Here is a 72089-nt window from a genome sequence, read left to right as displayed (position 1 = left end):
GGAAGGTTAGCCTGAGATGAGATAAATTAAAGATATCTACATGTATGAGTATGAAGCTAACTTGATTTACTGATGAGAACAGAGGAATTGGAATTTGAAGACAGGCTTTGAAGACATAGTGAGGAGTGAGCATAGTGAGCTGAGGACTTGTGAAATCTTTGCCAGGATCCAAAAATACCTCCAGGAATATTTTTCAATTCAGCAGGATGAGAACAGACAGAACTCAAACAATCAATACACAAGACTGTGTTCCTGTGAGAACTGTTTGCTCAAGAAATGCTATTCCAATTTGGGAAATCCTATTTCCCATTTCAAACATATATTACTTGAAAGATATGGAAAATTCAATTTAAAACACCCTGACTAAAATAGAAAGTACACCCACTCAATAGATTTCAGCAAGGGCGTGTGAGGGCGTTCATTGCCACAATATGGAAAGCTCTCGTGCAGCATCAACAAATACCATTCCATCTGAGAAAGGCACATCCCCAGAGCATTACATGTATGATGATGACAGACTGACGCATGTTATAGCCTCAAGGCTTTGAGGCAAATGATAAGCGCCGGGTGTATCAGCCACAGGCCTTAAAACAGCCAACTGATGCAGCCTGAAAAGCCTGCTATTGATGCAGTCTGAAAAGATGGAGTTCTTTTCACCTCCTGTGATAGAGCATGTCTTGGCAGGATGTCAATGCATTTACCTCCCTGTGGGCTAAACAAACAAAGGGAACAGCCTCATATCACAGCAGCACATATGAATATGAATTAATGAGTGGGAGGGGAGGAGGCCACGTTAGTCCACCTAGAGTGAAGAATAAATCAAAACCTGGGAGCTGAGGTAGGCTACCAGCAATAATGTCATTATGTGTAGAAACAATCCTCTCTCTTTGTTCTTTCCCATGGGTTTTGAGAGAGAGCATGTGCTCTTGAAATCAAAAGCTGCTAAATATACTGTGGAAAATGTGTGAACTCCCTCAGAGATCTCTAGTTAGTAAGTGGCAAGACACAGAGTAAAAATAATTGTGTCATATTAAAAAAGCACTATGTGTGGGTATGGAGGAGTAACTGTGAGAAAGTGTGCTACTGAAAACAAGAAAGCAGACTCCGGATTCGTCTCCTCCTTTCCACAAATAACCTGAGACCCAATTCCCTATTAGCCCCTCAATCCCCTTCCCACCTTGTTTGGGATATCTGGTAGCACCACACAGTACCAGCAGAAAGTAGATTAGGAACAAAACGACACAACTGCTCATCAGACTCTACACACCAGTACAGGGAGTTTATCCTCATCGAAATGTCTGCCTCCAGTGCCCACTCTGAATGATTTGCTGACCTTAATAAATGCATTGCTTCTCATGGTTAGTGCTAACAACATGGATTTCTCACTGCCCAAAGGAATACTGGGGCTTTCCACAGCAGTACAAGTTAAAGCTGAGGACAGGAAGATCCAGTCTCTCGTGTTCTGATGGAATTAGAGCAGGCATCCTAGGCCCTTATTGGATTCCAGATGTCCTAACAGTGTTAGGACTTGTCTGCTTGTGTTCCTGGAGCACCAGAACAAGCCACCCCTTCTAGCTGTGGGTTGACAGCTGTGGGCTGGGAAGAGGATCTGGAGATATGGAGAGCAAATTTTTATATCTGTCAGGCTCTACAGTCAACATTTTTGCACACAAGCACACACTGGCACAGTCAATTACTGCTGGTGTGATCAAAATTTTAAATCAGTTCCTAATAAATCATTCATCCCCTTCATATTTTGCCCAGTTCAATAACTACCAAAAATTCCAAGTCTCATCCAAGCTTAAAACATGGGTCAAAACTTATTATTATTATTTATTTATTTCCTGAGCTTATCCTTGGATGCTGGAGTAAAGAGGCAAGTCAAACTGATGACCACTCCCTATTGAGTTATCCTTGATTATATGAGACCACATCCAAATGCCAAGGAAAAGTGTGGCAGAATTTTTCAGTGACTCAGTCACTGGCCTAACATGACTTTACAGCGCCCCTGGGCCAGTGGGCCTGGGTTATTGTTGGACCCTGCTTTGAAGTCTGTGAGTGCTCAGCATTTCACTCACAACACCTCAGATTCCTATTGAATGGTGATAAATGGATTCACTCCCACTAGGCACAGGAAACCCTGTGGGCCCTGTAAATGTACCAAGCTACTTGAGGGTGTAAAAAACTCTGTTCGTCTTCATATCTCCTACAGTAGCGGCTTCCTACTCTACTGGCTCTGACGCAGTGGAAATTACATTGGTATGCTCAACGGTGGAATAAGGGCAGAGAAATAGAAGAAAACACAAAGCAGTGCTTATGACAGCTGGTTATAAACAAAGGACAATAGGGAAGGCAGTGAATTCCCATCTTGAGTCAGAACAGGCCACTGCATCCCCTGGAAACTGCAGTCTATACAACAACACAGAGAAGATCTGTGCACAGTTCGTCTGTGGAGAGAACTGGTCCTTAGTTGCCATCATTGGGTTATTGTGCAGAGTAGAATAGATTATTACTGTTAAATCATCTGGGGCCAGTTACCATTGAATGAACCAGACCTAATGATTTCTGGGATTAGGGGTTTCCCTGTCTAATATTCAGTTATTACATCACACTGCAGCAAGGGAATTCTCCTTGCTGTTGGCTGATTTACTCCAACATGATTATGTAAGATTGTTTCTGCAGCCGTTGTACTGTAGACCATTGGGGAGTCCATCCCAATTACATAAAAAGGCTGATATCCCAGCAGTCATAGTATTGTAGACTAAAAATCCATGCAGTAATGAAATGTTACCTACAGTTGGGGTACCGTTTGCTACTACAGTATATGCTTTCGAAGATATGCATCAGTTGCAAAATGCCAAAATGATAACTGAAAATGACAGTTAATTGCTGTTGCTACCTGATTACTCTGGTCATGAACTGAGATATATAAATGACTCCAATGTGGTTTAATAGCACCTGTTGGCAAGAAGAGGAATGTGCATTTCTGCTGTCCATCTCTTAACAACAGTTTCATGGGCTGTCACATGATGTTAGCTGTAGCCATGGTGGATGATGACAGTTCATAGTACAGAAGACCAGCTGGGTCTCCCTATGCCTGTCCCTCATGTCAGTGGAGGAAACCCTCCCTCTCTCCCTCCCCCCTACTTCCACTACTACCACTGCCTCATCAATCAAGCACAAGAGGAGGAAATGCGCCTCACTTTAAATTAAAATAAAAGTAAACACAAATTACTCAGTGGAATAGATTTTTTTTCCAGCAATGCTGATTTGAGCATTTAAAAACTCTGGGCTTTTGTGTTTACTTTTATTTTAATTTAAAGTGAGGCGCCACAGAAAAAATGAAAATGGTGATTCTAGCTGGGGTGGTCAATTCTGAGATATAATATTTTGTTTCTATAAGTACTATAGCTACATAACATATACAAAACAATAATCATCAAAAATAATCCTCAAAAAGAACAACATACTTTATCTTTTCATGCCAGCACAACATTTGAAAAAAAAAATCTAAATGAAAACGTTTCCTGTATGTTAAACACCTTTTTTTCAGCTCAACTTGTTGATATCCAAACATGCCATGTTGGTTCTTAACAAAAAATACTGGTAATTTACAGAGGGCTGTTTTGCTATCCTTTGTCATCATTTCTGTTTTATAGAGCATTTTACAGGAAAAAATAGCAAAAGATTTGCAAATTCCCAAATTTTTTCATGACATACTATATGTTACTAACAAAGAAAATGACTATATTATGTGGGTTTTTTTTCCTTATTCATCTGCGGTGCCTCGCCTACATTTTATGTACATTTTATTTTTACATTTTGCTATTACATTTACAATCCAACAGAGAAATACTTCCCTTGCCTTGTATCATTAATTGTGTTATCAGCAAAAAATAGCATACACCAGGTGTATGACAGACTGAATTATTTGTGAGAGCCACACTTTCTAAACAGTTATGTATTCATTTCCTGGAAACAGTTTAGCGACATGAGCAAAACCTTTACTTTCACGGAAAAACAAACTTGACACTCACAGACTGAACACTGTTGTAGTCTTTGTCCACAATGCAAGGACACAATGTACCATTTAAGGTTGGGTAAGAAGGACTGGTAGTTAATTTGTCCATCTGTTACAATAGGCCCATGTGGGGCACTGGGTGGGGGGTGCCTCTGCTAGTGTGGGGTCACTGAGGCCTGTCAGTGATTGTTTGGTGTTTCTATCTCTGGAGCCAGCTTGCCAAGGCAGGCTCACTGTGAAGCCAGCACAGGAGCAGCAGGGATGTGATGAGGTAAAGCAGAGCTGACACTTTCTGCACACACGCAGCTGGGAGGTGAATCATCTCCTCCGAGGAGCAAACCCATCTGAGCTCAGCAGGGATCCGGCACATACTGAGGAGAGCAGAGGAGAAACGACTCCCCACCTAAAAACATACACACCAACAACGTTGATGGAGCACAAAGCTTCTAGGCTCCGTCTCTCCTGTACTGTAAGCCAGAGACGAGCAGTGAGCCTTTCTGTTACATGCAATGTGCTATCAATCAGGTTGGCTGGGAAGATAGAATTATAGCAAAAGAGAGAGAGGCCTGCCACAGTGCCACCCATAAATTATTACTACTTATATAATTATTATTATTGCTGTTATGCAGTGACTAACACTTAGGGTTATGGCTGATTTGCTCATCTCTGCAGCTGCCATGTTATTACATTGTCACTATGATTTTAAGATAAAGGGTAATTATAATTGCAAAGGAGGATAGGGTGGAATGTGGAAACAGAGGTTCTGTTCCATTATTATAATACCACCTCAACTAGGGTTGTAAAACTTTGACCAAGGACTACAAATTTATCCAAAGTTGAAGAAAGCTAAGATGTCCATTGAAAAATATGAGAATATACAGATACGGTGTTGCTGCAGTATGTAATACAGTATGTGCATGCCCCTGCCCAGCACCTCAACAGAGAAATGCAGGGCCCCGGTGATGTAGTGGAGCCACAGGTAGCTGGAAATACCAGATGTCAACTGCTCGTTGCCCACGGTAACTGTTAGCCGAGTCTAATTAATTGATCTAATGAGGCAGGCTTAAATGACGCATAACAAATGGTTTTTTGTGGATAAAACTTTGTACATCCAATTACTTTCCACTCTAGACTGCCAGACTGTTGGCATTTAGCAGATAGAGATTTTTAAACACCTTAAAAGGTAACCATTGACCCTACACCATGCAAGAGACCATCACAGTACCAAGACCAAGTAACTGCATTGGTACTGTGGTACCACTGTGTACAGGTACAGATGAAGACCATATCTACAACACAACATAAGGGTATCTATAAAGACTTATAAAACATATAATACACGCATAATATAATAATAATGATAGCGTTTTAGGAATGCTTGTAGACACGCTCTCTTGTATTCTCTTACCTATTACTAAGTGTTATGTTTTATACTCTTGCATACTCCAAAACTATCACTACAAACACTACTTTGAGCTCTGCTAGAAAGTTTTATAAATGGTACGGCAGCTGTGCTGTAAATGTTTGTCATAGACGGTGAACAGTCATCAGACACAAATTAAAATAGCCTACAGCTATAAACCACTGAAAGCCTGTCAGATAATAAAAAAGTTCCTTATCAGCTTATATCCTCTTGGCCACATGTGCTTCTGTGTAAACAGTTCATGTGAATACTGTCTGTAAACATAATAGTGGTGTTGTATTAGAGAGATGTTCCACTGCAACATGTGAAATAAGTAAGTGCGTGGGAAACCATGCAGTGAGAGTTAACACACTCATGCCCTTAAAATACACACAGTAACAGATACAGTGGTGCCTCTGAAAGTGCTTTGAAATGGATTTTGCTTTGGAGCATAAGAGAAGAGGATCATTATTATAGCGGAAGAGTTGCAGCTACAATCACATCTAGGTAAGAGCTGAGAGAAATATGAGTAGCTGTAAAGTAAGTACAGACTTTCTACAGGTAATGAGTATTCATGCAATGATGGATAAAACCAGCAGTTTGAAGCTGGAGTTTTAGAAATGGTGGTAAGTTAAGACTGTTGTGTTACCTGTTCTCTCCCACAGTGGAGGACACAAGATCAAAAGTGCACACATTAGGTGGTTCTGAACTCTTTCCTGTCACTGTTAAGTTTGACTAGTCTACATGTCACATTAACACATAACCAAGAATCATTTGGAGGTCTTACTCTATTCCCAAATGCCATTTGGCTGGTAATTTTTGGGATTTACAAGCCACTGTGGCCTGCAGAAAAAAAAGCATTAATGTCCTGTCCTATTCAGGAGTGATAAACAGCATCATATTATAGAAAGGCCTGGGCAGAAATGCTGGGGCTGCATGTGTGGGTTTGGTTTGAGAGATAGACCTGACACAGGGTCTAGGTCTTTGCCCCCAAGATTTGGGCCTCAGGCTCAGGTTCTGGGTATCCCATTACTACTTTTCTATATATCATCACATGACTCAAAGTAGGCCCTACTACAAATCCCTTTTAAAGCTGCAGATCTAGGCAAAACAATACATTAACATGAATGTATGCTATTTTTTATCTGTACCGTTTCTCCATCTATTCCACCCTTCCTTTCTTCCATCCTTCCCTTCAACATTGTTTAATCTTAGAATGCATGTTTTAAATTATGCAAATGCCATTATGCATGTCAGAAATATACTTCAGCTAGATTTACTTTAATGCATTCAGCCTTTAAAGAAAAATGTAAAGGAAAAATCCATTCCAGATACACTTACGCTGTTATGTTTCATCAGTCTGTGATGTTCTGTACATTCCAGCAGTTATTTTGTGATGAAGTGTTGTAATTCACTTTTCTGGTGCACCCACTTTCCCTCAACCTTCCTCGATCTGCCTTCTCCTTCAGTTAGTGATTTCCTACACTAACCAGAATGCCTTTATACAACCTCCAGAGAATGTGTTAGAATTTGTTGCTTTCAGTACATATAGGTGGAGAGAGCAGATAGTGATATCAGTAGCATAGTAAGAGCAAGAGAGCAAGTTTTTCCAGTTGAGAAAAAGTGAGAATCATGCTACTTACGCAAAACGCATTGCGTTCTGGTTGATTGAGGCTACTGTCAGCTGAGAAATTGGTATCTCTGCCTCTTCTATGATGGATTTCTGTCTGTATGATTTTTGAACGTTGATGCAAAATGATGATAAAAAGAAGCCCTTGCTCTTTGACTTCTGCTATTAAACTCCATTGTAGCTGAGCTGCAAGTATTTCAATGTGACATCACGTCATCTACATTTGGCCAGTTATTTAATGCATTAATCATTCAATCCCCTACTTTGCTACCATATACAATATATGCATTAGTGTAGTCATATTTCTATAGTTATCTCTGAATCTGTACTTGTTAGTCTTCAACTGGTTTAAAACCAAAGTATCTCCAAATGACAGACGATGAGCCCCTTCTAGGAACTAAAACGTTTTCATGTTAAGACTCGGGAGAAGGACCTTCCTCTCTAACGCTGGGTCAATCCATTCTTTTCCACTTTGCTAAATTTTTCCAGAGATGGTCTATGTAAGGTTTCTCTCTTTCTTTCTCACTGGAGCTGCCTGCTTCTCCATCTTAACTTTTGTTTTGGTCATATGGGTGCATGTCGCACATTAAAAAGTTGTAACTGGTCACACGGAAGCACATGATGTACCACACCAGGACTTTCAGAAGAACTGACAAACAAAAAATATCGCTGAATTACAGACTTATTAATTGTGGAAACAAAATGGCAATATACAATTATCTATGATTGTGCAGCTCTCCAGGACGTGCAAACACACTAGGCTTGTTCACAGACTACAGTGCCAAACAGCAGTGTGGCCTTACACCACTCCATAGTTTGCTTCTCTGAACGTATTGACTCTGCTAAATAACTTGGGTTTAAAAAGTGAGGGGGACAAATTTGTAATTTCCAGAATGTCCCATGTCCCTGGTGAAACCTGTGGGGCTGAGACATTCTCCAAGCTTTGTCTTCCATATCAATGAGTAAGTAATAAAGCAGTTTGGAGGGGCTCCTGGCCTCTGGAGAGCAGTGTGTGGCGGCAGCTTGTCCACAGCCGACTGAGTTTCTGTTCTTCCTGGTGCCCCCAAAGTGTGAACAGCAAAGACATCAAAGCATCTTGTCTCCCACCATGGAAGGCTGATCTTTAACGTCACGTCACACTTAACCTGTGAAATACTATCAAGCAGGCCTATTCTGAGGCATTTCTCATCACCATGTATTCTGGACTATCCATTAGAAACTGAACAAAAGCTGTTGAGGTACTGAAGAATAACAATTAAGTTCAATCAGTGCTACCAAGCACATTAATTGCTGTCATGTTTTTGATTGCAGATATCATCGGAACAAACCACTTAGAGTCAATTTTCTTTCATCATAAATTAAACAGCGCTAGTAGCAAAGAAGAATGATCCCTGAGGTGCCACATTTTTACTATTTCAAGCCTTTGACTTGGTGCCTCCTCGCTCAGTCAGTCTTGTTTGCTGAAGCGCTACCTGGTTGCTAGGCAGCCCATTTGGATGACGGAGAGTATTCATTTGAGGGCTCAGTCTGCGTCACTAAGGATCTCTTTATTCGGCATTAATTGCTTGGTAAAGGTCAGAAACACAGATTGAAAATATCCATCATGTTTTCATCCATTTTGGCGTCGAGCAAAATGTGACATTCCATTAAATTTTTTCAATTTTAGCAGTGCTGTCATCTGACTTTTTTTCTCCTGAATACGTGTCATGAAAGAGGTTTGTCATATAATCCTGCACTCATCTCTCCAAGGCTTCATCTGACCCATCTGTATGTCGTGTGACACAAAACAAACAGTGCATGCACACACACGTACACAGCTTCACACACTACAATAACCACGCCTTTGCTACCTAAAGCTGCTCAAATGAGTAACCAAGATTGTCTCAACCACAGTAACAGCCAATAAAATCATCGTTAGTGTTTGCGGTTGTTGGTTTAGTGAGCTATTCAGCATTAATGGCTCTAGAGACCAAGGGGCCCAGAATGACGAGTATTAGGTTTCTCAGGTCACTATCTTCCACCTCTCGCTGTACAAAAAAGTTGTTTTCTACCTCTGAAATGAAATAGCTCTCAGTCTGGCCATCAATTTGCCACAAAACACAGCCCCTTATTTCAACATTTCATCACACTGTCATTGTTTCCGTGTTGCCCTGCCCCAATGCAATGATAGGGGGAATTGATTGAACTGTTCAGTTTCAGTAGGCAGCCACCCACCACAAAACACAACACACACAGCTGCAGGTTCACACCAGCCTTGTTACTATTCAGCCTCTGTGATTGGTTTGTCCATCACTGTCCCACTCTATAGACACAGCGCAAATAACAAAGGTTCTTGGTGACACATAATCAATAGTGAGGACATTGCATACTATTATCTCTCACAAAGCACAACATCTTCCTTGTCTGTCAGCAGATAATACACAACAATCTTTAGATGCAATATATACCTCTAAACAGCACCTCACCTTTTTTCACACAAATAACATAGCAGTTTTGAAGCCTTAGTTTGTTAGTGGAGCTATTGACTGCAAATAATCAGATGAGAGCCAAAAGAATTCCTGACATTTCCTGAGGGGTCATTACAGCTCTTCACGGAAATGTTATGTCCTTATACAGGAAGTGGAACATGGCCTGCAGCTCGCTAAGAGTGGTGGAGACAGCCTCACTTTTCAGATAAACAAAGCTTAAACAAAGGATACCACTTTCTTCTGGACCGAGGCTTATAGCAGAAAAGCTTTCCATCTCAAATAACAGCTCCAACTCTCTCTCTCTCTCTGTGTGTGTGTGGGTGTGTGTGTGTGTTTGTGTGTGTGTGTGTGTGCGTGTGTGCGTGTGTGTGTCATTTGATGTAGGGAAAATCACACCATTGCCCAGATGCATTCAAGCCACATTAGGCTGCCAGAACTAGCTCACGCAGCCTGTTACTTAAATGGGGGACAAATTTCGTTCAATAGCCCACTGCAGCAGCAATCAGTGGAGACCTATTGAAATACTGAACCGGTAAGACCAAGGCTGGTGAATAAAGATGTGACTGCACAATGTATTTCTGTTCATGTGTCCATGTGTTTCAGTGTCTTAAAGTTAGTGATTTTTCACTTCCTTAAATAAATATTTCTATGCTTAAAACTATGATTATTTCCCACTGCTTTACACCTAGGAAAAGGTTCTTAATGGTTGGGTCATTGCTGCTAATATATGTCACAGTCTATAGGATTAACTCATATTCACTTATGTCACAGCTACCTCTCAGAGGATGTGAGTACACCCACGCAGCTCGCTAATCAGGTTTTTACCGAGCACCACAAATGCCATGAGGGCTCAGGTGAGTTTACACAGAAACAAATGAGGGAATCAACCCTAGCCAGTGGCCAATCAATGCCTGCACAGCATGGTTGATGTTAAAGCATGATGAGGTAGAGATCTAATCAGGGAAAAGGTTGCAGTTGTCTCCTGGTCCTAATAAAGAATCTGCCCAAGTTCAGCTTATTCCCTCGGCATGGGCCTGCTTCTGGTTGCATGATTGCATTTTATTTAGAAGAAAATTAAACTTCTGATTGGACAAGAAGCTGTTCACTGCCTCATTCTTGTCAAAAAGCCTGTCAGGACCACAAAATTGTCCACGCTCAATAATGAATGAGCTATGTAAGAGACTGGTTACATTTTAGACTGTCTGCTGCTTGAATGGCCATAAAATTGCATTTGGAACAGACATCCAAGTAAACCTCCAGATTACCATGCTCAACATTTAATTAGAGATTCCAACAGACTCTATTGGAAAAAGTACAGAAAAAGTACAAACAATCCCCAAAAATATTCCTTACAATAAAATATTGCTAGACAGTAAGCACTGACAAGCTATTCTTTGAAGCCGTACTATTCAATTGCTTTGACAAATATAATGGATATACTCTCAAAGAGGCACAAAATAAGCACCACAACTTATCAAAATTAATGTGTCATTATGACAGAAATGAGCACAGCCTGGGGATTACTGTGTGGTGTTATTAGGCAAAATGTGTTTCAGACAGTATTTCACTCAGTGGGACATATGAGTCAATGAGTATTAAAACTGTATGACGCTTTGACAATAAAGCTCTGTCTTAACAAAGCCAGTCTTGTAGTAGAGCCTCTGTGTTACAGGGCTTGACAGCTCTAGCATTAGAAAGAAGTTGAGGATCAAACCTGCTACTGTTACTAAAGGCATCAGCTGCTATCAGGGCAGGAGGAGGGATTTTTCTCAGCGCCGTCGAGGCAAAGCATGTGCGTACTAGCCACACAAATACACACACACAAAAACAACTGTTGATATGCAGGATCTGGCATGTGCAAGGTGTTTCTCGATATGTGTTCTTGTGCGTTCTTGTGTCCGTGATGCGTTTTACGTAATATCCAATCATCGAAGCACGATTCCAAAACAAAACAACATGAGGACGGAGGACAGATAAACATCCCGGAAGTTTACTTTCCAGTCGGATGGATGCATCGGATGGTGACTTGTCTGACGAGAACGAAAGGGAAGCCCCAACATTTATTGCAAGGACAACGAATCATGTCCGAGCAGCACTATAATGTACAGTTCAGAGCCATTTGAAACAAAATGAACAGCTCTGTGTCTTAATTGATTGCGCACATCAAGCACAAAGCCCATCTCAGACTGTAAGGAAGCATCTCTGCGCTTTCTTACAGTTCTCTCCAAGACAAGATCGTTCTCTCTAAGACAACTTGGGAAGAACGTTCTCCACAAGGTCACAAGTGTCGACTTGGCATTCTCGGATTTGATAATCAGCTTTGGTTGGCTTTAAGGCTGAATGATATAATACCTTGGGTTTCAATCAATCTGCATGACAGGGGGCTAAGTTGTTAGCATGCATTTGCATACATCTGCATTAAATATGCTTCATCCTTCAAAAATTTGCAGAATAATAGAGATTTGTGATAGGGTTAGACCTTAGGAAAAAAAACATATAATCTGGTAAATTAACTTGCTTTGATCAACAGAAATATATGTGAAAGTCCAAAGACTAGGTGGCTGTGTTTGTACAGACGGTATGTGACTGAGGCATGGGTGACATTTCGCATTGGGATTGTGTCACCAACATGTGTCACTCATCGCAGCATGCCAGGGGTGAAAGTGTGTGAAATGTTTATAAAGGGAGCTCCTGCAGTTGAGATTGTTGCCATGTCTGAATTTTGTCAATTACACACACACACACACACACAATCCTAGTAGTATACTAACCACACTGTGGGATTCATTTTGTTTTAACTAATATTTTTCTCACATCTACTCAATCAACCCTGGACAAAAAGTTCAAATCCTGGCATTTTCAGTATACTGATATTAAACCATTTTAAATTCAGTATAGTTAAAAAAAAGAGCACTGCACGTGATAAACACAGTTTGGACGGGTCATGTGTCCCTTTCTGCTTACTGCAACTAATCAGTGAATTCAGCCACTGCAGTGTTTGCTTGGCACAGAAACTTCATATTCCTCCATGGCACTGCACTGGGCACCGCTGACTTAAGCGGGAACATTGGTCACCAGCTGGGCCGGTGATATCAACACTGCTCCTCCAGTCTGGCCTGGATGGTCCAAGAACATGATGATGATATAAATACTCAAATCAAAACTATTTGGGAGCTGCGTCATATGAGTGAGATTACCCTCCTTATCTAAACCACTACAACAGGAAACAGGCTTCAGTGGCACATTCTTGGACAAAGGTCTGCCATGCTGGACTGGACTGGACCCATCTACTCTGTGACCCAAGCTGACCCACACAAATACCTAAAGAAGAAATAAATCATACATTTGAATTTCTACATTTATTTACCTATATTTAACCGGATGATTCAATTAACTTGAACCAGATGATTGATTAGTTTGCCCGTACCACAATGGATTAAATACACAGTTGTGAATCTTTTTGTACAGTGGATGTGGTATAGGTTAAAATCTGAAGTGCTGGCATTCCAGCTCTCAAGCATTGCTGAAGCTGAGAGGAAAAAAAAAACATGGGTTGTATATATTCTGCTCATTACTTCATAAGACTGGCACAGATTAAAACACTTTCTGGGAGTGAAATAAATAAATAAATAAAAGCATATTGATCAAAATATAAATCCTAAGCCTAATTAGCATTAGAGAATCCATCTGCCCTATATTTAATGCAGCAGTTGGTGTATTTGACAATGAATTAAGACCAATTGATTTTCATTCAAGTTTGCACGGCCAAAAAATTCTTATACTCTGTGGTATACAAACGAAATTTCTGAACAGGTAAAAGTAAGTTTTGTCTGATCTCTGCTACTTTGCAAGACTTTTCTTTTGACTACTTGTTGGAGTCGCTACAGAAACCATCTTAAAGTGGTAATCTGGTGATAGAGAGTAGCAGACAATTATTTATATGAAAGTATCAAGATTATTTCTTCAAAGAATAATATTTTTCTCACTCAGACAAAATATTACCAAAATCAGTAGTTTCCATTTCCTACCAAAAAAAAAAAACTTTACTATACTGAATCAACCCCTAAATGAACCCAGCACATGAAGTGACCATAAGGCAGTAAACTGGTAACAGTAGTCAGATCAGTGGTGGCCGAATGTGAATGATGATCTACTGCTGAGCTCCCACGTCTTAATGAAATCAATGAGTAAATGAAAAAGACTGAGTGACTGTAGGAGAGGGATTACTTTGGCAACCTCCATGGGGACAGCTCCGCGGTGATAGGGAGCGTCCATGGAGAGATAAAGCTGCCGCCTCAAGTCTTAACATTTAGAGACATTTCCATTTCTTTCATCCTTTTGTAAGAGCTAAGTCCTTCCGGTAAAAGGTTGCCCAGGGGTCGACCGACCAGATATACCATTGTACTGGTGCTGAAACTGTTTGACCTGATGCATTAATGCGCGAGTGCTGCTGGGGAGAAGTGAAAGATGACTTTGTCCAAAAGGCGAGGGGGAAATGTGACACCACATCATAAAAAAATGTTGCATGCACACACAGACAACCAGCCCAAACAATCACAATGCCCCACTGTGAGCATGAATACATACAGGCTCCAAGCAACTAGTCTGCAGTAAAAAACTCTCTCTGAACAGCTGACCAGCACAACCTTACACATGCCTCATTTCAGAGCGACTGTGAATACAGACTCAATGACTATGGCCTTTTATACAACAATAATAAAACTATGACTTACTGAATAGAGATTCTCTGAAATATGGGGTACACGCCTTGCTCCTAACCCCTGGTTGAAGATGATATATGATGCTTCCAATGCTGTTCTTACACCAAATGTCCGGCAGGATGCCCTTAAAGATTACCTGTTGGTTAGAAATCACAGGTTTTTTAGATGGAAAAACACATTTACTATAGCAAGTCAATTAAATGCCCTTGGCAAACTACAAACAACATGTGTACCTCCCAAAAAAGCCACAGGAATATTTTTCCTAAACAAATGAAAAAGTATGCAACAGCTAGGATTGTTGCAGAATAAGAACTATGAGAGTACTGCCATGCACATTCATCACAATATTATAAAACAACCCAAACCAAAAGATAACATGACATCTTCTATAAAACATTACAATAGGAACTAAATGGATTATAAAAGATAATGAATCTAAAATTAGATTTTGCTGGTTTTCTGTGGACACCTGGAGCTGCCTGAGGGAAATGCCTTGCCAAATACACACAGCAATTGTCCACAGCTTTTTGCCACCACTCAACAATGGAATTGCTTTCTGTTTTCCCAAGATATCATCGATGAGTTGGGCAGCCTATCAGTGCCATAAAAAGGCATTGTCTGAAAAGCAACATAGGGGCTTGGCTTCTTTAATCTTGTCCACTGGAAATAAACACAAGCACATCTGCTGTAGGGTCATTATTAAAGCCTTTGGATAACCCGCTGACACACCAGACAGTAAGGAAATTAAAAAGGGAGGATTCCAGGAATAAAGCCTTCCTCTATGATAGACCAGTATTGTTGTTATACATAGTCCCCGAGAGAGGTACCAGAGGGCAGAAAGATGAAACTAAATATAGCTTACCACCATTTTGCTGAGGTAAATCTTATTTTTTGCCATTTTAATAATAAACCTGAAGCAATAGTGTAACTGAAGCAAAGCTTCTCTCCATTGATACCTAAAGGCTTGTGTGCCAAAGCCCAAAGTCTGCTGTGATTAAAAATGAATGACTTCCTATGCATTCACAGAGTATAAGAAAATCCAGTGATAAAATACAAGGTCTTGAGGCAACGATCCTCAACAGCTCTCTCTAGAGAAACCACTTTGCACCACTGTGTTCTGCCAGGGACAAGCACCTCAGGCAGAATCAAGACTAACCTCAAACAAGATGCCAAGCTCTCAAGATCTAAATTTACACATGTAACTAACCTCAGTAACCACTAAATTCATAATGCTTACAATGGGTAGTGCCTTTGGTTTTGAGCAATTGGAGGTGGACAGCGTTGTGAACTGGACTATCAATTAATCACTGAAGGGTTAAAACTGAAAAAGGGGTCACCATCTGCTTTGGCTACCCAGCATGCAGTATGCCAGCAGCGTGCAAAGGACCACAGGGATGGCCCAGGGCTGCACTCGGTGCCGCTGCCTGCCTCAGTGCCCCATCACAAAGTCTACAGAGAGAAGCTCAGCTATCTACATATGCTGCTGCTAAACTCTCCAAGGCTCATTTCAGCTTCACAGCCCAGCTCCACTGAGACCAGATTATCTCTCTTTCCTTGCCTGGTGGACTGCAATCGAAACATTAATATATCCAAATTACAGAGAGAGAAAAAAGAATCTTGTTCTTCTCCAAGTTTTCTAGGAATATAATAATATTCTGATACTCAATTGGTCCCTGTAGGAAATTCTATTTTAATTTGCCCCCCTGTGATAAGGAGGTCAGACGGGTCAACAGCACCCCTGGAACTGGAAGGGAATCAGTGTATTGCTTAAGGACACTTCAGCAGGGTGGAAACTTGCCAACATGAGGGCTTGAACACAGGTTCTCCAGTTGAAGGGCAGCGTTGCTATTCACTATGGTGAACAGCTGCCCAAATATGATGTCAGTGTTTTCACCTGACATCCCAACATTCATCTTGAGACCACTGTCCTCAGAACATCAATAATAGCATTTCTCACACACCTGAGTGCTGAATTGGATGCCCAATGAAAAGTATAGCTGTGCCGCTTCTGTGTGATAAAGAGTCTAGTCATGCTTTTATCCCGTATGAGAGCCATTAGGAGGATGAGCTTGTGATCATTTGAAAGAGTCTTTGAAAGCAGGGTTGGCTGAGGTGACAATATCCTGCTGTCAGAGGCATTCAATGAAAAAGACACTCCAAAAGGTCATCATTAGGCCAGATCTGACCCAGTTACCAGAGCCACTTAACTAGTTGCCGAAAAGAGAGCTAAGTTGGTGAGAGCAGAAAATATCCTATGGTGTGGTGACACTTGCTTTTTTTAACTCCACAGAAAAAGGATAAAGATGTTGTCAAACCTATACCTCCGCCAGTACAATGCTGATGACTAAACACAGACATCCAACACCCTACTGCCCACTCCTTATCTATTTTATTCATTTTCCACAATGCTGCAACTTTGTCACCATGGGCACAAAGAACAAGGAAGGAAGCCCCTTATCCATCCCTCCTACTTCCTTGTCCGATTAGTATCCCCCGCCCGCCCACAGACTCTGGATGACATGTTGATTCCTGATCATTAGATGATTAGAGCAGAGCGGTACTACCGCTGCCATGGTAATAAGGCCTGATTCATGGAAAAGACAAACCAAATAAGCTATTAACAAGGTGTCTTGCTGAGGGATCCTTTCATGTGTCTCCTCATTTTTCTTCATGGTTCTTCACTTTGAAAGACTAGAAGAGCCACAATGTTGTTCCCACATGTTACTGGTTGCTGTTTTTACCCAAGCCAGCACCTTGGGTTAGCTTTTGTTCTGTGTGTTGAATACTTGTAGTATTACAATTGGCATCATGATGTCTATGTACAATTATCAACTAAGCAACTAAGGTAATTTGAAGGATAAATTAAACTATTCATTCGTCTGCTCTACCATGCATTCAGTAATTGAAGGTTCAAATAAAGGAAAGTTTACACTGCAGGTATGAGATGAGATGAGATGAACTTAAATGATCCCCATGGGGAAACTGCATCAAGACATTCAAGAGTTTAAAAAGGGCAATGGAATATAACTTGTAATATAAATACTAAAGTATATAAATAATTTATAAATATATAAATAATAAAGTGATTCTTCTGCAGACCTCTAAACAAGACGCTCCAGCTCAATCCATAAGTGCTGACAATACTGTACATTCTGTGCTGCAACAGAGCTAAACTGCATTGGGACAAGTCTTAACATACCAAGTACAAACCTTAACTGCGGTGTGTCAAGCAGACTCTCACAGTGTATGATCTACGGCTCCCAAGAATGAACAGCTATCCCAGCATACCCCCATTGCCTCTGCATTGTCTCGTTTGATTATCGGCACTTTACTTCACCAACAAATCTTCTGGAAAAAGTAGCCCAGTGCATCTGCGCTGTTCAGATGAATATACACCGACACCTCCTTTCATTCTTTCATCCAAACTCTCTGCACACCGCTGTCAGTGCCTCCCCTCTCCCTTCTGATGATGATAACATAGTTGCCACATTGGTCTGCTTCTTATGAAATATCTTGGAGTGCTGCCTTAATTGGGCAATGTCTACCCCCTAGACAGACACAAAGACTATTATTTTTGGCTCCTACTGTCTTATTCAACCAGTCAATCAACTTTCACATCCAATTCTGACTTCCCTCAATAAAAAAAAAATATTCTAGACGTCCAGCTCTTTATAGATATATATATATATATATATATATATAAAAACTTCATACTGAAGCATGAAAAACAGACTACAGCGCTCAAATCCCTGTTGTACTTGGGGCTGGTCAAACCGAAGAGCTTTTACTGTGGGATAAGACCACAACTATAAATGCTCGCCTCTGTGTTGGGATCAGAATAGCTTATGTTGAAAACTGACAACACGTTTTTTCAGGGGCCTCTTGATTGTATTATCAAGTAACCATTAGAGGACTTAAACTTAACATTGGCTACTAACGCTGGAAAATAACTTCACAGTAGCCTAACTGGGTGGGGTGTATGAGCAACCGACGGGTAATTGCACAACACAATAAAATCTTTAAAGGAACGGAGGGTTTGATCATCTGATAAAGATGAACGCTTTCTTTGCATTATATAGTCTAGTTTTACGCGTCAAAAGTAACTTACTGCCTTTCTTCAGTAAGGTTTATTTGACTGAGCTGCCCGTCAACAACTCTGAATGCCACGCTCAACTTTGCCTCTCTAGCCTACCAAGAAAAATCACATAATGTCACGATACAATTTAATCACCTTGCTAATAAAAACGCCTTGTGAAGAAATAGTTGTTGTTTTTTAATTGAACGATCTTATAATATCATGCAGCTACGTGGAATGAATCATAACTCCCCAATACCTTGACAGATAAAAACAAAACCACACACGCATCTTCAAGTAAAATTCTAGTTCTTGGGAAAGACAAAAGCAAAAACATGAAGCACTAGTAGAGCACTTCATAGAAATCTAACAATACTTACACGGTGAAGCTGAACAGCGTCTCAGGGAGTTTTGCTCCGAAGTGAAGCCGCCGTGTTGCAACGAGTGCGCACAGTGTGTGGTGTGTGTGTGTGGATTCACATCGCAGTATTCAGTTTCACAAACCGTGGAGACGCAAACAATCCGACAGAGCTGCCACTTACCGTAAAGTCAAGTGCGCACACGAAACCGCACATAGGGCTGCCTCTACCGTAATACTCAGACTACTACTCGCCTTAAAATGTGGTCTGTGTGTCATTCATTGAGTAATTTGTTTGTACCCTGTCTGATACAGTATAGATACGCACAAATCAAAGCACACGCTGCGGTAATGTGCGGTAATTTGTGTTCACCAGCATGCCTGGCTGTTAGCCGCGGTGGGTAAATTTGAAGGAAGACAGGAAAACCGGAGGACTAGCTCCACTCTCCCCTCCCTCCACCAAACTGTGGCAATACGCGCGCAGCTGATTATCTCCGCCAAGGAGGTTATCGGTGTCGTGTTTGTTTGTCTGTTTGTCAGCAGGATTACGGAAAAACTACTGAGCCGATTTTCATTAAACTTGGTGGAAGGGCATAGCATGGGCCAAGGAAGAAGCCTTTAAATTTTGGAGCGGATCCGGATCCGACTCACGAAATTTCATAGCAGACTGGACTATTGGCCTTGGCGGAGGTCTGCGCTCTCCGAGTGCCCTTATAGTTAACAACTGGAGTGAGGCCCTCCTGCTCAGAATATTCTTCTGCAATATTTTACTCATTTCAACATGGGGATTACTTCTGCTGACTTCAAACAAAATGTCAACTCAGAAAATCTTTGTACAGGGGCTTTAACCGACCACCTACGGAAGAGAATTAGGGCCACGTGAAAAATGTATTTGAGTTCTGAGAATAAAGTCAGAATTCTGAGAAAAAAGTCAGAATTCTGACTTTAAACTCAGAACTCAAATACATTTTTCACATGTGGCCCTAATCCTCTTCCGTAGACCACCACCATCGTCACCAACAACAACACAGATCAAAAGATCAAAAGTAACATAAAATCAACAGCAAAAGCATTAAAACCAAGGTAAGTAATATAAAGACATGCAAGAACCATAAGAGGGTCAGAACAATTTAAGAAGGTCATTATGTAAAAGCAAGTTTATAAAAGTAATTTAAAAGATGACACTGATTTAGCCATCTCCTCAAGCCTGTCATACCAAAGTCTAGGAGCCCTGATGGCAAAGGCCCGACCGCCTCTCGTTTTTAATCTACATTTTGGAACAGTCAGTAGGCGCCTGCCTGCAGACCTCAGCCTGAGATCCACCTCATATGGAGCTGAAAAGGTCTGTGATACAGCTTGGTGCCAGACCCATCTGTGCCTTTAAAATGACAATTCTGGGTGATGTGATCTTTTCTTTTTGTTACAGTAAGAACCCTGACTGCTGCATTTTGGAGACAAGAGAGACCTTTGGCTGAGGCAGAAACACAGAGAGCTGCAGTAAGTGAGAAGAGATAAAAGCATGGATGACTTTCTCCAGATCACTGGAGGATAAAAACTGCTTAATTTTGGAAACTCTCTCTTTAACCGCTTGTCTACACTAATATAACATAAAGAAATACACCAAAGTTTCTTGCTACTGGCTTTATAATGGCAGACAGAGTGCCTTAATTTATGGTGAATCAGTTTAGACTTTTTCTGGTTTGGTTTCATTTAGTTGTAGAACAATCTGCATCCTGTGTGACACAGTATATGAGATTGGCTGTTAGTGTCATTAGGTTTTACAGGCAGATATGTTGTTGGCATTTCACTGAACATTTGTGTTTGCGAATAACCTGTCCAAGTAGAAGAATGCAAATGGAGAATGAAATGGGGCCCAAAATTGAACCCTGCGTGACCCCGCATGTAATGCCTGCTGAGGATGAAGATGAGTCGCCTCTGTTGACTGAAAACATTCTACTGGAGAGATAGGAGTTAAACCAGTGAAGAGCTAGGCTACTGTATGTCCCAGAGACCAACCCAAGCATCTAATAAAAGGTCATAGTCTATTAGCTTTGCAACTCGCAAGACTCGTCTGGCTTGTGAGGCTAATAGTCTACAGTATCAAAGGTTGCACTGAAATCTAAAAGAATTCAAATGGAACATTGCCTCTATAAGGAGGTCACTGGTCACTCCGAGGGGAGCCGTCTCTGATATGAAGTGCTATAAACCAGACTGGGTTTTCTCAAATATATTAATTTGACACATAAGTGATAACCGTTGACATGAAATAACGTTTTCTTACACCTTGGATTAAAAGGGTAGTTTGGAGATTGGCCTGTAGTTTGCAAGAGACAAGACTAGTTTTTTTTACAGAGGCTGAATCATGGCATGTTTAAACTAGAAGGGAAGAATACAAGTGGCCAGAGAGCTATTGATAATATATAAAAAGCTTGCACAGACTGATTTGAATCCTTCTTTAACAAACGCTGTGGGAGCAATATAGAGGAGACAGATGGATGACTTCAGGCAAGACATTGTCTGCAGTATACCAGGGGAGGAATATGGCTTCAAAACAACTCAGTAAAGCCAAATTACTGCAGTAGGTCCCTGTCAGAGGATGAGATCCAGGGTCTTATTTCCTTTACCTTTTTGGTTAAGAATATTTCAAATGCTTCACACTTTTCAGTGGAGGCTGAGGTGCAGTCAGTAGAAGAGAGGTTAACAACTAAATTAAATATTGAAAAGCTCCCTGGAGTTATGATAGTTCTTTGAAATAAGGGCTGAGAAATAAGCTGCTCCTGCTCTCGCATCCTTAAAAATGTTCTGATATTTATATATATATTTCAGCATGACACCCTTGATAATATTGTATACTAGCAGTTTATCAGCCTTCCATTTATGTTTGGCTTTTCTACATTTTCTCTCCATGACCCGAGTGTTATCATCTGGCCAAGGCAGGGATATTTTTCTTGATTTTCTTTTTTTTAATCTTAATTCGAGCAACAGTATTAGGAATATTCAAGTAGGTGCTATTAAAATGACCAACAAGCTCCTCAGTATTGAGCAGAGGCACTGGATTAGTATTGGACATAGCTGTCAAAAAGGCCTCTGAGTATTTGCTGGTAGCAGAATTAAAGATGTGGGAGCGGAACGGTGCACAGAAGGTGGGAGCAGTGCAAAGCAACACACATTCAAAACAATGGCGGTCAGATACACACATTTGTCTGAAAGCAACATCAGTGTGAATCGAAATGACAAGTCAAGGATATATCTCTTTGAAAGAATAGGTCCACTAACACAACGAACAGAATTAAAAAACTTACAAAGATAACCACTGAACAAGCAACAGACATGAATGTTAAAATGTTGAAACGAGTAAAATCGTATAAAATTTTAGCATAATCAAGGCCAGTAGTTCAGAGAAATCATAAATGTTTTCACAATTTATACTTGGAGGGTTGTACTGTTAATTAGGAAGTTATGATGAGGGATAAAGGATGTAGTAGAACATCTGAAATTGTAACTGCTACACTGCCACCACAACCAGAGAACCAAGGTTGGTGACAGAAGAGTCTGACATGCACAGACTCTGAAAGTGGCAGAGTGAAAAAATCCTCTAAAAGGGCAACTTCTGGGCTGTCATGGTGGCTCAGTTGGCTAAGGTTTTGAGAATCAATTTATTGATAGTTTTGCATGCTATTTCAAAAATGTGGCCCATATTCAGACTGAAAGTAATTGTATAGTTAATGGACTGAAAATTGTGAAATAGATGTTGGCCCAGGTTTAAAATTCTGTTCCCAGGCCCTAATGTTCCTCAAAACAGTTTCAATTGACAAGATGAAAAAAAAACAAGATTGAGAGATACCAAACCGTCAATTCATGTTTTCTCTCAATTTTGGCTTTTTTTTTCAGAATTTTGGCAATTTTTTCATCCAAACTAGCAGCGGGCATTTTTATTTCTGCACAGATTGGATGAGAGAAGGAGTGTCTTATCATTTTATGGAATGGATGAAATCATTCATGTAGCCTTAAATGCTCACTGCTGACCAATATAAGCAATTGAAGAGAGGCAAGGCATGTAGCCTATACATATAGTGGAAATACTGTGGTATAAATGCCCTTCAGGCTGGTTGCCCATTTTATTTTGTAGCTCCTCAGGTGTTAGTAATGCCTGTTGCCTCTGTATCAGTTTTTCCATTTTTTAAGGACAAAATGGTAGGGAGCACCAGGGACACAGTGAACCTTGGAAGGGGGCAGATGATGGGGGTTAGGTGTATGTTGCGGATGAATGGCAAGGAGGGGCATAATGGGAAGGGCAAGGGGTTGCAGTGTGTGGGAGGAGGTGAGGGGATGAGACAGTTACGCTTTCACCCTCATTTGCTTTACTATCACACTTATCAATATGTACTATCTTTAGCCTGTAGGCAGAAGAATGTGGACATGCGCTATAGGGGGTTTGAGTAATGCACTAGAAATATGGGCTTTAGGGATGGGGGTGGGACGAGTGAGAGGCATGTGTGTTTTATCTTCACCCACACTCAGACCTGTCAACCAAAAACACAGTTCATCCACCCCCAGCCTGCAGCCGCCAATCAGGTTTCAGAATCACAACACTCAATTACATCACCAACTACAAAGGTCTATGTCATCCATATTGTTAACTGATTGCTGTCTTGTTTGCCATGGTGTTTGTTACCCTTTTTCCATTTGCTGCAGAAATCACTGGTAAAGGGTAAACCTACAGAAATCAGAGATGATGGGTCCTTAGGCGGTAGTATGTACAGAAGTGTCAGATTAGCTCTATACATTAAAACCTGTGATGACACCAAGGTCTTGTTATCAGCTCACTTCCAGCCATCATACCTGTTGAGCTAATCCTGTGAGACAGCCTCCCAGGCATTAGTCTCAAACTGTCCAGCTACGCCAACATCTCACTTCATGTCCCAGGATTTTGATGAAGAGCAGCATGAGAGATGCTCCTCTTTATTCCTTTCATATGGTACTCTAGCATTAAATGGATTTGCATTGCTTAAACGTGGGGCACGGCTCTCCTGAGAGGCTTGGTTAATTTTGGAGCCTTAATATATCTTAATGCTCCAAAAATCTGATCCTATGAATCCTCCATTGTCTTGAGAAAGCAGTATATGCCATATTAGAGCAAGATTGTGATATTTGGATAATTTTATGGAATGGATTAGTTAGGTGTGTTGCCAGTGGGCTGCGGAAACTGAAACTAGTCATCACAACAGGAAGACTGTGGGAATTCGCCGGGGATAGTGACTTCCTGTGAGAGAGCAAGAACCAGTTTATAACGAGTGCAACCATGTCAGGTGATAGGATGTGGTGAATCAGCGGTAGGTGAGAGGAGATCGGCCCTTTGTGCTATGCAGCGCACTGATCCCTGAGCTTATATCCTGCAGGGATCCTGGAGGACAGACCTTTGCTTTCTGTACAGAAAATATTGTCTGGTATAAAGTTCATAACATACAGTAGCAAGAGTAAAATTGCCATGGTGGTAGCCAGTGCTGTCATAAGTAAACAGAAGCATGGGGGGTGGGGGAGGGGGGGGACCTGAGGGCCAGCAGTCAGCTGCTGACTGGGTTTGGCTGTTCATTTCCCTGAGAGGATCTCCTGTGAGGCTCTGCTTCTCCCCAACAGTTGCTCCAAAGTGGAAGGAAGCAAAGGTCAAGTATTAGTTTAAATGCAGCCTCTGGCTAGCCGCTCTCTGCACTCCACTCTGTCTTCGTGCCATGTTTATTGGACTGGGCTCCACCAGACTAGACAAATGCACAGCCAGTTAATCATTTCCCCGACTCATCCTTTACTTTGTGATTAATCATTATTTTCTCCACCCGATCCTGGATAGAATTAGAGAACCCACTGATTCAATAATAATCAGAGCACAAAATTAATTACCTTTCTGCTGAATAACTTCCACAAAAGAATGACTGATAAAGAAACCTTGAGCATAGTAATGACTTTGTGACACACAAGACAGCAGCTGTCTGTTATTTCGAAAAGCACTTTGGAAATCTTCAACCAACAATGCTATATATGGATTGCATAATTTTGTATACAAAAAAAGATTAAGCAAATGGAAATAGCCATTTGGTTTGAAGGAGCTCTCTGAGGCTTTGGCACATTGTGCCGCTACGTGGGATCAAACTAAATATTTAGCACCTAATCTGCCGTCCTTATGGAAACAATGGTGTCTTTCTTTCAAGTATAATTAAATTTCCTCTTTGCCTCAGCCAAGAGCTATTTTAAGAACCTGGCTCCTATTTGTTCCGCGCAGGAGAAAATTATTTACCCAAACATAGGCTTAATTCACATTTGAGGGCGTTTTGCGTACCTCCCAGCCTTGAGAGCAGAGGCTGTCTCAGTAGGTGACTCAGAAGGGGCCTAATCAGATTTTATATGATGTATGAAACATGAATTTTTCACAAGCTGAATGATATCCCTGGGGTGTTAAATATCTAAAATAAAAAAGGATAAAAAAATAACATGGAGGGAGAATGGAGGCTTTTGTACAAGGTGTCAGTGGGTCTCAGAAACGCTAACAACTACTTCATTGAACACAGATGGCTCATTAATTCTATCTTGTGTCTGGTTGGAAATTAAAGGACATGTTGAAGGTGGTAGTTATTATTCAACTGACTGGATGCACACACCAGACTCTACCCCTGGAACACACCAATAGCCTTTGAACCTGATGTACCAATACAGTAAGTGCAAGTGTTATTGATCAAAACCATCCCATTTGACACCCACACCTGCTCGGTGGTCTGCAGATGGTATCAATTCATGTCTTGTTACTGTACAGCGTGTCCCTTGGGATCAACACACACCTCAGCCTGCTGCATGAATATATGACTTCCTGCACACTGGGTTCAATGTGTTGTTTACATGATGTTTCTGTCATTGCGGAGGAAATGGCTCAGTGTAAAGGTGACTAATTTCACAGCTGATGTGGGCTAGCTTCTCCCCTCCATCTATGGGCACTGCACATAGAAAAGACAACAGACTTCAGCATGCTCAGAACAATATCCAGAAACTGATTATTGTTCAGGTAGATATTTTAGTGGGATCACTTTGTGTTGCTGGTACAACACAGACTGGGTAGAAAGTTTACTGTGCGATCTATAGTGTGCGGCAGTAGAAAATATCACTACCATTGAGACAACTGAAGCCCCCCACAAATTATGTTTTTCCATCTTAAATCTAGGCCAAGAAGGATTTGTAGTATCTGTTATCATAAATCAGGGAGATTCTCTGTGGAGTTATATAAGGTGATTCATCCATTCAGAAACAACTTGAGCTGGGGCACATAGGGAGTCTTTAGTGGGCAGTAGAATGAGAAATAGATTAGAATGGAGTCCAGCCTGGTGCCGATGATAAAGGAGGAGGATTTAAAGTTCTTGGGCCGAATCTGAAGCAAGTTGATAGATTAGAGCTGAGGCTGTGCGGTGGTGATCTCAGCCTGGGTTATCTGTGTCAGAGTTCACACCTCAGCAAACACCCCACAGCCCTGGCACAGAAAAATAGGAAAAGGAAAATAAATCAATGAAGGAGTGAATTTTCTTTGCATCACCAATAGATTGGTCCAATTTATCTCACCTAGTGTCACACATTGATAATGATTGACCTGCAAAGCATAATTTGGCTCTCTGGCCAGAGAAGCATTTGCCCTTTTGATGCATGACTTGACTAAAAGTTTGAACTGCTTCAGCTCAAAAACTATTTTGTCAACTTCACAGAATAAATTCTGGCTGCTTCAAGAGGAGTCTAAGTTTACAACAGGGCCTGTGTGAGTGAGAGGTTAGAAACTCATGCCTTGATATCTAGCTGAGTGGAGGGTTTAGACAACCTCAGCTCATCAAAGATGTTCTCATGTAAAGGCAGACATTGATTTGTCCTGTATCCTGCCGACAGGCGGGTCGTTACATTGACGAGAGGAGAGAGGACTGCGAGTATCTTTCCTCCCCAAGAGGAGGTGAAATGAGTCCCAAGCTGACACTCTGAAGCTTCTGTGCTGCGGTGAAAATTTGACCGCTCTCCGGGGATATAGAAGGACAGCCGACTTCTCTTACACTTTACGTCGCTCCCTGCTGCCCTTTCTCTGTGGATCAGGATGTCTGTTCATTTGGAGCACACCAATGCTTAGGGCAAAGTCAATCTGATCAGCTACTATTAGTGCAGCTGTGAGAGGCCAATTCCATTCCCACATGCATTGCAAACTGATCTACGGGTCAAACCGTATTTGAAAATAATCCTTAGAATAATCCTCAGAATAATCCTTAGAAACCTGTAAACCTTGTAAACCTGCCAAGAGCGCCAGATGGGTGTGGTTTCCTACATCAGGACAGTTTAGATGATGTAAGTTGTCATTCACAGAAAAGTATACTAAATTGATTTTTAAATACTTTTTCTGTGATTATCTTAAAGCTGCACTAGTAAACTGCACACAGCACGCTCATGTTTACCCAGTTTGTGATTGTTTTAACCGAAAGATACCAAAAGGATTACAGAAAAATATAAAAAAAATATAACGTCTCAATTAGTGGGGGTGGGTTGCTCTTATCGACTACAGCCCCACTTTGTGATTTAGGTTGATAAGACTGGTGTATTTTTTACATAAAATATCTTGCCTAGTGCAGCACTCAAGGGACTTTAAAGCACTATCCTATGTGGCAAACAACACCCACCCAGCAACTAAGCAGGCAAAAACAAATTTGACCCAGGTTTGATTGCAAAACCAAATGTCTGAATTTTGGAAACAGCACTGGTGTGGAGTTTGTTGTTGATAACTATTGGTTATGGTTTATTTATTTTCTGTAGAGCATCCAGCAAGGTAGTCTTTAGCCATGCGTAAGTATAATAAGTATGGAAATGGGTAGATAGGGGTGAGGAGGGATGTGGATTCAGAAAGTAGTCAGGTGTGACCAGCCTGCTGCCTCAGGGACACAGACATTATTCACATTTCACTGGGAGACAGAATTTGAGATATGAATGACTCAGTCAGCAAAGCTTGGAGGAGACAAATGACAGAGAGAGAGAGAGAGAGAGAGAGAGAGGAGGAGGGGGAGACAGATAACTTTCTCTGGGAATTTATAATGGGCCAAAAGAACAACAAAAGCAAAAAGGAGAGAAATAGAGAGAGCAATGGAGATGTAAATTTGAATGAACGTGCTTCATTAAACTGTGTGGGATTCATCAGAAGAGACAAGAACAGAGCACATTTGAATGTTTTGCTCATACTCAAATAATAAGGCTTGCACTGCCTGCTCATTACAAAGACAATTGAGAGCCCCCATACAATTATATGATTAGGCAGCTTTTGAATCACCTGGATAGAAGATGCCCTGAGAGCAGTGTGGGAATTTATATTATTAGCGTTCATAAAAACAGCAATAACCCCATGATTCATACTGAATATTTCCACCCGTGTGGCTCAGACAGCATCATACCAATTACCCTGAAAACCGTAAAGTCCCCATCTCCATCAGCGATAGAAAAACATCTCACACAGCCAAGAGTAGGCCCAAGAGGAAAGCAGGGGAAAATTAAAATGGTGGGCGATTACATTGGGGATGCAATCCTTTTTTACCAAAGAAGCCTGATTCTGCTGGGCAGATTTGCTGGTCTCCAGTCCCTTCATCTTTCAGTCACAATCCTCTTGTGTATACGGGAACTGTCGAGGGGTTTCCACATATACAATAGCCCAGTGCCTGTGTATCTGCATGGGGTCAAAGGCTGGTGGGAAAGGCGAAGGACCTTTCCTGGCTGACATTTTGATGGTGCAGGGGGAAGATAAATGTGTTGACGCATCTCCCAAAGTCACTATAAAGACTTATAACATTAGAGTTAAAGTTGTCATATCCTAAGGGAATGTTAATAGTCTTGATTGTTTGATTGATTTCATTTACCACAAATAATAAAATACACTGAACCGTGGGGCAGGTAGTTGCACTGATCAACATGCTGCAAAATGGTTCATAACTCTCTGTTCTGTTCCTTGTGGCACTCTGAAACATAATTAAGCAAAATGCGAAATACCTCGAGTGATTGACTGCAGATATCAGGAGCCGCAGGACTGTCAGGATACCACAATCTGGACTGCAGATTACTCCCTATTTTCTGTCTCATCAGAGAACTCTTTCAGGGATTCCTACTGTCAAAAAAAATAAATACATGAAAATAAAAAATCTGCTGGCTATTAGCTGGCACTTCTGAAATATTGCTGATGATGTTTACAGAAACCAGAATGTTTTTACTACCTTTTGTTGCTGTTATTTTGACCCTTATTTTGACCCTCTATAATTGGCTGCTTGTAATGTTGGTGTTAACATGAATTTAAGCTTATTCTACTGCACTTGTGAATTGCTCTGGATACGAGCATCTGCCAAATAGCTAAGATGTAAATACATAAAGGTCTGCTGTTTTGATTATCAGTCATTCCTCTGGAGATGGCCGTTGGCTTGTTGATTCTCACAGGAGATGGCTCTCCTCACATTAGCCAGTAGTTTCATTTTCACCCATTATCACTTTCAGATTTGATTATTTTTAAACCTGTGCATTTTTTTCCTTTAAACATCTGCTTTGTGTCCTTCTGCGACACTATTTCAGGACTGCAGTTAAACAACTGGTAAATACAATAACTGTTTCATTTGTTTAATCTATTTCTTCCATGTGTGCATATGTGTATCGGTGTGTGCATGCGTATGTATCTGTGTGTGTGTGTGTGTGTGTGTGTGTGTGTGTGTGTGGTTCAAAGTGTTTGTGCGAGAGAAGCTGCATGTGAGAATGGTCACAAGAGTCCATGGCTTTGACAGAACTAATGAACTCTACAGTTCTGAGCCGTCTGATTTATAGCCACAACAGAACCAGTGAGACACGGCATACCCACGCAAACACGATTAAGCTCATGTAATACATGCACACACAGCAGCACTGTGTCCTTGGTTACCAAGTTAATGGCTTATCAATAGTTTTTCAGCTGAGACATATTTATTTGCCCATCCACAAGTATCTTGGGCAAGCTATCAATTCTGCTCTGAGCTACATATCAGCGCAATAGAGAAAGACAAAGGAATCAACCATCATGACAGTGCAATCAAAATAAATGGAAGCGTGAAAATACAAGACACAACGTTCTGGCTCTCTGGTGATTCAGCGCGCAATGATCAGGCCTGGCGAATGAGCAGCCTACAGTTTTGGCCAGGACAAGTGGCAGAGGAGAGACCAGAGAGACCAAGAGACCTGACTGTCTCAAATATAAAGTTGTAGGATGACTAGGGCCCAGACCTGATTTAGTCAGTTTTAGTTTTTGCAAATACTGTCTGATTAAATCCTACTTAAAAGCCATATGGGTTGGGTTTGTCCCATGGGACAACACAATGGAGCCAAAAAGTTTAGAAAAATACAATGGTATGAAAGTCAGTTTGAAAGTCAATCTGATATTCTCTTCTGTGACTGACAACTTACCTGATTCCATCTGAATTATCCTCATGCAGTAAACCCCACACATCTGACACCAAACAGGTTAAAACGAAGGGCAGCAATGTTTTGTGAAATACTATGTGACCCAGATCTGTTTAGCATAATAAAGAGAATATTCAAAAACATAAAGGCAAGGATGGAGGGAAGGGGAATGAGAAATGAGAAATAGAGAAAGAACACATAGGTTCAGAGACAATTAGATGTTGAGGCTGTATGAGCAGCAGGTTGGTGTTTCCTTCCTGCCGACATGTACATGAACAAGACACTGAATCCCAGGCAGCTCCGGGGGCTCTTCCGTCTTTGACCTTGCACTCTGACCTCCCTGTGGAGGGGGCAAGTGGATAGAGCACCATGACAGACAAATAAATAAACAGAGTCTATGTTCAAGACACTGCAGGTATTCTGAGAGACAACAGATAGGGAGTTACAATATGTGGGATGGAGGCAGAGGCAGAGGCAGAGACAGAGAGGCACCATCGCTGATAACAGAGTGGGTGAAATAGATGCTGCTGCTAATGCCCCCTGATCTTTATGTGTTGACGTGTTAATGGTTGGTTGGACCACTATTGAAGGGCAACAGCATTAAATAACAGCCATACAGTGCATACAGTGACAGAGGCATACAGTGCATGCAGATATATGTAAGACATAGACATAATAGCCTGTCACTCAAATATATGGTCATATGAGAGTGAATAACCACTAAGACAGTTTTGAGAGTTGGTTTTCATTAAATTGTATCTTATCCATTCAACCCAAGCTGATGGACAGATACAGAGATGGACTTGCTCATGAAAGTCAAAAGGCTTTTTTGCAGACTAAATTGATTTGCCTGGGGAAAGGTGAAGGAAAAGAATAGGCACATCAGTCAACAATAGGTCCATCACTTCTTTTCTCTCAGATTTCCATGAACAGTGCCAAGCCTAGCAGGTGACTGGGTCAGACACTTGAGACTCCCCTCTCACCTGAGCTCACCAACCGTTGCCATGCCAACAGAAGATATGACCACAAGGCATGACAGGTGTGAGTATGGTTCTTGCCAACCGGGGGTAATACTTGTATATACTAAAGATATCTATCCTATGGTGTTTCATATAGAATATTGTATTACCATAAAAAAGAAACGTTTAATTAAATTAAAGGCCAATATCTCAACTGGAAATAACCAGCAGATAACCAGCAATCCACTAAAAAAAGTCTGTGAAAAAGGAAAAACTTAAGATTTCTTTTGCATGAACAAGCAAGGGGCTTGTTACTACTGCTACTATAGTCTAGAATTCTCCAAGATATCTGATTCTCATTCAGAGGGGTGAGCAGAAAACCAGAGTAAAAGAATAAACACTTTCATTAGGTTGCTAAAATGTAAAAAAAAAAAAAAGTTAGCAGCTATATCTCAAAGAAGGTATGAGTATGGGCAGCTGGGCAGCCATTATGCCCCTTGACAAGCTGGCAGAGCGGACTGCAAGTGAGGTCCTGCCCTCTGTGGAGGAAGATGTCCTGCAGCTAATGTTGTATTCCTTCTAATGAGCACACATCCAAATGACCACACATCCAATCACGCACAGCCGAGCTTCCAGGCATTATTCAGCAGCCAGCATGTTGGGGGAAGCAATTGAAATGATTTAAATGGCAATAAAAGAATGAATTAAACAGTGCTTGGCTGCATGCTGATAATCTTAGTGCGACTGGAGAAGATAAGCAAACACTTTCTTTATGGTCAATTAGATCCGTATTTTGCATAATGTACTGTCATTGTCTCTCTCAAATGAAGACAACTGAATATGTCTTGTTGGTTGGTAATAAATTTCATTAACATTTTATATCCTGACTGGGCTCTTTTTTTAATCTTAAATCAATGGGTTTGCTTCCATTTCTTTGGCATGAAATCAAAATCAACCCCAGATTGATCCTGACCCAGGAGGCACCAGATGCCTTAGGGCAGATTTTCCCATACATGAATGCAAATTGAATCAGCTACCCCTCATACCCCGAGAGCCCAAGAGCAACAGATATCTGTGCTGAGCAGGCGCTGTTATTTCCACAAAAGACAGAAAGAGGCTTTAATGTGAAAGAGCCTGCATCAAGTGGTGCCATATATCAAAGTCTGAAAGTGAACGTGAAATTGCTTAACCCCTCTGAACAATGGAGCAGAAAATGACCAACACATCAAAAAAGCAAGAACTGAAGAAGAGTGACATTTTGTGGCATCAAGAATAGACTGCTTAAATGGAAGACTTGCTGCCTACCATCTGTCTGAAAATCTCTCTGACCTTAGTCATTTCATGCCATTCCACTTTCCTCCTCACAACAAAGAGGAAAAGTAAAAGCATAAAATTTAAAGTGCACTGACTAAGAAGGCTCATTCCACTTTCCTCCTGACAACAATGAAGAGAAGTAAAAGCATACAATTTAAAAAAAGTGCACTGACTAAGAAAGCTTTGCAAATGCAACCCACTTTGACCTAGCTTATAGGGTTTCAGTATGAGTAGACTTGAGAAGAATTTCCAGCAGGAACAATATAATGAGTAATGTGAAAGGGGGGAAAAGTCCCATTAGTTCGGGGAGGTAGCTTGAATATGAGCCTTGAATCCTTTTAATTAAGCATTGATAGGAAGAGCAAATAACAGTCTATTATCTGGGTATCTACTCCAAATCTGTACTTGATGATTGTCGAGGACTGGAGTGGAGAAGTACAGTGTAAATCAACTGATTAATTTTCCAGCAGCTTACTGTCACCATCATCCAAAGGCTTCTCATCTGCAAGACAAGTCCACATCCACCCAGGGATTCATGGCTCTCAGTTGTCATACCACACACAGTGTAATTAGGAATTTTTTGTTGTTTTTGTTTGTTGGCGTATTCCTCTGAGACACAAATACAGTGTGCATTTCGCCAGAGCAGCCAGAAGCAGGTTTGGGTTTCCTCTTGCTGTAGGACAGAGGTGGACACATCAACAGTTGTAGGGATCAAACCTGTAGCCTTCAGGTTATAGGACAGTCTCTCTAAAGACCTGAGACGCTGTCACTTGAAATAGTGATGCTGCAGCTTCAGTTGCAAGTCCCTCTAGTAGCCATCCAGGCTGTCGAAAGCTTTCTACATTCCATCACACATTTTTTTCCTTAATAATACCTGACTGACTGACACACTGTTCTCGGCCAACGCAAGCGTTCACCTTCCACTTAATGGTAACTGGTTTGAAAAAGCTTGGAAAAGCCTGGCGGAGGCTGAGGGGTCAGCGGATGGACAGGGAGAGGAGAAATTAATTATCCTGACGGTTAAAGCCCCCACCTCTCTCTTTCTCTCGGAAATGTCTGGCATCTGGGCTTCATGTGGCAGCTGGAGACGAGAGAGAAAGAAAGAAAAACCCAGAGAGGGTTTCTGAATGCCTTTGGGATCACATGGCTGTTAGTGTGAAATTGTTGCCATGGCTGAATGGTACACCTGCCCGGATTCAAGTTTCTCAAGTGTTTAAAATCATGCCGACTTGATGTCTTTCAGAGGGAGAAACCGGCTTTGCGGAGGAGCTATTACCTTATAAAAGATGTGTGGAAAAACATCTTCAAACCGCTCCCTTGTGCTTCTCTACTACTTCAGTTAGGAATCTCATCCAATCCTATTAATTTAGAGAACATTTACTATATACTGAGGCGTCTTACAGCTAGTTAATTAGCCAAGGAGTTTAGATGAAGCCAGATTCATGGCTGTGCAAGCTGTCCCTGAACCGCTGGCATGCTGGAGTTCTCCCAATCACCCAGAAGGAATTCATGTAAACACTTTGATCCCTCTCAATGACGTCAACCACACAGACCCCCATTCAGAATGAATGAGCCTCACAATTTGCAAGCAGGAGGGTAATTTAGAAACAGTGGCGATTTGTGACGCCATAAGGAGTTTGTGCCAACTGCAGTGTTTGTTGTCAGTAAAGCTCACATGCTACGGGGGCAGTGAGAGTTCAACGTTACCGACATGCCACCTGTCACCTGTTGTCGGGAAATCATGGCACAGGTGTCAGCCACCCGATAACACACCAGTGTTTCTACACAAATGAAAATGGCAAGAGTCAATGCAATAATTCAGATTTTATTTTGTTCTTGAGATGTTGTCACTGTATTTCTTGAGGAAGACATAGGATACAATTTAAGACATGAAGTAGGCTATCTGTAGTAGAGGTATCTGAAAAACTTCTAACCAAAATGAGATGCTTTCCTGTTACATGTTTTATTGACACTGCCCCCCTAGAAGATATCTGACCTGAATTTAAACATGTATAAAAGATAAAATTGAACCCTGGTAAAAAAAAATCCTGATATGCAATCCAGGTCTGGAATGTTGAATGTGTAAATTAAAAGAATTTCTGGCATATGTGATACAATTCTCATATTATGAAACAATATAAAATCACACTGGAGGATCTTTGCAAAGGTGCAACATTATTTACATGATATAACTATCACCCCAGAACATTTTTACAAATTGGCACATTAATGAGTAAATGATTTTAAAATATAAAAAGGCACAGAGCTGCTTTGTATTCTCTTAAATCTCAGCAGACTTGACATTATAGACATCGTTCCATTATTCTATGGATGATGGCTGGAACAGATCACAGATGCTCAGTTGTGTTTTAGACACAGAAAAGGCTGGGTACAGAGGCTCGGTGAACCTGTGCTTGAAAGAATGCAGTAAGGCTAGACTGCCCCCTGGTGTCACATTAAAGAATGATAAAATGCCCTCATCAAAGTCCAGTAAGAGTCCCACCCTCTGCAGCCCCTCTGCAGCCACAGGAACTGCCACCTTGTCATGCAAAGCTTCCACCTTCCTCCTTTCGCTCCCCAGGCACCAGGAGTACGGGTTGAAGCCCAGACGACAGCTGTCCTTCTGGCCCTTCCTCCCCATCTGACCCTCACACAGCCCCACCTTCCAGCGGCCGTCATCTAAAGACACCTCCACCTCCCAGTACCAGCGGCCCGCCTCCAGGGCGCGGGAGGCCAGGACCTGGGGGAAGGAGCTGAATCGGGCCCCTTGCTCTGTGTAGGCCTGCTGGACCTCGCTGTAGGTCACCCTCCTGTTGTTCTCAGACAGCAGCAGCTTGGGGTGGGCTGTGTCTGCGTCCAGGGAGGGGATGGTCCCATCTGTACACAATAAACAAATTAGACTCATAAGCAAGAGAAGATTAAGACTAATTGGATATGCCACATAGGGGTCTAGAGAATGTCTTTAGTGATTTAGCTCAATTAGTTGCAATCCATCAGTGAGCCGAAAGTAAACAAACGTTAGTCTCTCACAGATCAGTCTGTAGGGGTCTCTGTCCGGCAGAGAGATGACCACCGTGTCCAGGCGCTTCTCCGTCCACCTCTGCAGGCATTTCAGCCGGGCGCGGTCCACTTCCTCTGGAGCCTCCAACTCCTCAACAGAACTCCCCATGTCACCGACCCTGGCAGCAAGGAGCAGAGGAGGGGAAGGACATGAGACTTCCCCCGAGACAAGGACTCACACAGACAACATCCATTATATTATACTACAATAGGCTGCCACTGATATTAATAATATGGCGGTTAGCATAACATTTCCATTGACCACAACTGCTTTTGTACATATGTATATACTGTATGTATATGTATATATACAGTATACTGTATGTATATGCATTTATTACCTCAGCCAAGGAGGTTATGTTTTTGGTGCCGTTTGTTTGTTTGTTTGTCAGCAGGATTACGGAAAAACTACTGGGCCGATTTTCATGAAACTTTGTGGAAGGGTGTAGCATGGGCCAAGGAAGAACCCATTAAATTTTGGAGCGGATCGGATCTGACTCACGAAATTTGCATATCATAGCAGACTGGACTATTGACCTTGGCGGAGGTCTGCGCTCTCCGAGTGCCCTTCTAGTTTATGTATATGTTGGCTGGTCAACAAAAATATGTAACATATTTCTCTAGAGGTAACAAAAGTTTCCCAAAGAAGCAGATGTAAGAACTTTGAATTTTTAGACAGGCTGCCTACTCAAGGCTATTCAGGCTGGCTGCTTTGTTGACCTAAAAAGCCGCACCTTCAGCTATTGAAATGTTCAACAAAGCACTGCCTTCCATGCAAGGTAGACGTTTAGAGGAATATGATTACTAAAATCACTTACATTTGGATTATCTTGCTGTATTCCTATCATGAGAGAAAGAAGAAAAAACATGAAAAAACATTAATAACAATAACAATAACAATAACTTTGTGTTAGCTTTAAGTAGCCCACATCATATGTTTTAGCAACAAATGAACAAGCTCTGCTTCTATCATCCATACTCACCATAATGAAGGCCTGCTCTTGGACGCGTTTGTCCCCCTTAGCATCAGCCAACCCCTCCAGAGTGTGGAGGCCTTGCTGGATGGAGATCAGGGAGCTCTGGAGATGACTGAGCCGGCCCTCCAGGCCCCCCAGAGTCCTGGTCTCCTCCTGCATCACGCACTGAAGAGCTGACTGCTCCTCCTGTTCCAGGGCCTCCCTGATGGCCCCGTACTGCTGCTGCACCCCTGCTCGTGCCTCACTTAAAACCACCTGGGGAGGAAGGAGAAATATTTCCACAGAGACTCAATGTAATATAACGTCATGTAATGTGATACTTTGTTGATCCCTATAGGGACAGTTCTCTTTTCACTTGCCCTCCTCCAGCAAGGTCAGAGTGCAGGGCCAGCTACAGAACGGCCCTGGAGCTGGACTCAGTGGCCCGATCCCAATGTCCTCCCTATGCCCTGAATCCCTATGCGCACTGAACCCTCACAGACTTTAACTGACATCACCTGCTTGCTCAGCGTAAATGTGTGAGTGCAAGAGGGTGCAAGGGCTCAAAATGGTATATGAGGAACGGAATAAAACAGTTGCTGGCGTCACGTGTTGCCTTGACTACATCAGACTTTGCTATGTCCCATCAATTAATCAGTTTGTAGTTTATATTCTGTGCTAATGGCTATAGTACTACTAGAGGATAGCCTGCGAAAATAAAAAGCTCACAAGAAAGCAAAAGAACACAAGCATAGGCTATATTACATGCCGCTAATATTAATGCCATGTAGCCTAATATAACCTTCTTAAACCTTTATGAAAAATTTTATATGAGGTTTCTTTTTTCTCAAATGATCTATTTATTCTGTTTTAATGTTGCATTTTAATGTTGCAATGTTTTCTCTTTTAACTGTATCTTGAATGTAGTTGGACCCTTTTATGGCTGTTTCTCTCTAAGTTAATGTTAATTGGGGTTTTTTTTGTGGTTATTTTTTCCATAATTAGGTTTTTGTTTTTTTCTTTAAATCAGGTTGCTGATATTTACCACATACATCAATATTAACATCACAAATGCTTTGAACTGTGGGTAATTCCCTAAAGCCTGCAGAATTGCAGACTTGCTGAAATTCTGCATAAAAGGCTGAAAAAGTCTGCCAGGGAGCCCTCATGCACTTGCTAGTTTTACAGTGGGACGGCCCTGAACCCTCGCAGACTTATCGGGAAAACACTGTGAGTCAGTGAGTGTGGACATTGGGATTCGGTCAAAGTCTTGCTCAAGGACACTGAAGCAGGGCGGACACTTGCTGACAGAGGGGTTTGAACCTTGGTCCACCGGTTGAAGGACTGCCTCTCTAACCATTAGTCCACCATCAGAAAATATATTAGTAAAGCTTCATGGATACTGATTTAGGATTGTGTTTTCTCTTGGCTTCATAATATATGTTACAGCTACATAGTTTAGCTTACATATCTATAATGAAATGCAAGTAATCTTGAGTCTGGGTCAGAACAGAGCTATTAAACCAAGATACATGCATGGATGCATGGATTAGTGATCACTATGTAGTCAAGCCTCTTACTTGGAAGTCCTGTTTCTTCTGTGTGAGTTCAGCCACTGTGTTCTTCAGTCCTTGTTCAGTTTCCTGCAGCTGTTTAATCTCCTCCTTCAGGTTTCCCTGGAGACAATCATGCAAAGAACTCATTAAAACCACTGTTTGTCTCTCCTTGGCTTCTCTGCACTGTTAATAGTGCCAGGCTATATTTACATCTCTCTCAACTTTGACCGCAATTACTCTGAATGCCTAATACAAAAAAACAGACCTGTGTAATTACATCTCTGCTAAAAGCTCTTGTAATATTGCTGTAATGTAACCAACTGTCAATATCATATCTTCTTACCCTAAGCTCTCTCTCTGCCTCCCTGATGCTGATGCAGGTGTGATCGCGGTGGGAGCCGATGACGGTGCACACGGTGCACACACACACTGCACACTGCCGGCAGTAGATACGGTTCATCTCCTGGTGCTCCTGGCACCTCCAGGGTGAGATGTCCTCCATGGGAGCGACCAGGGTGTGGTTCTGGAACACAGGGGAGTCCAGATGGGGACGCAGGTGCTCCGCACACATGGAGGCCCCGCACACCAGGCAGGTCTTCACTGCGGACTGCTGCCCAGAGCTGGGGCAGTAATGGCAGGGCACAGGGCCGATGTTGGTGCTCTCAGGCCTGGGAAAGACGCTGACACGCTTAGGGGAGGCCGAGGTGGCTACGGGACGTTTGGTGAGCATAGGAGGCGGCCAGCTGATACGGTGCAAAGGAGCTTTTTCTTTTCCTGGAGTTGAAACCCCAGGAGAGAGATTTGAGGAGGCGGGGGAGGCAGGTTTCCTCGGTGATACATGAGTTTCTGTCACTTGTGTGTCTTTCCTGGAGGTTGCAGGTGCAGGTGCAGGTGCATCACATGTATCGACTTCACTGGAGCCGTCCGAGTCATCCAATGTGATGACTTGTTCAGATTCGGGCTTGATCTGCTGGATGGCGACGTCTTGAGGCACATCACTTGTCAGTATTACACTGCTACCAGAGGACGAGTCCCTGGCTGAGCTGCCATCACCACCCACAGACTGTGCAGATTCTTGTTTCTCTGCTTTCTTGGACGGCTCCACATCAGTTGACTGGCTAGGTTTATCTGACAAGGAGCTGGTGGGACGCTCAGTATCTCTGGACAGCACATGGGGAGCAGGAGAGTCCACTGTTGGTCGTTTTGTGTCAGGTTGCTCTGGTGCAGGTGTGCTGGCCTTTCTCTTCCCAAGGAGGCGGCTGGTGAGGGAGGGCCTGCCCAATGTCCCTTCATAATTACTGGATGTGCCTTTAAGTAATAAAATATATGAAAAGCAAAACTGATCAGCCTGCTTCACATTAACACACATTCATACCTGGGAGCTGCCCAGCACAACCACAGTCTTCTACTGTTGGCCACTGAGCAGCTCCACTGGAGCAGTTAGAGGTTTTGTGCCTTGCTCATTGGCACCTTGACAGTATTTATTGATAAAGGGGATGGCATTACTCATTCAATGTCCTCACACATTTTTCCCCCAGCCGGTCTGGGGATTCAAACCGGTGACCATGTAGTCACATTTCCCACTTCTCTAACCTTTAAGCTATGACTACCCCATTCATACAGCTAATTTATTTATTTTACTTTAGATTTTTTTTATTTTAAATACTTGTCTTATTACTGATTGCTATAATTGTTGAACCACGCAGGCCTATCACTGGCCATTACGATCCATTTATTGTAAGCCAGTGGTTCTCAGCCAGCGGCTACCCAGAAAGATAGGGTATAGTTGTATTTGATTATAATCTAAAGCATAAGAAATTCTTCCAATTAGTGGATGTATAACAGTACTCTCATAGGTTTCAACCTCCTCAAGTACAGTGTAGACAGTTATTTAAATTTAACACTGAGTCAGTAACACCACAAATCTTCAACATAGTGTATCTCCTAGGCAAAATCCTATCAAATGGGTATGTGTGGGTGGCCTAGTGTGTGTCTATATAGGGCTCCGTGACAGGAAACCGCTCGTGAACCTCTTAATATGTGCTGCAGGCTAAATTTACTACACTACTACTGTACCTGCGCTGCTGCGAGGGTGCGCTCGTTGACTGGAGGCGGACGGCCGTGTCACGACGCCGTCAAACGGCAGTGTCTTGTACACCGTTTTACACCTCCACTCCGGACAAAGGTACGGCCCGTTTGGAGAAACGCTCCACAAGTCTCCTATACAGCGTTGGCAGAAACGGTGGTTACACTTCAGGGTGACAGGCTCCCGTGTCTGCTCGTTGCACAAAGGACACACCGCCGGGGTGTCCAAAGAGGCACCCATTTTGTTTACTATTTTGCCTGTTTCTGTTTCCGCAGTGGTAAGAAGAAGTCAGGGGTGGAGCCAAATGTTTGAATTACGCTCCACCTCCTACTGGTGCAAGTCCTTAAAGGTACAGTGAGTTTGTTTTCCTGGGGGATTGAAACAGAGTACTGCAATCCAGCCCTATTAAATTTACAGTCTATGTCAGCGGTTTCTGCAGAGTTTTTCCAGTCAAGTACTACCAAATAGATACAAATATCCAAATTTTATTTTAGTTAAATGTGATTTTGCATAGAATTGCATTACTATCTCTGCTATATGAAGGGGAAAGAGAAATATATAGTAAAAATAGTAATTTTATGTGTTCTGTCATTGTGCTGTTGTGATTTCATTAGGGACCCCCTGAAGGGCCCCAGACCACCACTGCTATCCTGTGCTGACTTCGAAAGACTGACTGCACTGAATCAGATATGCTTCTAAATATTCCTCTCTTTACCATCTTAAAAAGCCGTCTCTGCAAAGAGTTTGGTTGTTGTTATGCACTATAGCATCAGATGAGACTGTAGGTTATTTTCTTTACTTGGTTCACTTTTCTCTCCTTGGCATTCCTTTCTTTAGGGTGGTCTGGACATGTGACTAGGATAACAGACCTATTGTGAATTGTGAGTGGGAGGTTAATCTCATAATCTCATAGGTTTATCTCTGAGAGGAACTGCATTGTCTGAATTGTGTTGCCTAGAATTATGAGGAGAGATTTGTGTCACCAGACCATTGAATTTGAATTGTGTGTTCTGAATCTGTATGTGTGAAGGTTGGCATTTGAATATGAATTTTAAAATTTTTTACTTGTATTTGCTTGTTTTAAATTTCGTTCTTCAATATTCAGTTTAAATTTAATTGAAAAACAGTTTCGAAATTACTGTTAAATACTCACAACACAAACTGTATTCAGCAATTCAAAGCCATTAATTCATATTTGATAGTTGAAAAGATTTCAGATTGAGGCAACCTCATCAACCATTAGGTAGATATGTTTAAAATTATGTTTGTATGCAAAATCTAAATACTCCTTTCACTTCAAACACGGTTTGAGTAATCCATGGAGTAATGCACCAATTTGTCAAAAGTATCTATAATCTGATGATCTGTTTTGTTCAATAACTGTAGCAGAATTCAGTTGCCTTTTTCAGGTTTTGCAATCATCACAATCCAATTACATCCTAAACCCTACCACTACTGTCAGAGAATTGCAAAATCATTGGGGTTCATAAATGGTGATAGTTGGTGTATGCTGTCTGTAAAGATGGCCTCTGAACTCTTGACCTGCATGTCCAACTCATCATTAAGGGAAAATGACTTTGTACAATGTGACTGGTTATTCTAAATTACTTGTGTTATTTTGTATTTCGCTGCATAAAAATAGGACGGAGTGAACTACTCTTTCACTGTGTGGCTTTTTGCATCATGTATCTCTCGCTTTGGTGATGCAACTTCCTTCCCCACAGAATGTGGGGAAGGATATCTTTACAAAGATATCCATCTTACAGCGAGTGAACAAAGTGTCAAAAGTCCTATCCCACAAGCAAAATGAACAAAAACAAAGCACAACCGTGTTTTACAGTGAAAACCTTTATTAAGTATTCATATATTCTTAAAGGAATCTCTTTCATTTCTGTTTGTTATCCTCCTTCTTCATATTTGCTAACTGTTTGGTATCTATAGGATATCTATTTACACAGGTACATATCCACAGGTGAGGCTGGGACAGGCCTTCTGAAATTATTACCACCATAGTTCACTCCTTCACCCTGCACTCCTTCAGTTTATGAAGGAGGGATGAGATGACAGTGACTATACTCCAACGCCATACTTATTACCCTGTATGTCCCAACAAAAGAGAGAGAGAGAAAGAGAGAGAGAGAGAGAGAGAGCAAGAGGTGAAGACAGAGACAGAAAGAGATTTAGCTACACAACAGGACAATTGTGTGTGAGGCTGACATATTGGTTCACTAGCCTAACAAACTATTGCACGCAGATAGACACACACATGCACACTAACACACTCACACTAACACTCATGTATGCACGCACACTCGCACACACACACACACACACACACACTCATACAGCAGCTACAAGTTCTGGAGCAGACAGTCCTAAGAGCCCCCATCACAGTGTAGATACCACAGACTAAAAAATATTAAGATTCTTCTCAAACTGAAGCGCTGTGCAAAGTTAGCTAGCAGGGCATTGAATGGATTTAGTTAAAATTCCTAGAACATCTTTAATATTCACTGTACATATTTCAGTCAACTTTGTAATACAAGTATTTTTTTTTTTAATCATATTCATATTAATTATCCTCGGAAAACAGTCTTAAATATCTGTTCTAGTAAATTAAGAGGAACAAAGGGGAATGTGAGCAAAAGAAGAAGAAAGAAAACTTTCATTTCATTGTCATAGCTTACATATGAAACACAATAGAGTTACATCAACCCAATATTATCTGAAAATGAGCAGTTTCTTCTTTTCACAAATAAAACATGACACACATTCAGGCGGTGGTACACATATCTAAGTGTTAACATAGTTGAATACTTGTAATTACAGAGTTCGTGATGTATGGTGTGTGTGTGTGTGTGTGTGTGTGTGCACACCCACAGGTGCATCTTTACATGTATATGTATGTGTGTGTAATTACAGAGTTTGTGGGTGCATTTTTTTTGTGTTTGTGGATGTGAGTGAGCTGGCATATGAGTGTGTGTATGTGTGTGTGTGTGTGTGTGTGTGTGTGTGTGTGTGTGTATGTCTATTTCTTCGTCTGTGCTCGTAGGTGTACAATTTCAACCCTGTGCCTTTCCAGGTAGGTAGTGGGTAGTCCATACTTCTCAACGGGACAATAACAGTCTCTGCCCCTGCCATGGTCTATGCAATGTTGTGCAAGGGTTAGCTCTGTAGACACATGGGGTTATAAGTGCACCGGGCTCTGTCTAAGTGCTGGGGGAGAAGCCTAGAGACGACGTGGGGACCGTGAGCAGGATGGATGACATCAAGGGCACGTTACACTGGGTTTGTGGTAGGTAGGTGTGAACGGCAGGCTGGCTGGCTGCCTGGCTCCGTAGAATGACTGTATTCCTCTCTTCCACTGCCCCGGACTGCCTCCCTCCTTTAAGTTGGTGTTGAGGGACTGGTACATTATGAAAACAGACACATGGAAATTCAGGGACCTGAGAGAGAGAGAGAGAGAGAGAGAAAAAGATGGGGGGGTGTTGCAGGAGGCACGGTGTAAATCAAATTTACGTTCCAATTACCCTGCTGTATAGTCCGTGGGGACACAAATAACATTTTCATGCCTATCAAACCTTACAACGCTATTACATTGTGCATGATGGTTTACATAATGAGGGGGTGCACTACAAAAAATACAACAGCAATGTCTGTGTAAGACTATTAGGGGATGTAAATATTTTGTGGTATTGTTTTTTTTTTTTATGTTTTTTCATGACTTACCTATGGGTTAGTTTAGGCATTCCCTCCCTCTGTGAGAGCGGAAGGGAGAAAGGGAGAAACAATTTGAAAGAGCTACAACACAGTTCTCAAGGTCATACTATTTATAGACTGCCACGTTCACACAATGCCAACAACGGAGCAAGCCAGTGTGCGCTGTTCAGACTGACTGGGTGAAGAGCAGATGAAGGCCAGCAGATGGCGCCAGGGATGAGCTAATTGGTAAAAGACAATTGAGCTGTAATGAGCTGTTCAAGAATGACGGATTCCCCAGAGCCCTAAATGAACCGGTACATAATGAGGCCACACAATAAGGCTATTTATTGACTTATAATGCTACTCATAATCCTTTTCAAGTTTTCTCTTCTGTAACATTGTTCCAAGGTCTTTCATCTTCTTCTCTCTATCCCGTCTTTCTCAACTGAAGGTCACCGGGGAGGGTGTGAGAAAACACAGTTTGCATGCAACTATTTTGAGAGAGCAGCATCATCACTGAGGCTTAGTAACTAACAGCCGTTATATTGCTGTGTAAGGAGGGTGATGCCAGCCCCCTTTCTAAAGCTGCAGACAGTTACATGCGGCACCACAGCAATATTACAGTAACATAAGTCATGAGTATATCTCCCTCATAAGAACAGGGTGACAGCAAACTAGGAAAACATCTGTTGGTAATTAACCACACCACTCCAAAAGCCCTCAGCTGCAATTAACGTGTCTGCTCTCTCTCCTTTTCTCTATCTCCTGTTGCCTCAGTTCCTTTCCATCCCTCTTTTCCTGTTCCCTCTCCCCACCTCCCTTTAAGGGAATGTTGGTTGTCCATGCCTGTCTGGTTCCATTACAGCCTACAGGGCGCGGACATACTAATCCCATTCCCCACCGAGACACACTGAGGTGACAGCAGGACCCGGGCCTTTTCACAGCATCTCACCGCATAACCCCTGTGATAGAGATGCAGAATTATGCATGGACACCGGTGCAGGCTCGGCCATTTCCATGACTAAATCATCATGTCCCCTGACTGAACGGTTGATCTTTGGTTGGTGGTGGCAGGGAGTCTGTGAGATTGTCCTGATATCTTTGAAGGATCATTGTACAGTCATGGTACAGTAAGTGGATATGTGGTTTGCGAGGTAGCATAGCTAATGTTTGCAATGTGATTTGATGGTTCATGTCTATGTGAAAATGAGCGCACATGGTAGCTCAGTCATTAAAATGTCCTTTGATTTCTTTTTTTCCAGGAGTCCGTCATAGAATCATTCCAAAAAATGGCAAAAAAAAAACCCCAATGAAACTGATGTATATAGGATTCATACCTTTTTCATGTTATTATTTTTGTGATATGCCATATCATACTCATTACCCAGAAATAGGCTCATGCAGTCCCACAGGTATTGCTCAGATGTACATTTAAAGCTTTCTGAATTTAGTTTTATCATTATTTAGAGGCAGCATCAAATCCTCATGAAATCAAAGCTTTAGTTTGCCATATGTACAAATAGAATTATAAGATCCTTTTATGTATTTAGCCCAATTTGTCTATTTGCCAGCATATGTGCTGTAACTATCTTAATGGGTGTGTAAACTTTCCATTTTAAGTGTTGTGGAATGTCACATGGGTTGTGATGAATCAGGTGTCTACTCTTACAGTATGTGTGTCTATTGGTTGAAATTGAAATCTCATTTACTTTAAGTGTTTTCTTTTGCCAGCCGACTACAGCCAGCTGCCTAATACAAATTGTGTTGGGAGTGCACTTTTGGGACAATCCAATTGGTACTATTGAGCTAAGCAAGATTGATCAATTCCACATCAATGACTCAGAGATTGATTACCCAATATACAAGATTAAAAATTATTGTAGTTCAGGGGAATCACTTTCCAATCCTTCCAATACTAGATTTGCATTTACACAATCCATATTTTAAGAGAAATGTTCACAAGGTCAACTAATCAATTCCAGAAATAGTACTGCAAAACTTTAGAGGTGACCAGGTGGTCAGTGAAACCATCCTTCACCCAAGGATCTGGGTTCAAGCCCCATGTTGGCAAGCAGAAGTTTTCTTAAGCAAGGCACTAAATCCCTACCTGCTCCTGCTGTTCTGAAGCTCGACCTGCACTCTGACCTCGCTGGTGGGGGGGCAAGCAAAAAGCAAATTCCCCTATGGAGATCAGTAAAGTATCACATTACATTACATTTCATAACATTCTCACCCTTGCTCTCAGCCAGCAGCTCTTCGGTCATGAGTCCGTCCTGTCGGTTCCCCAGGACGAAGGCCAGGAAGGAGAGGATGAGGGCGTCCAGGATGCCCATAATAGCCAGAATGTAGGCCCAGCGCACTGAGCACGCCCCCAGGCTGTACTTGTCTGTCTGCTCTCCACACATCCGCCGGACCTCATCGCTGTCCCAGCCATCAGGATAAATCATACAGCCCAGCACCAGACAGACACCTTGTGGGAGATGAGAGAAGAATGGAATGAGAAGGGTGGAGGACAAGGAAGGTGCAAAACAACAAGTGGATGGAAGGGAAGGAGGAGGTGAGGCAGGAGGAAGGGAGGAGAAGGGAAGGTAGGAGAGGGGAAAGAGGGAAGTGGGACAACAAAAGAGGTGGGGAAGAAGTGCAGTGTAATAAATGAGGTAAGAGATAATGAGATTTTTGGGGGAAATGAGAGATAAAGAGGAAGAATGATCACTTAAAGTGCTTTAAAAGTCTCTACTCTTCTATTCTCCTCTCTTTGGAGATTTCACCATGTTTTTATTGCATTTATCAAATTGATTTTCATTCCCTCCCTTAGGCTGGAAGTAAGTGTCTAGACGAGATGTGTGCCAGCAGTAGAACAGAGTAAATAACAACAGCAGTAAACAACAACAGCGATAGTCACAGACAGAGACAAGAGCAGCGAGAGTTTTAGTGCACTAATTGGGCTGATTATATGAATGGTCCTCCAAAACCGCCAGGCATTTTCTCACATTTTAATTGATGGGCAGTGATTTGACAGCCAGCACTGCTTAATGCAGTTGTTTGTTTTGTTACATGACTCCATTGCCCCTTTCAGAAAAATGATGAGAGACCATGCATCCATTGCAGCATGGAATTTGCAGCATGGAATTTGTCTTTTGCCTCCACCCCCATCTTTTCTCTCCCTCTTCAATATTAACTAGCAGCTCCTCATTCTCAGTTTCTGCCCAAGGGGTAAAATCTCTCTCATCTTCAATTTGGATGAGATTCTTCTCTGAGGTGACGCTGCGGCAGAACAGCACAAGGCCTGGAAAAGGAGCTGACTGCACAATTACCCAGAGTGCATTGCACATTAATAATAAAACAGACTCCCCACTTCTTTATCCCCCAAACTTTTGCTCACATTTTTTTCCTTCCCAGATGGTGTTTGTTTGTGTATTAGGGTTTATGGATAAACGAGGGTGTGTCTACTTATGAATATTGCCTGAGTTTGTTGCCCATGGGTTCTGCATCTCTTAAGAGCCTGCTCACTGCCTTTATTTGTACACCCTTCAAACAGAAATCTCACTCATTTGTATGCTCTCCCCTTCCTGTACATTTATGCCACTTCCCTTCCTCTCTAATTCTTTCCTCTACTCCTCCTCCTTGTCCTCCTTTCTAGCTCCTCTCTTAAAACCAAGAGTGAGAACGATCCTGCTTTATTCCCATATGCATACGCAAGCTGCCCACACGTACGCATTAAAGCACACACACTGCGGCTTGTTACGGTAATGCTGCGGTCTTTAATAGTCTTGAAAGACATCACAGGGTGGAGAGAGGGGGAGAGAGAGATTCAGTAACAGAGAGAGAGTGAGAAATAGAGAAATTACAGAGCGGTATGCTGCAGACAAACTGCATACCTAACAGAGCAGAGCATCCCCTAGACTCCTCTCCTGCCTCTCCCTCTGGCTCTGCCTGTCAAAACAAATTCGTACGCACACAGTGGTTCACAGAGCAAGGGCTCAGGTAGGTGTTCTGACTCAAATGGATGGCCAAGAGTGCTGAAAACTCACTCCTATTTCACTCAGCTGTATGAACAATACTACGGCAGACATTTCTATGGCAGTTGTTTGCAGAGAAAATTTCTAGTATTCCTTTACATCACCTCACAGCCATTTAAGCAGACAACAGGTGATTAAACAAGAGCAACCAGTGATCAGTTTTACGTAATAACATAATATTACTATGAATATGACTTGCTGAGAGGGCTGATTTTGGTATCCGCTGTGTTTTGAGGGGAGCTGTCCAACCCGGAGACAGTGCTGAAAGCTGAAACATCAGCCTTTAGGCTGTCATGTTATCAGCTGATCTGCAGAGGGAGCTGTCCATCTGTTTTGTGGGTGCTGCTGACTGGGGGTGTGGCTCCATGGGAAATCATACACTGTGGTGCACTGGTGGAAATATAATTTTTGGCCAGCACACCAGGAAAACATTTTCCTTAGAACAAGAATAAATTACTACCATCACTATTTCTCTTAGATTTACAAATGCTATGATATATCATGTGAGTGTATGTAACACATATCATTGACGGGAGCGCCGTGGAAGACTGAACATTAGATCTTCTGAATTACATTAGAACTTCTGTGAGTTAATAACTACAATAGAATACACAATATTACTATTCCCTCTGTCTCATAAATGCATTTATTGCGATGGTAAGAAAAGCTTTTCCAGATCCTCCTGGGTGTCTGCTCCACGCCGCTGGTTTGAATCGACATCGACATGAATTTTACATTGAGGCACAGGAGGAGAGAGGAGATGCACACAGAGCTCTGGAGCAGGTGAGACAGAAAGAAAGAGCGATCGAGGCAGGACGGAAAAGAGAAATAAAGGAGGTGTACACCTACAGTAGTGACAAATGACGCCAGGGGAGACAGACCGAAAGAGAGCAAGAGAGACACAAGAGCAGAAAAATACCTGTCACAATCACAACAGAATATTATAAAACATCTGCTACAAAGCCTGCCTCTGCAGGTGAACATCTCAGAGGGATGCACTGGCCAAGTTTACACCAGCAGAGGGTGCCACATATGCCACTCCTGTTCCCAGAAACAGCATGTGGTAAGAGAAGCACATGTCCCCTCCACACACTGTAACAGCAAGCCTAGAGTCAACTAATCCACAGCCACACACAACACAACACAACTCAGCACCTGCCAGCAGCCCCATTCCAGCACAGCGCTACATCCACTTACATAATCAGGGGCTTAATCAAAACTCACTGAGAAAAAACCAAAAAGCAAAACAAAAGAAACAACTACTATACCACCAATAGGAAGCTCCACCCATGACAGCACCGAAGGAAGAAAAGAGGGTTCACTTAAGGTTTTTACACACAATTAATAGTATTCTGGACAAAGGGACATGACATGTATGTGTTAGCCAACTTATAAATCAGCTATCTTCTCTGTACTGTTTAGTTTCCTGCCTTGTAAGAGATTTCAAATACATTAAAATGTTAAATATGTTATGGTGCACAAATTAAATGAGAATTCAGGGATGTAGGTTTCATCAGGGATCTAGTGCACCCAAAATGTCTGGGGATGACAGGTTCATACACATGTGTATGTTTACCATGCAAATCAATAGAGAACAGAGATATTAAAGTTTAAACTGTTGGCAATATACCTTGCATTTCTGGGCCAATATCATTGTTTAGTGGTGTGTAAACGAAGATGACGTTACGTCACGCTGAGATATTGCCAGTGCAGCTACAATGGAGTCTGATAGCAGACTGTGTAAGAATATCTGAGATTGGATATTACTCTAGTTATTACCAGCTTGGCAACTGTTGCATTTTCGAACGCAGCTATCTCTGCTGCTGCCGACTCATTTATGAAAGGAACTAAAACCATTAGGAAAGGGGGGTGATGGATTATTGAGGTATGATCTACTATATATTTAGAATAATTATGACTAAATAGCACAAATGATATTTTGTATTTGAGAGATGTTAGATATTAAATATCTGAGGGGCAGGTGGACCACAAGGAAGCATGGGAATGTATGTTGGGGACTAAGGGGCCAAACAACTGACTCTGAAGTTAAGATATAAACAATGATATAATGGCATATGAATATAGAATAATATTTTTCATATCATAATAGCATATTTATATATATTTTAGATATATGTAATTCACTTGTCAGCATTTCAGCACAACTTCGTACTGCAGTAAAACATGGTATGCTCCAAATCCCAGCAACGAAAGTAGCAGCACACCTGACAGAATGCAGCTGTCAGTCGGAGCAGAGACATGATTTTAACTGACGGCATTATCCTAACCTTTCAGCTCTGCGTTTCTCTCTGCCTCTTTTCTGTTCTCAAGAGAGCAGAGGAGAGCAGAAGCCAGGCTTAGAGACAGGAGAGACTGGAGAGGTAGAGAGAGGAGGAGGAGAGAGAGGCTGACAGAGACAGAGGAAGAGAGAGAGAGAGAGAGGAGGAGGAGGTGGTGAGAGACAGAGCCCATGTGCCATGCCGCGGCCCTGTGTGTGGCCTCCAGCAAGTACCCAGCACCATACTAACGTCATGAGCACTGGCTACCATATGCTGGAGCCCCTTGGCGGAGCTATTCTCAGCGCTTTCTCACTCTCTCTCTTCCACACATACACATACTGCAGATACACACACCTCTCTCTACTCTCTCTCTCCCTGGGAACACTGGGATCATGCAAGTGGAAAGCTGGAATGAGACATGCGTGTTGGCAAACAGCAGCTTATGTAAGAGACCATAGGTAGGGCAGATTAGGTGTGAATGGCACTATGGGGAAGTCTGAGGGCCGACCGGCAGATGGCCAGGTTGGGACACGGTACAGGACTCTGTGATAGCGATGGATGTGCCAGTAGCACATTGGCTCATTTTCCTGAAGAGACTAGTTAATCTCATTGATACCGAATGAATCCCATTGACTCCTATAATCTCGATGTGTCATTTGCAAGTAGTGTAGGTGCCAAGGGTCAATGGAGCTCCAATGTGACCTCCAAAGCAGCAGCTTGATTGGATTTGGCAGGATTCAGAGGTTCTGTTTAGCATACAAAGAAATTAATCTGATATATTTGTCACTAAACACACTGCAACAGATTCAGGTTTATGATGCAGAGGATGTAATTCGACCCCCCGTACTATCTGATGCTCATGCTCAACAGAGACAGTCGAGACTGTTGCAAATCTGAGTGTATTTTCAGTGTTTCTGCATTGCATGGGTGACTATGTAAATTTATGCAAATATGCAGTTGTGCATGCGCGTGTGTTTGTGTGTGATTCTTTCTCTGCATGTTCAATATTTGTGCTCTCCGCATCTCTCACATCATCTGCAGCACATCTAAGTAGCCATGAAAGGGGATTCACATTTTTCAACTCCCACAGTCCTTTGTGGATCCCATTTTCTCCAGCTCTTTGTTTAAATAGCTGTGACAAACTGAATTATGCATACACACATTCCAAACTGTTCTATCTCAGACTGCATATGGATCTAGTTGTACCACACACACACACACACACACACACACACACACACACACACACACACACACACACACACACACACACACACACACACACACACACGCAGAGACATACACAAACATCTCTGTCGTTGTGCAAAATAGATGCAGTGGTTTATGTGCTGAACATCATTTGTCACTTCTCACAGTGACACATCTTGGTGCTGATGAATAAATGAGCGTGTTTACCGAACAGACAGCCTCTCTGGTGTATGAGCCCATGGCTGGCAGAGTGGCATTTAAGGTAAAAACTAAAAAAAAATCATTTCAAAACAGAAAATCAGCACAAGTTCTGGGAACAGCTTTGAGTGTTTATCCCAGTGGGGCTTACTATGAATATGCATAGGTAAGTCTGCTTAAAGCACAGCTAATGTTAGGCTCCCACAGGTGAAACAGTGACCTGAATGTAGCTAAATCTCAAGTTCACATCAGTGCAATGGGTTCAGTTCAGTCTTCCTTTTAGTCCCTTTCTTATAGAAGGCAATTGATTTGCAGCAGGGAAACCCAGAAGACACAAGTGTAATGACATACAAAAAGACAGTAACATTATTACACACATCCAAACATAACCATATAACAGCTTGTGATTGTTCTTCATTGGCTAGTAATGTGATCTACAGCCCCTTGAGACATGGTTCATCCCTGATGCTTGTTGTCTACATTGCTGTTCTCAGCATAAGCTCTAGGCTGAGTGAGACTCCTGCCGGTAGTAAGGCAGTGTGTGACAGTGTGGCTGGGTGGTCGGATGACTCACATTGCTGAGACTGGAGACAAGCAGCCCAAGGCCTAATGCCAGATTGTGGAGGAGAGGTGGCAGTGGTGGCAGTAGCCTAATGTCTAAAGAAGCCATCATGTCACTGGAAGGTTACTGGTTTGAATCCCCTGACTGAATCTGGGCAGGGTAAGTGAACAAGACATGCTGTCCCCTCTCTCTGTAAACAACTACTGCTGAGCCTCCAGCTACTCCTGCAGAGCTTCTCAGTGTTAGCCCTGCCGGATGTGAATGTTAATATGCATAACTTGCCACCTCTTGCACTACTCCCAGAGGCCGCTGGTCTGGTTAAATAAGGGTTAATAAAAGAGTGGGAGCTAGGTGCTGCCTCTCACTGAATGACTGACTGTCGATGCCAAAACACAGACAGACAGCAGAGAGGAGGAGGAGAGCTGGCACCATCTACAGTGGTAGTGTGTTTCTGCTTGTGTGCCACTGAATGAGGCTGCAAGGCAGAGGTGGGAGGTTTGGGAATAAAGGAGCGTCCTACACCAATAGAGATAGAGGAGGAAAGGTTTTGTTAGAGCAGAATGAAGAACATAATTAGTAGGAGCACTGCTATGGTCCTCTTCAAGGACTGTGTGTGTGTGTGTGTGTGTGTGTGTGTGTGTGTGTGTGTAAGGCTTGATGACTCCCAGTGTAGTTTATGATATTAGAAGCAGAATTATGGTTTTATACATTATCAAGCTACACCATCTGGACTGGAACTCTACTATCCAAAACTAGCCCACACACCCATGTAAGTGCAAGGAAATCTGTTCATTCTTTTACAGTGTTAGTGAGTAAAATATGGCACTGCAGCCAACCTGGGTCAAATCTTACACCAGCTTGGAGTACCAGGTGGATGGGGTTTACCACATCAGGACAAAGTCATATTGCACCAGGCATTATCATCACAGAAAACTATGGTGGATTGATTTCCAAACACTTTTTTTGTGATTGGATTGTCCAATGTGAGCAAATACACATAACACCCAATGGTATATATTCTGGGATTGATTGAGATTGCCTGGCACAATGTTTGCTCAAGGATTTCAGTGAAGGTTTTAGGATGCCGGTGAAGGTCTGGCTTGTTGCAAAAAGGGAGTCATTCAGTTTTGGGTTGCTATGGTTGCTTCCCATGTAGTTATGAGATATCAGTCTCATAACTACAATAACACTAAAGAAAATATGAGCCCAGCTGTACCTGTAGAGCCACTTCTGGGAGCTCTGTGTAGTCAAATGATGATGATGATGAGGGTGTAGAATGAGACAAATTAATCCAATCTTCCCCACTGCCAGTCCAGATTGGCTCTGATGAACTGTGGGCAGCGTCAACCCTCTGTTCACTCTGGACAATTGTAATTCATCTCTGGCTCCAAAGATGAGCCAACGAGTCCACAAGAATGATGGCCTCAGACTATGACAATGATATACCATAATTGCATCCAGATAAATGGGGCAATTAGGAGTGTATGATGTATATAGTGTGGCTAAATGGAGTGTGAAAATGTGTCACCCCATAAGTCTGAGTAAAAGCTTTCATAGTCCAGGTATATGGGGTGTGGAGAGAACAATGGAAGGAGAGTATGAGTGCTGTGGAAGTGCTATTATAGAAAGGATAACAATGTAATTTGTTACTGTGACAATGTCATAATCTGTCTCTCTCAGTTTATGCAGCAATAAGTCAAAAAAAAGTTTTCGAAATGTCATATAGGACTGACAGTTTCACACTTCTACACAGCAGAGACAGAAGATGAAGATTCTTTTAGACAGTTGGCTGGACACAAACTCAAGACTGTTCTTTAAAAAAATATGTCCTAAGTGTCAAGGATGCAGTGGAAAGAGGAGCAAGAGAAACTTTTCAAACTGACTCCAACTATCTCCCCAGGAAGATGAGGTACATGCTTCTTGAGATGAGCTGTCTTCAGTCCAAATCTATTTCTGCTCCAGTTGTTGGCAAAACTTGTGGTTGCTGGAGGGGAGCAAGGAGCTTCCAGGCATCCTCTGTAGCTCTCTCTGTCAACATCATCAGCTATTTTCTGCACAGCGAGCACATAATGCCCACAGCCTACCTATCAAATCAATTCAAGGATTAGAAGGAGCAAGGAATGGCTTATTTCATCAAATCATCTGTTTTGTGCCAGGACAAGTCTTACACAAACTTTTTCACCATCTTGCAATCCTGAAAATAATCTTCCCACACATGTCCCTGCGGCTACTGTACAGTATACTGTACCTGTATGCTGTGGGAAGCACTCTGACTTATACAACAGGGAATAAAATTTAACTAGAGGGAGACTAATCTTTAGAAATATAATTCTGACAACAGCTTTAGAGCTAGCCTTAGGTATGATGCCATCAGGCTGAAAAGAGACATCTCTTCCTAAAAGGATTTTCTGTCATGCAGTGACAATGGATCAGGGCTGTGGTTCAACACACCATCAATTTCTTCCATTTACTGTGACCTCTAGCTATCTATATCTATATCTATATTTATATCTATATCTATATATATCTATATCTACTGTATACACAGTATATTACCATAGGGCATTATGTGGGCATGATGTGTGAATGCATGTACTACAAGATTGTCAATCATCTGTAATATTTCTTACTCAAAGGCATTAGGCGACACACCGCATAAACAGTGGCTCATTGTCTCCTTGGAGTTGATGCTCAGTGACGTTGCGTCATCTTTAGAAGCTTTTCTTCTCCTGCCTGCTTTGGCCAAATATATTCAGAGAGGGTATGTGCTCTGACTGCCAATGTCCACAGACCATGCTGTGAGAGGGCTCCTCATTATTACATATTGATTAAAGGTGGTATTAGAAAGGAGAGAGGCCTGTGATAGTCTACAGGTGAAGCAGGACAAAGGAGGGCCACACCGTGCCCTCTGAAATTATACAAGGGCTACACTCAAGTGATCTCTATCAGGATGGTAGAGGAGTGCGCCCTGTGCCTCTGGCAGATGTAGCACTTCAGGCTGAAGCAGAGGTACGGATGCGGAGGTGGATGGAGGGAGGGGGAGAGGAATTGAGGGAGGAGCGCAGCGTAAACCGCAGTGAGCATAGCGGGAGGCAGCCGGGGTGGAGGGCTTATGTAACAGGTCCAGATGTGGCCTGTACCTCCACAGAGGATCAGGATTGGCCAGGGCAGTGGGGATCAAAAGAGGCCTTTGATTTCTCCATGAAAACATTGACTGGGCCGCTAGCTCATGAGGGAAGCGGCCATGGCTGAAGCAGAATTGTGCTCTCTCAGGCAGTGATCAAACATTAGGAGTATTCACCCGGGACAGACTGAGGGGCTGCGGCAGAGGACCAACCTCCACAACGAGGTCATTGAATAATGATGTAGTTACAGCTGCATTTGCTGTTGAAATGGCGAAAACACTCAGAAATTAGAAATATAAAATTTGGTTGCAACAGAATGCACTCTCCAGCCTTATTGGAATAACTGGAATAACTTAAAGGATAGCGCTGGTGTTTTTTAATGCATTTCTTACCGTCAACAAATCCTATGAAAATAACAAAATCAGCAATGATTTTGTTTTGCCAACAAGTCTCGTCCATGTAGCCGATGCCCAATGAAGCCATGTCCCAGCAGCCATAGAACTCCATTGTATTAAAAAAACGATTAAAAACACGTCAAAGAGCCATGCCGTTGCTTTGGCAGCATATTTCATCATCTCGAATCACGATGCACCTGGCTGGCCGACCCTTTTCCTCAAACAACTTAATAAGCTGGCTGTAAACACGTTTGCGATCTCAGGAAAGTAGTTCTGTAGCACCTAAAATAGTCCCCGGCGTAATGAAGAATTTGTTCCCATTTGAATTTGATTTGGTAAAAACTACAAGCCTGACTTTTCATGGTAACAGTTAGCGATTTTTAAAATTGAAACTATGTCTTTGTGAGCTGTATTTAAATGTTTTTAGCTTACAATTGGAGCCAATGACTTCCAGGTTGAAGGCTAAAAACGGTACATGGGAAGTCAGAAAGTAACGGGAGTAAAGCAAACGCATTGTTGATTTTGTTATTTTCATAGGATTTGTTGACAGTAAGAAATGCATTAAAAAACACCAGCCTTATCCTTTAAGCACACACAAACCACTGTAACTGACAGAAATTAATGTATTTATACATATGTGTGCTTGTATGTGCATGCATACACACACACTGATACATAAACACATACACACATGCAAGCATGTGCACTGCTACCACTGCTGTCACTACAGCATAGTAAGTTTTTTTTATGGGTCACAGTGTCCTTGTTGTCCCACCTCATACCTCCTCCAGTGGAATAAATCAGCAGCCTGAGCTCCCGCCTGAGCCAGGCTACTTCTGAGATCACAGGGATTAACTCCAGCAAATCTATAGTCCACACCCAGCAGGGCTGCAGGGACACCAGAGGACTCTGGGGAGTCATGATGACTTGGCTGGCATTTAGAGTTTGTATTTCAATGCGCAACATCCAAACTCACAAAGAGTGGGCTAATTAATCACCATTGATCTGTTTGGGTTTACGTCCAAAAACATGATCTTGGGGGTCTTTAAATTAAACCAACTGTTCTGCATTCACAAATAAGCACTAAATGAACAATTTCTGCATTACAAAATACCACATGGCCATCCCTCTAAAGCCATCTGTATGAATCTCTCATGAACATAATAAATTGGTAGAAATACAGTATTTCTGAACTCTACTTTACTATACTCTGTCCCCAAACATAGCCATGGTAAGCTATTACAGGAGAAAAGCATGTAAATGCATATAAATTATTAGGTTTGTGTGTGCTGTTTTTGTGATGGGGCGTGCACATCCACCCCCTATCCATCCTCCGTTCCTCCTGCCCACTGTCAGCAGGACCGTGAGCTGCGTGGCGGATGGTTCCCCTATGCCCCCCAGCTATAATTAGATGGTGTTCAACTGGCTGTGTGTGTTTCTTAATTAAAAAAATGCAGTAGTGGAAGGTGTTAATGCAGAGGTGGTTTTAAAGCAGATCAACTTGTTAGAGAGGGAAGAGGGGAGGAAGAAATATAAGAAAGGGAGAGAGAGAAAGAGTGTGTATACATGAGACAGAAAGAGAGAGAGAGCGATAGATAGGAGAGAGAGAGAGAGAGAGAGAGAGAGAGAGAGAGAGAGAGCTGGGGAGAGGCACAGCAATGAGTTTGTACTCTAGAGATCATCTCTATCTCACCTTAGAGCGTTGAGCCGCCTGCTGCGAAGGTGCCATGTGTGGATTAGTGCGAGAGGCAGTGTTGTGCATCCAGTTGATTTGATTGAAAAAGGTTGTGGGTCAGCACATTCAGTTTCAGTGCCGCTCTGAGAAGACCCAGTGAGAATACAGATAGGCTCCGCAATTATCCCAAACCGCTACTCCTCACCTCTCTGCTACCACCTGACTGCCACTGTCAAGTCCTCCAGACAGCCAGTGTGGGTTTCAGCCAAAGACTTCTGAAGCCTATTTAAGCTTTGTGCGCTACTCTGCGGGGGTTTCATGTTTCTGTTGCTTCAAAATCTTGTATTATCTTGTCTTGTTTGTTATTTTGCTTTTATAATGCCACAATATGAGTCTAGCCTCTCTCTCCCACTCACGCACACATGTACACACGTACACACACAGAGGCACACAGGCACACAAATACACACTCTTTTCTCTTTCTCAGTTCCTTTTTCACTGGTGTATCAGTTAAAAGGGCTAATGCACCATAAAAGCAGCAGACAGCACTCTCCCATGTTGTTTCAGTGTCTACATTACACAAATCTGCCCCACTGGGGGTCTGACTTGATGTACTGAAGAGAGGCATCACTCCTTCCACTGTAAGACGCTACTGCAGTGCGAGGCTGAATAAAAATTTCTGACTTTGCCTGGAATACACCAGAACAAATTCTAACATGGTAAGTCAAGCTGGCATCCCCCAAACACTGACTCTAAGACATGACAAGACTTTTTAGGTAAGAACAGCCACCAAACACCAAACACACACACTGCAGATTGGATGTGCCTATATAGTATTTGTGAAAGTTATGCATACAATTGGACCAGACTGCACGGTTATGACTGTACAGTGTGGAGGTGCAGAAGATTATGAAGTTAATTTGAGGGAACAAGCCATGGGTAATTTATTCAACAGCTAGGGGGAGTAATCTGGGAGTTGGAAGGCCTCAAATAGTAAATCTCCCTGATTATTTATCCATTGACTGGAAATGAGAAATGCCAATTACCTGTGTTTATCACTTACTGGTTCATTTCACCCATTGTCCCTCCATTTAATCATTTATCTGCTGTTTCCCATTACATACTTTGTTCTAATAATATTGGGCAAGTATCTCTTTGATAAAAGGTAACTTTGTCACATGAGTTTCTACACACCTTGCAACAATCCAGCAAATATTATCAGAGTGGTGTAGCAAATCACACCATTGCCAATGCAAGCTCTATTATTCCTGCTGTGCGCTTTTATTCAATTGCTTTTTGTCTGAGAACCTGCTGGCAGTTATTGAAATTATTGCCTGAAATGAAAGCTGCTCGGCAGCCATCAAATGCCACTGAATTCCCAAAGATGGATTATGGCTTCATGTTGACAAGGATGTCTGTCAGTAAGATGTTTGATGGAGTTTCCAACTAAATGGGATCCTATGAACAGCAGAAGGCAAACCAACTCTGAATTACATAATCTTTTGCACTCACTAACACTCTATATGGGGGAAAACGTAGTAGTAGTAATGTACCTGCTTGGTCTCTCCTGGTAAAGTATTTCCACAATGTCAAACCAAATTGAAGTGAACTGAAGTGTGGCTGGATAACAATTCACTACAGTTGATAGAACTGTACAAAGTTAACATGAATTTTCTGGGTAAGCACAGTGCCGGTACAGATTAGTCCTGCTGTGTGAAAATAGCCAGGTTCACTCACTTGAACACGATGTGACATGCTGTTAAGATTCAGGAGGTCATTCAAGGATGAATGACAAAAACGCTGCAAGATAAAAAAAAACTTGAATCTGCTGTAAAGGTTAATATATACAATGTTTTTTTTCCTGTGTTGGCAAAATTTTGGTTTGTTTACTACTAAGGGGTCAAGTCAATAAGCTTGGCTGCACTCAAATTACAGTCAAGCTTTGTTCATTTGTGCCTATTTAACACAATTTAGTTGGTTTATATGCTAATCCTTGCTAAAAACAGAATAATATTTGGGAGTGGCGACTTTTGTTGTTGTTTTACATAGGGTGCCAGAAAAAGACTCTTCACCAAGCCCTGGGCAGCCCAGGGTCATGCACGAGCCTACAGATATAGGATGTCCTTCTACATTCTCCACCTAAGGGACCGGATGGTACACACACACACACACACACACACACACACACATCCTGTGGCAAGAGCAACAGAATCAGCCTTTTCCTCCATCAAACACTAATCTGCTTAAAAAGGCAGATAAGGTATGCAGACAAAAGCGCTCCCTTTCAGCATTAACACTAGAAAGACAGAGTGCACAGGTCTAGTTTTACTGCAGTGAAAAGTGCAGCTCTAGGATGGCTGTTCTCACGCCGAGCTCCACCACTATCCATCTCTGCATTCAACTAGGCTTTAATGCTTCTTTCAGAACAAGCCTCTCAGTGGAACTAATGGACCATGGGAGTGAGAGAGCCAGCCAGAGAGAAAGGCAGATAATGATACATACAGAGAGAGAGAGAGAGAGAGAGAGAGAGAGAGAGAGAGAGAGAGAGATATCTTAGAGGGTTGGGCATGTCTTCTCTTAGCTCTATGGCGCTGATTTGTTGTCTGTCTGCCTGTCCACATTCAGACATCATGCAGCTCTTCCCCTCTCAGACATGTTTTCTCCCATTTCTTTTGCTCTCTTTGTTTCTGTCTCTCTGTCTCTCCTCTGTCTTCTACCCACCCTTTCTCACCACAGGCTGCAGACTTCAAAGTTTTGGCATGTTGATCCCTATTAGGCCAATTAGAGGTGTTGAATGTATCTGCATGGTTTAATTTTACAAGGACAGATACAACCACAAGAACATATTGGATTGCATTGCTGTATTTTTAGCTAAATATTTTCCAATATCCACCCTTGCAGCATACTATGCATGTATATACTGTATATGGAGATATAGTACCTTTCTTCAGGAGCATGTGATTAATACTGAACACTGTTTTTATTGGTGATTGAACCAGAAACATTTTGACAACTAGGCTGCCTCCTTAATCAACTTGGCAACCTGCTGATCAACCTTATGAATCTTATATGTAATAAAATTAAACATTAAATCTTACACCCATATAAACATCCATATAGGTGTGTCTAATTAACAACATCTGAGATGCAGCACAAGCACAGAAACAAAGTCCTTTAGGATCAATGGGCCAGAAAATGGACCCCATTAAACAAAGGTTCATGCATTTAAATTTATTTCAGCGCATCATCAGAGCAAGCCTCGCAAATGCTGCAGAAAGCACAGGCTGCTGCACAATCTAAAAAGCTATCCCCTAAGTATTCGCTACCAAAGACATCAAACACTAAGCAGAGGATGTCGGCGAATGCAATTTTGTCATCTGGCTTGACTTTGAATTCTAAAGCAAATCTTTTTTTTCTTTTCTTAATTATTCCAAGAAAAACAACATCCATACATGAGACAGAAAGGATGGGCAGTCTAACAGAACAGTCCAAAGAACAGAAAAAAAGACAAAAAGAAAATGGAAAAACAGACTCCTGAGTAAACAGCCACCACCACTGAAAACAGCCCAGTCTGTAGCAAATCTTTGCACATGCGACACTCTGCACATGTGTTGTGCTGACTTGCCCTAGATTATGTCCTGCTCATTCACAGGTATGACTCATTTCTATTTCATTGTGTTTTGGGGAGGAAACAACAGTATAAAATAGAGAGAAGGCTGGCAAAAAAACACAGTCTCTCAACATGACAGGGAATTTGTAGAGAGGGTATGAAACGGTGAAGTAATTATCATTGACCTCACAGTCTGGTTGCCTCTGAGGGCACTGCCAGCTTTGTTTTGCGTTTCTCAGTTAATTGGTGTACAGACTGACGAAGAACTGCAGTTACAGGAGAGAGAGAGAGAGAGAGAAAGAGAGAGAGGTAGAAATGGAGAGCACGTACTGTACTCACTGAAACGAGGTTGTGAACAGAAGGAGAGGGAGAGGAAAGAGGAAATGAAGTGAAAAAAGGAATGAAAGGAGAGTGGAACCGGAGATACTATAAGGTCAAAATGAGCAGGTGAAGAGAGTTGGCGGAGAGATGCACAGAAGGGTGAAATTGTGTGAAGGTAACAGAAAGATATAAGGTAGAGGGCTTGTGCGTCATGTAGGTTGCCATGCTCAGTTCAGTGGAAAAAAAAACCCCCCACATGGTTACATCTGCATGCCATGGACTTGAGCAGATGCACAGACAGAAATAGCTCTAGCGAAGAGAGTAAAAGAAGGATACGAGTTCATCTAGGGCAGGATGGACGCAGGAGCACTTCTGCACTCTACTTCTTTTTGCTCCGGTAGACATTTTGAGAGCCGCCTCGCCGATGCTCCTCTAATGTGTCCTGGTGGCTCGCTCTCTCATCAAACATTCAGCCTTTTTCCCTGGGTTTCACCAACAACTCCCTCCCTGGAGATGGCTGGAGATGTGGGCTTGTTCGCAGTAACTGACCCGCCGGAGTGAGGCTCTGTTTAACCATGTGAATTTGTTATATGTTGTTAAATATATGTTCACAACCTTCTGGCCTCAGCCCAAAGGGATTTGTGAAAGCTGCTGCACGGACGGTATACATCACTATAGTTGGCCAACACATATGACCTTGATATTGAGTTGATATTAACGCTAACTCACTGAGGCATGGTACTGTGCTATGAGCTGTGTTGTGATACACTATCCTACAGTAATGAAGACAATATGAGTTTTCAAACACCAAACACAAGAAAGAATGCTATATCCTATCCTATCCTATATACAATGCAGTGATGGAAAAACAAAAAAGCTCTATTATGGTAATTGCTGAAGCAGAGAGAGAGAGATTGGAGCCAGCGAGTAGAGAGTAAATGGTATGAGACTCGTGTGCTGGGAGCAGCGCTGTGAATACTGAGCATGTGTCACTCACGTCCTTGGACCAGTCCAGGAGCAGGCATGGGTGACAAGTTGGCCGACCCTCTGTTCTCTCTTTCTCTTTCTGTCTCTCTTTCTCTCTCACACACACAAACACACATTCTGGCAGCCATTGTATCTCTATCATAGCAATTATTTGTACCACCCCATCAAAACATCAGATGACGGTAAGGGGCCCATTACAGATGCCAGTGGGCCACCTGTCCTCCGCAGGGCCAGACTTGCTAGTAAGTGATGGCAGCATGAGTTTAACCTTGAGCTAAGTGTAATGAAGTTTGACAGTGCTAAGCAGCCAGGCTTGCTCATTAGGCTTCCCTGTGCCAACTTGCTGTGGTCAGGGTCTCCTCCTGGCTTCCTCTTTCATCTCGTAGCTGCAGAGCCACAAAGCCCAGCGGTGCCCTCATTAGACAGGCTTATTGCGTTAATTCAGCCCAAGATAACGCACCGAGCTGGAGTTGTTCCAAATAATCCCCTCATTTGTGTTTGCTGTGAGCAGGAAGCAGGAAGCGGGCTGATTCGACCACTGGAACAGTGGAGCAGAGCCAGGCGCTTGGCAATGTTTAGATTGCTTTCAGATGATGGAGGCCTCCACTTGGATTGGATGACATTAGCCTACAGTTACAGTGAGAAAATACTTCACAGCCAGCAGTGGAACCACTGATCTCTATGATACTGTGGACACCCCCCCCTCCGACACACACACACACACACACACACACACACATAAGGACATGCACACACACACCTGTTGTCTGATGATAGACTGTGGTGATCTCTTGATCTTGAACAAGGCCGAAATGTTATCCAATAAGTATTTTCTATGGAGCTGGAGTGTGCGACACAGCTTTTCTTATTTTCTATTGTGGTGCCAGTATGACTGTGGACGTTTGTGCAATATAATTGAAAATACAGTCTACAATTACTCTCATGAAATTCAGTTAAGTTGCATTTGTAAATTCGGTATCTCTTTTGAAATGTGTTTTTATGATCTGGACTCCAGTCTGACAGTACATGGCAACCCTATTACCCTATCACTATATCATGTTGTACCACCATTGTTGACATTTGGGTTAGGGTTGAAAAGCAGCAGGTACTGTAGCCTATATGCACTTCTCTGGTAGTGATGTATCAGGAGAAGGTTTAATAATGGAATAACACACAGAAGCATGGTGTGATGAATTAACATCAAGGTGTAACACTGACCATCTGTCAAAAACAGTGATATCGCCTAGTAAAGCTGAGATTGGTCTAACTTTGAATAACCACCTATTGGTAGTTTCTTGATAACAGTCTAGTATCAACCCCCCCTTTCATGGAAGGGGCAATAGCTAAAACTTCATGAAGGGCAACATGCCTGGTACTCCCTCAGCAACACTTCAGCACCATGGACAGCTAGGCACTGAGGACACTGAGAACCAACTACTCTAATAAAATACAAATCCATTCCAGTGTAGCCCATTCCAAGGGTTACAAAAAGGTTTTCATGTCAAGGACCCCCAAATAGACACCTATATTGACCCAAGGGCACCCATCTGATTTTTGTTGTTAGATGCTGTAGGAAAGAATTACATGGGCCTAACTGTTTTTATTATTGCTGGGGAGATAACAGCGGAGAGAGTGAAGCCTATGATCAAAGTTGACATTCTTATACATTAGATCTCGTACTAACATTTCGTCAATGAAACAACAATAAATCTTTCATTTTGCTGAGACCCTGGAAGACCCTTTCAAGGACCCCTCGAGGGCCGCGGAACCCACTGGAATAGCCTATGTATTCCCACTGGAAAAAACAAGTGCACGTACCTGATGCTGCTTGCATCCAGCCACAAATCTTGTACACGGTGGAAGTGCTGAGGAGAAAGAAGAGACTGAAACAGCCGATACAGGTGACAACCAGCATCATGGACATCCCAATGAAGAAGGAGGCGGCCTTGAACGCACCGGAGGGAATAGCAGCGAACTCAGTGAAGCTGCCCTGGCAGGCCAGCTCTCTGGATATTCCGTCTCCGATGCAATAGTGGAAAAGGCCGAAGTAGCCGGCCTGTGGCGTATCCACGCCATCGCCAATCCAATAGGGCTGTGAGAAGATGGTCACGTTAACGATACCGAACAGGATAGTAAAGATGGCCCACAAAAGTCCGATGACACGAGAGTTGCGGACGTAATTGGTCTGGTACAATTTCGCAGCTTCCGCAGATGGTAGCATTGATGCGGCAGTTCCAGGTATCATTTTAATCCCGAAGACTAAATGAATGTTGCAATATGGCCGAGCGCAACGCGAAGACTAATCATTTACCTACTTGAGAAACAGTGTTAAAAGAATCATCCCCAAAAACAGCGAGATACACGCGGAGAATCTATGCCTTTGCAACTGAAGCACGGCAACATCTGTCAAGCGCAATCAACTCATGACGTCGCATCCTCAAGCCAGGCGGTGAACCAAGTGAGTGGCTAAAGCAGAGTGCTTGAACCCTGGTTTTCACCGATAACTCTGGAAACTCAGCTCATTGACTATGAGAAACAGGCTCCCTCCCACTTGCTCCGTCTAGCCGTCAGACGTGCACATCGCTGCTGCACGTGCCGCTCACTGACGTCCTTGGAGAACCTCAAAAAAACCAATGTTTGGCAAAAAAAAAAAAAATATATATGATTCACATAGACCTATTCAACATATGCGCACATATCCCGACCAGTCCAAACAGAAATAGCTACCACTCGGTTACTAACAGCCTAACGAGCAGGTTGCATAATGCCTCTGAAGGGGGTCGCATCCAAAAACACATCACAGGCCTGTACTCACAAATCAATATACCGTGATATCCATTCAGAAATATGACAGCCCCCCTCAGGATCGTTAAACGGAAATTTATTCCCGGTTTATGACAGCTTCGCCAGTCCGCCGGTGATGCTGCGAGACAGAGAGGGAGGGGAGGAAACGATAGACGCATTAGATGAGGCAGCCCGTGATGTGCGTGTCTGTGCAAACGGTGTCACGGAGCCTCTTCCCTGGCCATAGGCTAACGCTGCGTCAACATCCAATGAATTGTTGTTGAGAAGAAAAAAAAAAGAAAAAAGACCAGTGCTATTTTAAACACCCCCCTAAAGAGAATAAGAGGTGATCATCGACAACGTTATGCTTTTTTAATCTCACAATATACTGCGGGTCGGATTGTAGCAGGATAACAATCCGCCCAAATCCCTGCAGTTTGCAACTCGTCCTGATCGTAGGTTATTGCTATAATATACACAATTCAAAGGGGCTTTTGTAAATGGCCATGTCGATTTGATAAGCAGTGGTACGCTTATGCACACGCCCCTTCCCCAGTCTCCCTATGTCAATATGTTAAGCTACCTGCAGCCAACACCGCTTGGCTTCATAAGTGTGCTGCTTTGCTGCAAGGAGTGATGCAGGGAGGTTATGTAAAATAATGAAACTGTACTAGGCTATACAGGATGCCCTGAATAAAGAAGACCTCATAGGTTAAAAATGCTATATATAAGCATGGGATAGACATTCCAGTTTAAACAAAAAATGCAAGAGAAGTGATTAAACAGCGAGTAGACTAAAGCTTTACCCAAATATAGGGTCCACTCCAGCATCATTACTCTCATCTCCCCAGAGAAGACAGGAAAACAAAATAGCCTATTAAGCAAATTATGCATAGAATGAGTCCAATGTATGATTTATGAGGTACAGCCTTACATCTGGTGTGGTGTACAGGTACAAAACTATTTTAATGTGTCCACATGAATGAAGACACATCAAAATAGTCTGAATCTGCCACTTGTGCAGCAGTGTCCTTAAACCTCTCGTTACATCACTTTGATGACTCATCATACAGAGTTTAGAGGGATTATTACCCATTATTCCTTGCCACATTGCCAGGGCCACCATAACTGTTCCCAGGGCCAAGTGCAAAGTGTGATGCTGCGGGCTCTTATTAGGATTTATAATTATTCTTCTGTTTTGGCCCCTTTGGGTCTGTCTGTGCCTAGGGCCTGCGATACTCTGTCCTGCTTTGCTCCCTTGATGGCTGCTCTGTATATCACCAGTCAGAATTGTCCATGGATTAATGGATGGTCTGTGTTTGGAGGATTTAGGAGTTCAATACTGATTTTTGAAACCACAGATGGAGATGAGTCCAGCTTGCAGTGGGAGGAGGGAGGCGGTGGGCACATGACTCCAGAAGACTCACTAAGTTGAAATAGATCTTTCTCATATTTGGTTCAAGTGAAAATCTCTAAAAAGGCAAAATGTATTCAAAGTAATCAATGTGTAGGCTATATATTATTCAGCAATTCTGAAATCACATTTATTCTGTGAGAAGAACTGTCTGGCAGTGCTGCAACAACACTGCAAAAGCAGCAACATGCACAAATGCATGCAAACATGGTGTGCATGTGTGCATACACACACACACACACACACACACACACACACACACACACACACACATACACATACACACACACACACATCATCCTTCACACCACACACATGTATGAACCTAATCCAGACCTTTGTGTGGATGTCAGAGCCATTTAATCAAAATTTCATCATTTCGATGGAGCAATGTTTTGGTTAATATCAGCTAGATTCATTCTCTCAGAAGTAGTCCAGGGTTTTACTGCATCTGTTTCAATGATAGAGATGACAACGTATGGAGGCTTTGATGTATCTATTTGAAGATTCATTTTCCAATATATATTTGGAGACATAATGAAAACTTTAGCATTAACTCATTAATATTAACACAGTAGGCCTATATTTATATATTATTATATTTTGTTAATGACCAAAAATCTTGTGTTACTTTCAACCAGACCTGGGCCAAATTGTATGTATATATTTTTTTTATGTTTTAACCTGCTAGATGGGTAGATGGGTGTTGTTTGATTATTAGCACAATACAGCGAGTGCCACAGTCCGTCTGGCACTCTAGGTAGTGTTAGTGCAAGGAAAGTGCAAGGAAATATCTGAAAATAATATTTGAGTTGGATCTGCTTTCAACACAGTATATTTCAATGATAAGTTAAAAGTAACACAATATGTATTCAATCTAGGCAGACATGTTGAAAAAGAAACATCATTTTTAAGGGTTCAAGTAATTTATATCCTCATTCTCTTGCTCTGTAGTAATTAATATGCAGCAACACTGACAATCTATTCGCATGTTGCAATTTTTCATTGATAGCAATATTTCTATTGATAACAACATTGTCTTGATGGGATCATTAATTGCTTGTTTTATGAGACACCATCAGATTTGGCTAAAAAAAACCCGTGCAGTCCTTTCTTTTCCTTTTTCTGTGTATGGCATCATCCTCTAGAAAGTAAGAATGTATTGAGTTTTGTTTCTTGCTATGTGATACACACACAAGCGAATATATTTTTAAATGTAAAGTGGTTTTATCAGACTCAGAGGAGACTTGTTATGAAATTATATTTCCTCTTTTAAAAAGGTAATAACTCAGCAGCACCCTCTGATGTCTCTCCACTGCACTCCTCGGCTACCAGCTCTGTGGGCTGAACAAAAAAACAAAAGTAAAATTCTGTGATGTTGCTGTGAAGATGTTGTTATGCTGCTGTTGCTATGCTTTAGCAGCTATGTCTATTTCATTGCAAAAGACCCTGGCAACATAAAGAGGCTCTCTTTCTTAAAATGGGACCATCTGAAGTTGTGCAGGGGTCAAGGATCAAGGATGCTTCTTGTTTTGAGTCGTGCTTTTCTTCAGCGGTTGCTGCTCTGACAGACAGCACATTGGCTGCTGCCTCCTCTTTCAGTATACTATCAATGTCTTTATCACCCTGAGATGGAAGATATTTCAGTTCCTCAGCAACAACCTCAGATAAATCATCTCCACAACTCTCTCACAAACAATCTGGTCAGGAGATTTGTGTACTTTAGCCCTGGAGAGGTCACACAGTCAACCTTTCGGAAGGGGCTTTGAGTCATCCATGTTGGTTTGCTAAGCCACAATACTGACTCCACAGATTATGTCCATAATGTGTTTATAGGGCAGCTGATACAAGGTTATGAGCTTTTCCCTTTTTGCTGTGTTCATACCCACTAGGAGGACATCTGCAGATGGGGTCTCCAGTCAGGAATTCAATTCATCTTGCACTTGCCACAGGATTCTAACTCTTAATAACGAACGTAAATTTCCCCTATTTATGGTAAAATACGATAGTTTGCATGTACTACAGTAAATTGCCTCATCAAGAAGGTTTACACAGTATTGAAAGCATTATAAATATTAATTATATTATCCCTTATATTTTTAGGGATTTACATGGTACAGTGTACAAAATCCCCAATGCGTGAATATGAAAAAAAGAGAAGAGGGGTTATCTATTTATCATTTAGGCTATGTTTTTTTCTCATGTGACATACAGAGGTTTTCCTGGGGGCTTGTAATATAATTACATTGTAAAGACAGTATCAAACTATTCATACAGTGACAATGAATGAACAGGCCGTATAGAGCTTTTACCTTACCTCGATGATCTCCTTGCCCTTTTCAGTCCATTAATGACAAGGGCTTCTTTTATGTTATGAATGCAGCCATGACTAGGTTATATAAACTGAATCATATTAGCCTATCAAAATAACAATTCATTTCCTGCCAAATTTACCAAATTACATCAATGTTAATTCTGCTGAATTAAATAATTTTGGCCCTTAACTAACTGCAAATTGATAAAAATAAATACATAATACATAAATACATAAATACATGGCTTGTTATTATAAATTCTTCAGACTTTTCTCAACCCATGCTAACTCACAATACAGATGTGTTTTTCCCACGGCGCAGCCAAGGGCATCACGAGCCAAATTCAGGTCAGTCAGTCAGTCAGTCAGTCAGTCAGTGAGTCAGTGAACAAGATGTCGTATCATAGTAGCAGTAGCTGTAGCTTGGCTGTGTTTTGTGAAAGCGGAGGACTTTCTTGGAACTTTTCTGGTGGCGTGTACATGACACTAAAGCCCAAGGACACTCAGTGTAAGTTTGAGCCACCAAGGACACGGAGCTTTTGACGTTTAAAAGGCGCATCAACCGGTGAGTATCTGAGGGGCCAGTTGCATGAAAAACCTTATGTGTCAGACTTAAGTTTGTCTTTTAAGGCAAATAATTCCCGGAGGCCAGGGGTTTCGTAAGGAGCGTTGCATGAAGGCCCTAAAATGATCTCCTCAGCTAAGGGCTTGTAATTTAGCTTGTGTTTTACAGTAACGTTAGCCTAGTTTCAGCTGTAACAACGCAGTCCCTCGTTACCGTGGCAACCGCTATAAATCGCTATTATTTTGAAACATCTATAAAACTCACAACTCCCCTTGTAATCTCATCAAAGTTTACATTTTTGTGACACCAAATCATGTCATAGATAGCCTACTTATTTCATGCAAACTTTGTATAATTTTTGTGTAGGCTACTAGAAACGGACTGGCTGCAAGCTAGCTAATGGGAAAATGCATTTGCTAGCTTGGTGGATTTCAATCTTTTTAATTATCTAATTCCTGAGTTTAAGGTGAACCTTGAGGTATACAACTTAACTGAGAGTTTTTGTGCAAACGGGCACAAACTTCTAACTAACTTCAACGCGGTAAGGAACCGGCGTTTGGAAGGCGTCGGTAAATGAAGTTCTGGTTAACGGTGAGTTGGATAAAGATCTTTGGGACGCTAGTAAAGACATACCGGTAGCCATCTAGCGGCCCTTTGGGGCTAACCGAGCCCCACTCTCTGCTGTTAATTTACATACGTTACATCCACGTCTTTTGTTGCCCTAAAAACTTTGACGTTAGGCAACGTTGTTACCTGTGGTATTAAGTGACATTAGTGGACTTATTTATCGTTAACCGATAACCGGGTAAAGCTGTCACATGCTCTCAGTCTTATAAGTAATATCTTCAATCCATTAAGTCACATGTAAACAAAGCCAATGGTGATGTTGACATGGTTTTTTTTTTTAGCATGATGCCATGCTGCAGTCACAGATGCAGATGTGGTTTTAAAGCTCCCACAAGTAGAGTATAGGTTACTGCTACCATTTGACTAATGGTATAGGGGTTGTGGCCGCTGGGTCCATGACAATGTACATTTGTGTATAGCTAGAGTATCATTTATATATTGGACAAAGAGAAAGAAGAAGAGCAAATAGCTGCTGATTTAATATTGATTTAATTGGTAACTCATGTGAGAAAAAGAAACTATTGTTCTTAATTTTTAGAAACAGTTTGTCTCTGTCATTTGCAATAGTTATTAGTTTCTATTTTTGCCTGGAGATGGTGCTGTTGCACCATTTTATAGAGACCCAGGTTCCGTGTTTTGTTTGACCTCTAATCATCCTACATCAGATTTACAAAGGGATCCACAACTGGTATGAAATTGTACCTCTCTTTGTATAGTCTGCTACATCATCTATATAGCACTCCATTTTAATTTTGAAAAGGCAGATTTTAGGATTTATAATCTTTATGTGTTTAATAATTTAGTAAACTGATTTTAATTGATTGACTCAATTAGGCTACTATGCTACTTGCAGTATCAATATTTTCATGTGAACAATAATATATAACATCCTACATTTCCTACATTTGACTTAATTGCAGTACTTCATCTGACCAGCAAGGACCAGTATAGGCTAACATTAGACTGTGGAACAGGCAGTTGGGGCTAGGGACTGAGGAGGACACACAATCTTCCAAGAAATCTATATGTTACGTTAATGCACCAGAGATGTCCAAAAATATTTATCACAACCATAGCTATAGTACACCAGAGATGCTCAATAGTCTCAGCGTAATGCAATAATGTTGTCTCAATGGGAAGTCTAGCTTGCCGCTGTGCAAAAAAAAGGCCAAAATGCACTGGAAGACAATTTATGATGTCACTAATCTCTTGTAATCTATAGTCTGATCCCTGTGTGAGTCGTGGCCCAGATACAAAGGCCAAGCTTCTCATGCTCTGTGCCCTCTGGACCGTCGCCCTCACTAAGCCTGGTGCTGTGTGGAAAGATAGCAGAATGGAATAAAGAAAATATTTGGGAAATGGCACCAGTAGTCTTATGGCAGTCCTGTATGGAAGTTCTGTTAAACTGCATAATGCTGGCCAATGAGGCAAGGCAAGGGAAGGCAAGGCAAACATTTCATATGAAAAACTCAATGTGCTTCACATAAAACACAAAACATACATACTTTTTCAGGGAAAATGACACAGTAAGAAGAAAGAAAGAAAGGAAGATAAGATAGGCAGGCCAGTTAATGTTAGTGTAACCTATTTTTAAAGGTGAAATGTTATTCGGGGTCCTTCCCTCCACATCTAAGTTCTGAGTCTGACTCTAAAAACCTTTGCCACAGGATGCCAACAAGAAGGCACAAATGGCAAGGGACCCAAACAAGGCCAGAGAAAAGGAAGGATAGAGAGTGTGGCATGACAGTGAATTGGTCAGTGTTTGCCAGCAGAAGAGGGAGATTTTAGAGGGAATTCTGGGACAAAAGGGGGGAATGGTGCCTGCGAGAGTTGAAGAGGAAGAATGGCTGGTAGAGGATGAGAGAGATTTGCCTCTACAAATTTTGGGATGAAAGATAACAGTTAACATCCGCTTGGCTGGAGAGGAAGTATAGGCTATTGCTGGGCGTGTGTGTGTGTGTGTGTGTGTGTGTGTGTGTGTGCGCGCACGCTGTGTGTGTATGTGTGTGTGTGCGCGTGTGTGTGTGTGTTTGAGAAAGAGAAAGCGAGAGAATGCCAAAGAGAGAATGCCTGGGTGTGTTGAGATAAGCATGGGTCGCTGGGAGGTTGTTCTTTTCTGTGCACTGTATGTGTGTACGCGCCTGTGTGTGTGTGTGTGTGTGTGTGTGTCTGTGTGTGTGTGTGTGTGTGTGTGTGTGTGTATGTGTGTGTGTGTGTGTGTGTGTGCCTCTATAAAT

The 72089-nt window shown here is 42.1% G+C and overlaps 3 protein-coding genes across 3 annotated transcripts in view; all 3 read right to left on the bottom strand.

The window, feature by feature from the left end:
* Positions 1-18804, bottom strand: part of tp53i11b (tumor protein p53 inducible protein 11b) — a 34355-nt gene extending 15551 nt beyond the window's left edge. Inside the window, exons 1-2 of the mRNA XM_071513984.1 lie at positions 18698-18804; positions 14255-14378 (exon numbers count right to left, since the gene is read on the bottom strand). The gene's annotated coding sequence lies outside the window, so the exon portion shown is untranslated. The remainder of the gene's footprint in view (positions 1-14254; positions 14379-18697) is intronic.
* A 15430-nt stretch (positions 18805-34234) lies between these two features.
* On the bottom strand, positions 34235-40311 carry LOC139639878 (tripartite motif-containing protein 14). Its single transcript, XM_071514029.1, has 7 exons — positions 40057-40311; positions 38324-39288; positions 38005-38100; positions 36452-36700; positions 36287-36309; positions 35439-35587; positions 34235-35285 (listed from the first exon to the last, which is right to left on the bottom strand). Exons 1-7 carry the CDS (start codon positions 40304-40306, stop codon positions 34729-34731), a joined length of 2289 nt encoding a protein of 762 aa, XP_071370130.1. The 5' UTR covers positions 40307-40311; the 3' UTR covers positions 34235-34728.
* A 2964-nt stretch (positions 40312-43275) lies between these two features.
* On the bottom strand, positions 43276-64393 carry LOC139639957 (LHFPL tetraspan subfamily member 3 protein-like). The gene is made up of 3 exons (XM_071514129.1): positions 63967-64393; positions 45984-46238; positions 43276-43472 (listed from the first exon to the last, which is right to left on the bottom strand). Exons 1-3 carry the CDS (start codon positions 64391-64393, stop codon positions 43276-43278), a joined length of 879 nt encoding a protein of 292 aa, XP_071370230.1.
* Between the last annotated feature and the right edge of the window lie 7696 nt (positions 64394-72089).

Source organism: Centroberyx affinis, unplaced genomic scaffold, assembly GCF_046629955.1.
Source record: "Centroberyx affinis isolate AG114_WGS23_722 - 3 ecotype Tasmania unplaced genomic scaffold, CSIRO-AGI_Caff_v1 ptg000283l_1, whole genome shotgun sequence".
Taxonomy (NCBI): Eukaryota; Metazoa; Chordata; class Actinopteri; order Beryciformes; family Berycidae; genus Centroberyx; species Centroberyx affinis.
The sequence above is the reverse complement of the archived record's forward strand: the minus strand, read 5'-3'. Positions and strand labels throughout refer to the sequence as shown.

Excerpts from the sequence above, each read along its gene's own strand:
- LOC139639878 (XM_071514029.1), bottom strand. The coding sequence starts at position 40,306 with ATGGGTGCCTCTTTGGACACCCCGGCGGTGTGTCCTTTGTGCAACGAG. Across the intron at positions 39,289-40,056 it reads GCACCCTCGCAGCAGCGCAG|GCACATCCAGTAATTATGAA; the intron begins GTACAGTAGTAG and ends TATTACTTAAAG. Across the intron at positions 36,701-38,004 it reads AGAAGAAACAGGACTTCCAA|GTGGTTTTAAGTGAGGCACG; the intron begins GTAAGAGGCTTG and ends CTTCCTCCCCAG.
- LOC139639957 (XM_071514129.1), bottom strand. The coding sequence starts at position 64,393 with ATGATACCTGGAACTGCCGCATCAATGCTACCATCTGCGGAAGCTGCG. Across the intron at positions 46,239-63,966 it reads CTGGATGCAAGCAGCATCAG|GTGTCTGTCTGGTGCTGGGC; the intron begins GTACGTGCACTT and ends ATCTCCCACAAG. Across the intron at positions 43,473-45,983 it reads GGGTGAGAATGTTATGAAAT|TCCCTCAACACCAACTTAAA; the intron begins GTAATGTAATGT and ends ATAATGTACCAG.